Genomic DNA, 60948 nt, shown 5'->3' with positions numbered 1-60948 from the left:
CTCTCCCCACACCCGCCTTGCCTTTCCCGCCGATACCAAAGTACCTGTCTCACCCACGAGCACACACGAACCTTTCACTTTGTTCCCTAGAGCTCAGACACTGGGGCTGCTCAGAAAGATCTGGGAGCCAGCAGAGCATTGTGGGTACTGACATGCAAATGAGGAGCGCAACCAAGCGTGTCCCACATTGCTTCAGAGGACCTGAATTTTTTATGGCTTGTATGTGCTTTTTGATGTTTTCATTGTCTCCAGCATAACTGATATGCATTCCGATTCTGACAACGAGAAGTTTCTTTCTTTCTCTCTTTCTTTTTTCTTCTCCTGGAGCCTGTCTTCTCTACCTCAAAACAAAACAAAACAAAAACAAGGGGGTTAAAAAACAAACAAACCCCAAAACCAAAAAAATCCACTGTAACAAACTGAGGTTACTTTAAGAAGTGAAATATTTTAAGCAATCCAACCACAGATGCAACCAGGAAAGGAAAACATGTTGATTCTCTTAAATTCCTTGGAGGAAAACAGCTCCAACTTTCCTACCTCACTTAAAGGGACAACTTCCAGAAGGGGAGGGGGGGGCAGTGCTTTTTTTTTTTCTCATGGTGGTCAGTGGTGAAGAGGCCATTGCTATTATGAAATCCACCTTCCCCATCTGTTTGCACTTGCTCCTAATGAAGTTGGGGAAGTTCATTTGGAAAAAGTGAGAGCCTTACTGGACCTCCTCCCCTACACACACACACATACACACACACACACACTTTGAGGACAAAATGAGCTTTTAAGGGGATCATTTCATTTGACAGCCATTTGCCCTCAAAAGATCCAGAACACCATCCACCCACTCCAAATACCTCAGATTCAGTGGTTTTTCTGGTTTGGCTGAGGGAAGGAATTTCTGGACAAATCACAAGAAAGTCATTCCTGAGAGAATCCTGCCAACTGCCCGCCCCCCAACACAGGTGACTAAGATTGTCAGGTAATGGGCTGGGTCTGAGAGGACCTGTCTGAACCTGGATGTGGGACCCTCCGAGCATTCCAGCTTCATTCCAGCCTTAGCCATGCAAAGAAAATACAAGGCAAACCTTGTCAACGTGAACACAATGGCAATATCTATAAATATCCTAATGAACCTTGCATTTTGCTCGCCATTCTACTCATCCAAGAACTTGCGACTCATCGTTCCGGCCTCTATATGCCTCTTCCGTCCAAGTTCAGCATCATTCTTTCCATTCAGCACCATGCTGTGCTTCCATGGCCTCGGATGACTTGTCCGCCAAGAAAAGACAGCTTCCCCACTCCCGAGTGCCCCACTCCCCACCCTCCATATCCTGGACAAGTTAGACCCACTTGCTTTTTCACATCCTTCTTTGGAACTTTCTCCCACATTCCTCCACCTTCTCTGGAATTCCTCCACAGATTCCGAGTGCCTCCAGGCTCTGAGGCCAGAGCTGCAGAGTGGCACCCTCGGACTCAGATCTGCTCCTCTAACAACTTCTGTCTCCATCCTCAGCTCCCAGCAGCTTCCCCGGCTCACAGTCAGTGTTTCATATATTTCTGAATGAAAGAAGGCAGCACTCCATGTTTATTAAACACTTGGCATCTAATTTCCACTAAAGGCCTAAAACGTAGGTATTAGCATTTTCATTTCACAGGTGATAAATTTGAGGCCCCGAGAGAGTACATGACTTGCCCCAAATCTCCAACTGTTAAGTGTCTAAGGTTCAGAGATCTCCCGGTGACACACCCTTTGTCTCCAGAAGAGACACCTCTTAGCCCCTTCTCCATTGTCAAGACATTGCCCACAAATAACATTTCTGGGACAGTCCGCAATGACCCCATCAGATAGTTATTAATAACAACCCTGCTTTACAAACGCAGGACCAGGTAGCATAAATCCCTGCATCCTTATTGCAGTCCTGCTATTCTTTTCCAGAACCTTCTTTGAAAGACCACAACAACTGCTGTGATGAAAAAGAGAGTCTGATTCTCCCATAGCCTAAGCCACTGGGGCGGGGGGGGGGGGGGGGGGGGGTGGTGGTGGTGGAAGGTCGGTGAGGAATTCCAAGAAGCCATGTTAACCTTTTCAATTACAAACGCCTTGAGGGACTTCATTCTCAAAACCACTCTGAAGACCACAAGCATTTATGATCCTTCTAAATATACCCACATGAGCCTCCAGAAGTATCTCAGGTAGTCAGAACCCAGCTCCATAAAACACATAAATACATTTAAAATAGCAGTAACTGTTTCCACCCTTCTATTTTTTGTTTAATGACTGAGAGTACCCCAAATAGAAATGTTGGCAGCCACCCCTTTTAATAGCACTATTTATATTTAACTTATCAGGATATAAATGGAAGCACAGTAGGCTCACATAGCAGATCTTGGTTTATTTGCTTTCAACTTCAGAGCCAGGCAGTCCTGAGTTCGTACTGGCAATAAAAATAAAGAGACACAAGTAAGCGTTCTCACCTCATCTCCGGCTTCCAGCTATCCTGCCCTTTGGTACATCCAGTTTCTCCCACTGGAGCATCTCAGGGGTGTCCTGTGGGGAAAGGAGAGAGGTGTCAAATGGGCTCAGCTTTTCAGATAATGAAAAGGAAGAGGACTTCTCGAGAAAGGCTTTGTGGTGGTGGCTACAGTAGGACTCTAGGAAAACTCAACCAGAGCAAATCAGGGCGAATGCAAAAAAAAAAAAAAAAAAAAAAGAAACAATATTCCTATAAGAGCTGTCCAAACTCCCCACGCCCAGCCCCTCTCCAGCACCCTCACGTTGTTTAGATTTCAGGCTCTTGAAGAAAATGTATTTCTTTTGACATTTAATAATGTCTGTTGACACGCAACATCCCTGCTAGGGCTTTTCATTTTTTTTATTAAATGATGTAAATTCTGTAACTGAGACCAGTTGTCATCAAACATCATAAAGCCAATCATGCCTCAAGTCATCAATATTTATTGTCCCCGGTGGGGGAGAGGCTGTTTTCAGTTTGGGGCAGATGGGTTTAATTTTTAAGTGGGATAGTTAAAGCAGACGCACCTAGGATAAAATGTCAGGCCAGCAAGGATCTGCCGACATGGTACGATTGAGATGTTCACACAGCTGGAAGGAAGGGGATGGGGGAGAGAAGGGTGTCCAGGGAGAAGGGAGAGAGGCAAAGTGGAGGGGAGGCATGGGCCAGAGAGGGGGGAAGAAAAAGAAGTGGGAAGAGAGAGAAGGAAAGAATGTATGCTCATCGATGTGTAGCATTTACAGAACCCAAACCTCCACCGAAGGATGTGCAGAAAGACTTGGGGAGGGGAGGAGGATGACAGGCTGAGCACTCCAGTGACAAGTAAATTGGACAAAGTGAAAGTGAAGTTCAGGAGAAGGAGGGAAAGTGAAAGAGAACCTGAAAGAGAAGGTAAAAGGCAATAAATGGGATAAAATGTGAGAGAAAGTGAAAGACAAAAGAATGAGAAAGGAAAGGAGAACATGAGAGTCAATTAGAAGGTGAAAAGAGAGAAGGAAAAGGAATGGGGAGATCTGTAGAGAGAGAAAGCGAGAGAAGGAGGGAGGGGAGAGGCAGGGGCAGGAGGGCCAGCCTGGGTGGTGGGGATCTTGGGGATCTTGGGGAAGGAGGGGCAGGCCTCATGGGAGGGGGCTTGGCCAGTCTTTGGGCAGACCAGTCCAGGGTCAGTCAGGAGGGGGTGGGGTTTGTCTTTGGCACCTTCACCTGTCCCGCCTATGCCCCCTCCCCTATTACAGACAGGCCTCTGGAATGTTCTAGAATTTTCTCATACCTGACCCTCAGGAAAAGCCAAGGATTTCATTCACATTGAGGCATAAATGACTAATTAGTAAAGCTTCAAATGGTATATTTCTGGCTGGACTTGAGTTTTCCTTATTTGGTTTTTTAGTTCTAATGGCAAATCCTGAGACATTTGGCATCCAGGTGGGGAAAATTTCAGGAGATGTGAAGCTGGTGGCCAGTCTCAACCATAATCAAGTCTGTCCTTCCTGAATGTTATGTGGGGGATACACTTTGCAGACCAAAAGTTCTTTTTTGGAGTAACAGACGGGAGCAGTGTGACTAAGCCTTGGACCTGGGTGGCCCCGTGGCAAACCTTGGGGCCTGTGGCTTCTGATTGGGACCCCAGTCCTGCGCTGCTGAATAGAGGGACCAGAAGTGGGACCTATGGGGGACAGAGGATGAGAAGCCTTGTCCTTTGTCCTCGGGGTTCAGTGTCTGGCAGAGACCAGGGCCTGGGAAGGAGGAGAGGCCAACAATGGAGTGTTCCGGAGTGTCCTTAAACACCCAAATTCTGCCCACGCTGGCTTTTGTGCTGACGTCAGTCAGAGGCAAGAAAGGAAGAAGGAAGGAAAAAACCTTAATAAAGAAAATTTCCAAAAAAACTCCTGGAGAAAAATAAATAGGTCAAACCTCAAAGCAAGCCCAGCAAACTCTCCCCAATGGTCCAGCTCATCACTTGTATTTTGATATTACAGGCGGCCTTCCTATTTATGTAACGTGGCCCGTGAGGTAGGCGAGGGCCAGGGCCCCCTCCCACAGCGTGGATGAGGGTTCTGAGGCACAGAGGCCCCCACACAGGGTCTCAGGACCTGTTGGAAGCACCAGAGGAGCCAAGCCTGAGGATCTCCCCCACATCTGCCCCCTCCCTGGAAGAAGAAGAGACGAGAGGCGTGGATTGGCGTGCCAACACCCCATGACCGGCCTCTGTTTCTCCCACCTTGTCTTGTGCATTCCTAAGTGGAAAGAAACTGCATTCTAGGCCTCCCCCAATCCTGAATTTTCCATTCGGATCTGGACAAGTGCCAAGGCCTGAATGCCACCACGGTCTCTCCCGGTGGCCCACAGTCGGGCAGCCCTGGTAGCTCAAGCTCAACCTTGTGTCATCTGAAACGGCTCCAGGCCACTCCTGCCCGGGCACCCAGCTAGCACCCCAGAGCTCACCAAGGACATGGGGTCCCTGTCCTTCTGGAGACTGAGGCCCAGGGCTGACTGCTGACATGAAAACTGCACCGGATGGTTCAGTGCCCCACATCTTCACTAACATTTTGTCTTTTCTTTCTGATCCTTGGAATTGTTACCAATTAGCATCTCATTGCTTTTTAATTGCTTATTTTCTAATTGCTAATGAAGTGAAACAGTTCTCCATAAACGTCTTGGCCATTTAGCTCTCTCTTCTAGGAATGGTGCACATCTTCCCGTTGGGTTTCCTGTTTTCCTCTGGCTCCTTTGCAGTATTTTGAAGTCTAGAGTCTATTCCTTTGTTGGTTTTAGACAATGTTCATTATCTCCTCCCAACCTTCCACCCCTCAGTTAACAGTGGTTCTAGTGGCCATGTTTGAACAGATATTTTTCATTTTGATGTAGTCAAGTTCACTGATCTTTGCCATGTGGTTTATGTTTCTGGTGTCTAATTGAAGAAATCCTTACCGCCCTAATGTCAAAAAGATATTCTTTTACATATTCTTCTATGGAATACGTAGCATTTTTCTTTCACATCGAGGCCTTTTCTGATTTCATCTTTGAATGTGGTTTGAATTAGAGCCACAATTTTATTCATACAGTGAGCCAGTTACCCCAACAGAACATACTAAATAATTCATTTTTTTCCCTCCACTGCATCCTCCTTTTTTTTTGAAATCATATATCATGGGTCTCTTTCTAAGTTGTTTTCTTTATTCTGTTTCTCTGTTTCAGCACTAGTACCCCACTACCTTTATGAACACTGTAGAATGTCTTGTTTTTATGCTTTTTAAAGGGTTGATTTATAGTCATTTTTACTCTGGGCTACTTTAGTCTTCTTCCAGTGACTCTGCTGAAAATCCCAGATGTTCATGAAGGACTCTCCCTTAGCTGGTCAGAACTCAAGTGTCTCCCAAGCCTGGGTAAACTCTGGACATCGTTTACCTCATAGTGGAAACCTCAGGATGATCCTTTCCCTGGCTTCTGGGAGTTTCACTCTGAGCGAGCACATTAGAGTATTCCGCAGAAACTCCTGATGTTCTTTCTGAGTCTAACCTCCTCCCTCTCTGGTTCTCTGCCCACAGGTTCCCATCTCCTCAGCCTCATTAAAGCCTCTGATCTTTCTTTTCAGAAGAAGCTGCTTTCTTCTCAGCTCAATGAGGCAGCCATGGACTGCTTGAGGCCTTCTTGTTGGTGCAGTATTCTAGAACCTTCCTCCAAGAAGGACAGGGATCATAGGGTTTACCTCATTTGTTTGCCTTTTCTCAGAGACCAGAGTCCTGCAGCCTGCTGTTGGATGCCTGAGAGCAGCTGCTTCGTGTATTTGACCCTGTTTTCTACTTGTTTATGGTGGGATGGTAAGTCCTGTTCCAGTAACTTCAACAGGACCATAGGCAGAAGTCAGGGATGACTCCTTTCATGGGCATAGGTAAACTACTCTTGCATCTGGTAATTTTGTGAACACTTCTGAATATTAAGAGCTTTCCCATTGATCATTACCATTTACAAAGAAAGACAGTTTTTCTGTTTATTCTTTTAATTTCTACATCTTATTTTTTCTCATTGTATTGAATGGAATATCTTACACTATATTATATAGATGGTATATATATATATATATATATTTAGTATATATATTATGTACTTTTAAAAAGTAACCTTACCTTTTTTCTCAGCTAAAAAAATTACAATTATATGTTGAACTGTATTGAAACCATACTCTGGATATATTGACATAACTATGTAATTTTTCTTTTTAGTACATTAATATGGTGAATTATAATACTAGGGATGCTTGGGTGGCTCAGTGGTTGAACATCTGCTTTTGGCTCAGGGCATGATCCTAGGGTCCTGAGATTGAGTCCGGCACTTGCCTATGTTTCTGCTTCTCTCTCTGTCCCTCATGAATAAATAAATAAAATCTTTAAAAAAAAAATAATTACAATACTAGATTTGCTGAAATGATCTTTGTGCTCTGAAATACAGTTTACCATGATCTATTTTAGCTATAATGTTGAATTTGGTGGGCTAATACTTTCCTAGCTCTTCCCTTTTTTACTATTCTGAGTGTTCAGTTGAGGTATATTCCTTCAACAAAATATGTTAGACAACCTTCTCTGATTTCTCAAACAATTGGTGTAAAGCAAGGATTAACTTTTAATCTGACAATTTAAAAGAACTTATTTCTAAAATTGTTTGATACCAGGGCTTAAAATAAAAAGTTATTTGATCAGCATATCTATTACTTTATTGTTATGTCTAGTCAATACATCTATTTTTCTTACCCCAGTTTTGGCTTTTTATATTTTTCTGACAATTTATCCATTTTGCCTACGTTTCCTGAGTTTTTTGTACACAGTTGTTCACAATATACTTTTATTACTCTCTACTGCATCTGTAAGTATTTATCTGCTTTCATTGTGTACCTATTTTTTTTATATCTTCACTCCCTTTTTAAAAAATGATTTTTCATGAGAGATTCTTATGGTGAAGGAACTGTTCAGTGTGTTCACTAGGGTGGCAGACACATGAATCAAAACATAACAAAACTGCATAGAACTAAGTACACACATGTGCACACACACCAACGTGTATGAGTACAACAGAGAAATTCTAAATAAAATCAGTATATTGTATTTGTGTCAATACCCTGGTTGGGCTTTGTACTCTGGTTTTGCAAAATGTTACCTTTGGGGTAACTGAGGAAAGAGTACACAAGACTCTTTCTACATTAATTCTTCTGATAGCATGTAAATCCACAATTCTCTCGACCAAAATTTCAATGAAAAAAATCAATTTTGCCAGATGTTTGATTCTCCTTACTAACCTTTTCAAAAATGCTAGCATGCTAGCTTTTGCTAGTATTTTTTTTTTTTAGTTTTATAATAGTCTGTTTTAATATAAACAATTGTTGGAATTAATCAATCAATGTCCATTTCAGGAAGTTCCTTGTCTGAATCTGAAGGCACAGCTGTGTCTGTACCCTGCTTGGCAGCCTGAGGGCCTAGGCTGTCTCCTTGTTCCACCCACTGGTCCATTCTGCTCTGCCTGTTTCTTTTGCTCCTCTTTTGGAGGTTCCATTTTGGGTTTGGGCTTTGAAAATATAGGGGCACAGATACTCATCAGCTCCTTAATTTTACCTTCAATTTTTTTTTTTTCCTTGACAATTGGATCCACAGTCAGACTCTGCTTGTTCTGCAGATTCAGTTTGTCATTCATCCACTCCATGGCCTTATCTATTTTTTTCTGTTCCCTGTTTCATTAATTTCTATACTGTATTTATTATTTCTTCCCATCACGCCATTCTGAGATTTTGGTTTTTGCCACTTAAGAAGTATAAAAGCTTAAATATCAAAGGCTAGTTGATTTGTTTTCAGGGATTTTTTTTTTTTTTTGACAAATGTATTTAAAGCCATATGTTCCTTCTTCGATCTGTCACGCAGATTTGACATACCATGTTTTTTTTTTTAAGTTTATTTTTTTAAGGTTTTGTTTGTTTATTCATGAGAGACACAGAGTGAGGAGCAGAGACATAGGCAGAGGAGAAGCAGGCTTCCTGTGGGGAGCCTGATATGGGACTCGATCTCAGGACCCCGGGATCACGACCTGAGCCAAAGGCACATACTCAACCATTGAGCCACCCAGGCATCCTGATACACTATGCCTTCATTGTGCTATTAACGTTAAGCATTTTAGAATATCCTTTATGTTTTTCTCTCTGACCCAAGAGTAATTAAAGAGCCAACTTTTTAGTTACCCAACAGATATAACTTTTTAAGCTAATAATTAGCTATTGATTTCTTATCTCCCCAACATGATCAGAAAACATTATCTGGTTTATTTCCTTAGAATTTATTGAGGCTTCTTTTATGGCTAAATTGATGCCAGTTTTTGTATAGGTTCTATGTGAGCTCAAAACGTGATGTGTATATAGTCTGTGTGAAATGCATTGTGCTATAAACACCTAATTTGAGTTCATTAATCATGTATATCTCCATACCTTGGTTTTTATTCATTTTCTTCGTTTTTACTTTCGAGCCAAACCGGAATCTCTGTGTATTTTTTTTATTATTGGATTTAACCTAGTTACAATTACTAATATATTCAGACTCATTCCTGTTGCTTTGTTCAGGGATTGGCCTTCAGCACATGGGCTTAGGTCAAATTCTCTAGAAGCAGAGCCCGAGACAGGAATTCTTGTCTAAGTGACGCTTGAGAGTAGGGCCTCCGGAGGGGAAGATTTGGGAGTGCAGTACAGGGCAGGGAAAGCAGAGGAGGACAGCTTCCAGTTGGAGAGAAGCTTCTCCCGTGGAGGCTGGAGCTCACCCTGATGTTTACCTGCCGCCTGCAATGAGCAACCGTCCAGGTACTGCTGTACCTCCCACAGGAGACAGAGAGATCAGTGATCTGCCCTGGGCAGTGTGCAAAGGAGAAATGGGCATACCCTAAAAGCACTCCCACACCCTGGGAAACAGCCTTCTTTCTCTTGGGGTGCTCCCACTCCTCAACCTGGAGACCCCATCATCTTGAGCCTCACTCTGGCCTCAGTGGTGACTGCAGAGCTGGGAGCAGAGAAGGGAGCAGCAACCTTTGCCAGCTCACCCTCTTGTCCTACCCTTTCAATTTCCACTCATCCTTTTCTGTTGTGGACTCTTCTCTGAGGACTCAGGCCACTCAGTTTTTTGGTGGATGGATCGGAGGTTGACCTGAGTGACTACCTGGACTTGGAGGATCAACCCCCATCTTTTCCACTCTCCATGGTCCCTTCCCCTAGGATGGTCTTGTCCCGGGTGGCTCTCCCATCTCTCAGGTAAGTAGCTTCCTGCTGGGTGCACCCTAGGTCCTACAGCCTGGACCCTATATACCTGTGTCTTTGGGATACAGCATTTCAGACTTGAGCTAAGATCCTCCTTGCCTCAACCCACCCCCACCTCATTATATGTAACCTAAAGTGGCCAAAACTCTTTGGGGTGGTTCATAATAAAAAAGGAACATGTAAAGTCGGAAACAAAAACACTTACAAATAAAGTTCGAGAGACTCCAAGTCGCATACATGGAAAGGTAAAAGAATTCTTTCAGGGAAAAAAAATCGTTGGATTTCAGCCCCAACTTTTACTGGCAGCTGAGGTAAACTAGAAGGCACTGGACCACATTCAACTGGTTATCACGGGATGCGTTTTTCTTTTTTTCTTTTTTTTTTTGGAAAATATACAGCAAACATTTCTAATTTTTAAAATCCCTCTTTCCAAGGGACGCCTGGGTGGCTCAGTGGTTGAGCATCTGCCTTTGGCTCAGGTCATGATCCCAGAGTCCTGGGATTGAGTCTTGCATCAGGCTTCCAGCAGGGAGCCTACTTCTCCTGCCTACCTCTCTGTCTACGTCTCCGAGTCTCTCATGAATAAATAAAATCTAAATAAATAAATAAATAAATAAATAAATAAATAAATAAATTCCCTCTTTTCCAAAGACCTATCTGTTAAACAATTTGGTTCAACTCCTCCTCTATTCTTTTATCTGGACAATTTTTCCTTCAAACTCACTTGACAAGTAGAAGGCTAATCACTGAATGCTCTTTGCATCTGCTTTCAGCTCACAATGACCACTGGATGACAGTCTTCGAGGATCTGTGATGCTGGAAGGGAGCTGAGAGCTACAGAGAAGGGGATAGACATCCCCAGAGAAGCATGTTGTGGGTGCGAGTAGAGACTGAGCTCTGCGTCCTCAGCTTCTTGTCCCAGCTCTGCCTCAGAGAAGCCTGTTGTTTTCAGCTCTGGGCTTCACTCTCCTCGTTGGGAAAATATGAGTAAGACTAGAGCCCCCCTCCTAGATGTGTTGTGAGAGTTAAATAAAGTGATGAATACACAGCGCACCACCCAGGATAAGGAGGATAAGGCGAGTTACAACATCACAACAAGAGCCAGTATTTTCTGATGTGCGCTACTCCCAGTCCCTGTGCTGAGAGCTTTGACTCCATTCTGCAGCTGAGCTCTCCAGGAGTCTGGGGAGCAGATGGACATTTTAATAATGAGGAGTCTACACTGGAGGCTTTACTGTGGGAGGAGCCCACAGGTAGGCTCTCCCCTTCCCCTTCAATAGATGTAGAAGCTAATGTCCAGCGGGAGGGGATGACTCGCTCGAGGTCTTTCTATTTGCAGAACCAGTACTCTTCCAGTCTGAGTCCACAGCCAGCTTTGGTTTGCCTTTCTGCTTCCATGTCAGCGTTGGGTTAAACAAAACTTTTTAAAAGATGTATCTTCACTATCCCCTTCCCCGTAAGGAGGCCTCTGTGGCTTCTGGGAAGGAGATGTAGTCTTGTACTCGAATGGTGTGTGTGTGTATGTGTGTGTGTGTGTGTGTGTGTGTGTTTCCTGTTCCCACTCCCAGAGCAATTCATTTCCTACCTTGAATCCTTGTGCTGGGATTTTTTATAGCAAACTATCCCCATTTCACAAGTAGCCTCAAGCAACAATTAGTCCTGCATGTAATTTCTGAATCAAATGGGGGGGTTTGGGTGGGAACCGTGCAAGCCGTTTGCAAGCAGATGTAGCCCGAGGTGGAGTCACTCCCTGTGTTGTGGGGAGGCCGGGAGGGGCTGGCAGGAGAAAGAGCAGAGGCCCAGCCTGGTGTACGGCCTCAAGCTCTGAATTAGGAGGCAGAAGAGTGGGGACTATGTGGTGGGCAGGATAGAGACCCCACAGATGCCCACGCTCTAATCCCCCGGAAGCCGTGAACATTACCTAATATGTCAGGACTTCTGTGGATGTGACTCAGACTAAGGAGTTTGACACGGGGGACAGGATCCAGGTGGGTGTGAAGTAGTCCCATGAATCTTCAGAAGCAGAGAACCTTTCCTAGCTATGGATGGGAAGACGTGCCGGCAGAAGGGGCAGGGCATACAGGGCTGCTGGTTTGGAAGATGGGAGGAAGGGGCCACGAGCCAAGGAAAGCGGTGGCTTCTGGAGGCTGGAAAAGGCAAGGAAATGGATTCCCCCCTTAAAGCCTCCAGAAGGAACAAAGTCCTGGTGGCAGCTTGATTTTAGCCAGTGAGACCCATGTCTGACTCTTTAAGATACTAAATTTGTGTTGTTTTAAGCACTAAGTTAGTGGTAATTTGTTATAGCAAATGAATGCAGCCTGGTTCCTTTTTCCTAACGCTTCATCCCTTCCGTGACCTCTGTGAGCCTCGGTGTCCTGATCAGTAAAGCCAAGGTCACTTCTTATAATCCCCTGCTCTCCAGGCCTGGCCAGCCCTGGGGACCTAAGAAGTCAGTTCAACAGTAACATACGACTGTGTGGTTCTGCCCTATACCTGATGAGTCTGCAGGCACCTGGCAAGCCTCCTCCCTGAAGCCTCGCTAGAGGACAAAAGCCATGCTTCCTGCCCTCTATCTAGCAAGCTGCCTGGAGCTTCCCTGTCAGGCCCCGCTGTGGCTTCGGCCAAAGGACCAGTCATCAGTTTCCCTGCCTGGCCTGCTTCCACAGCACCCACCCCTGCTGCCTCCGGGACCACCTGGGAGCCCTCTAAAACCACATCCCCCACCCCAGATCGATTGAACAGAATCCCCAGGAGGCCCTGCAAACTGTCATCTTGCAAAAGAACACGAGGGAATTTGGGAGACTGAGGATTTAGTCTGTCTTCTTCCAAGAATTATATCATTCCTCCAACATGTGGGGCAAGTCATTTGATCTTCCTGGGTCTCATTATTCTCCTGTATAACCTGAAAAATCCGTCCCTAAGCTTCCTTCCAGAACTGAAGCTCTCACGCACAATAGTATTTTCCTTTCATTTTCTGAAGACACCTTAGGATTTTATCCCATCACGGGGCTGTTGTGGCAAGCATCCCTTTTCTCTGTACAAAGCTGTGTAGATTTGGGACCCTGGGATGGGTCTAAACTAAGGCTGTAGCATAGCCCAGAATTTGTCTCAAAATATATAAATACATTTTTAATTCTTAGTAAAGTAAAATAAAGGCAACTCCAGCAGACCTTCTGATGAATACTCAAGAGATGGAAAGCGGTGCCTGAAAATTTGATAGAGGTCACCACCTGGGTGTGGGGTCGGGGGAGGGGAAGGTGGGAGAGAGGGTGCAGGGAGCAGGGAGGGAGAGAGGAGGGGTAGAGGAGGTAGGGGGAGGTGTGAGGGGAAACCAGAAATGCCGAAGACCCTACCTCCTCCATCATCAACAGGTATAAAATCCATCTGCTCTGCCTACTTCCTTAGGTTAGCGTGAGAAGCCACAGCATGGTCTGTTTGGACCATTCTCTAAACTGTTGAGTGTTACAGGGCGGTAAAAGGTTCTGCTGCTTCTCCCTCCTTCTTGAGCATGGACTCTTAGCAGCCAGCCTTCTGAGACAATGTTGTTCTGTTAAGAGAACAACGAAGCCCAGAGAAGCAAACGACCCGTTCAAAGACGCACCTTCCCAAGTATCAAGAGTCATTGATCTAAATCAATCTCATTATATCAGTGAGGGGAGGCAAGCTGTGTTCCAGTAGCAAACAACCCCCAAATAACAAGCTTTCTTTGTCAACAAGTCCGTCACAGGTTGGAAGGGCTTCTGTTTGTTGTGGTCATGGAGGCACCAAGGCCGATGGAGCAGCCATCATTTCAAATCATATAGGTCACCGTGCCAGAAAGAACGAGAGACCTTTGGAGGGTCTGGTGAGTGTGACACACGTCACTTCTGGTCACACTCATTGGTAGGAACTAATCACAAGACTCCAACCCACTACATGGGGCCACTAGTAAAAGGAAGTACAAACACACCAGGCACCTGCCCGGCAGGAAGGCGTGCAAAAGGCACTATTGCCCATCACACCCATGTCTCTGTCCCCCTCCTCTCCATGGTCCCTCCTCTACAAAACCTTTCCCCATCCCACAAACTGTATTCCTGAAAGTTCTGTTTGACCGGAACATCAAGTCTGATCCCTCAGCCTTTGGTACATGCCAGGACTGGTGCTTTGCCTTTGCGCCTTTGATACCCAGCACAGGGCCTGCGTGTGGGAAGATGAATGCTGCTTCCAAATACACATGACATTTTCTTTAATTTTTGTTTAACAGCTAAAATGCACCAGTGTTATTTAAACGACTTGAAAATTATTTAATCTTTAAAAAAAAACCCGTTGTGGTCATAACTTATTTCCCCCATTTTATAGCTGAGGGCCTTGAGGCACAGAGAGGTTAAGTAACTAACTCCGGGTCACAAACCTACCAAAGGGTGGAGTGGGGAGCTGCACTCAGGCGTAGTCCTGATAATCCAGGTGCGTGGTGTCTACACCCTGCTGCTGCTTGATGCCCCAGCGGGGAGGGTCCAGCTGAGCACCACTTCCCACTCTTTGATTCTAACGCTCAGCTCAGTGCTCAAGCAGGCTCCATGAGGGCCCCCTCCCCTTTTGGGGGAGCATCATAGACATTGTAACCCAGTTCCCTTCTCTGTCAAAACTTGCCTGTCTTGAGTCTTACCCCCTCCTCTCAGGAGCTTGCCCTCTACAGACCTGATAAATTCCAGGAGAGCTGGGAGGTGCAAAAGATCATTATTTTCCCCTTGACAGTTTTGCCGAGGGCTGGCCCTGGAGCAGATAAACCACCCTGGGCAGAACCAGGCTGGTGGCACCAGCAGCTCAGCTCCTTGTGATGCAAACATGCAGGATCTGTAGACCGATTTGGAGCAATGTCTTCCAGCGATGAGCCTCTGAGCACCCAGTCGAGGCCTTGCTTCTTCATTTCAAACGAGATCCTCAGATGAGGAGCCCAGGACGCCACAGGATGATGGGAGGGATGAGAGACTGCAAACATTCTGCTGTCTCACTGTCCTCATCTTGGAACTGGCAAGTGGCTTTTCTATCTGGAGCCCTTGGGGGACTTTTGCTGGTGTCCCTGACCAACAAATTCTTTCAGTTAAGGCCTGAATCTTTCAGGGTGAAGGCCACAGGGTTTACAAGTGAGCTTTTGGAAGCTGAGGGTAAAAGCCCATGTCCACCATGGGGTTCCTGGACACAGAGTGGCCGCAGGAAGGGCTCTGGCACATGGAGGTGGAGCCAACAGGTCTACCCTTCATGGGCTGTGCTCTGAGCTGGGTTCTGAGGGACGCTGCACACACTGCGGACTCTCCTCACAGACTCTCAATGAAGTGCACCCTCCAAAGAAAGAATTCAAAAAAAAAAATCCCTCAGGATTCAAAAGTTGTACTCTTTTCAGGAAAAAAAAAAAAAAAATCCAAATTCCCAAAAGATATTCAAACATGAATTTGTTGCCACTCGGAAGCAGAGTCCGTGTTGGGGGAGGAAGGGGGACAGTGGGGTGTAGGGGGCGGTAATGTCAAGATGGAAAAAGATGAGAAAAAGGGAAATGCGAATTTGGGAGGGGCTGGTCTGTTGCAGTGGACCAGAGTCCCTTGCTCTGGCCTGAAGGTACCACAAGATGGCAGCATTTCTGAACGTTCCAGATCATTCCCCCCCCCTCCCCCCCCCCCATGGGACTGCTTCTCAGGGCTCTGGGGTGCCTTGGCGTCCAGTCAGGAGCACATCCTCCCCCGTATTTAGGAGGATTAAGAGTGCCGACCTGAGATGCTCTCGTCCTCAGCCAGAGACAAGAGAGAAGAGGGCCGGAGCCGAAGAGCTGGATCTCTCCGGTGCACGTTCAGCTGTTTAAACAAAATCAGCGCTGAACCCAAGCGCCTGTTGGCCAGTGGCCACTTTGGCTGTTGGGCTGGATTGTCTTAGTGTGTCTGAGAAACAGAATGCTTGTTTGGCCAGATGTCATGTGGAGGCCAAGGGACTTTGCGGTGCTCTAGAGAGTACATCCCCGCTAACTAACCTCAGTCTGGAAGCTCTGGGGACATTATTCTGTAGAATCTGGCACTAGTGGCCAGACCGAGGGTCCCACCCCACCCTACCACCACCCTGGGTGCTCACACCAGTCATCTGGTGTGAAAGAGTGGACCGTTTGTGCTATTAAAAACTCTTCCCGGTATTTGTTTTCCATACTCTATTTGTTCATTCATTTACTTTTCAGTATTTATTCAGCACCTACTCTGAGCCAGGTGTTCTGCTGTGTCCTGGGGATTCGAGAATGACTGTTCCACCATCAGGGAACTTGCATCTATTTGGGGATGGAGGGAGAATGAATGAATTACCATTATAAAAGGGCTATGCAGGAAAAGTGCTACAGCAGGGATTCTGGAAGGCTCCGCCATTTATTAGCTGTTGGTCTTGGGCAAATTATTTGGCCAGGGCCCCAGTGTATGGTTCTTGAGACTTTGCACGGGATGGCCGGGAGGACGGACGGATGCACGGAAGCAACAGCATCTGCCACCTGTTATGCACCTCACAGCTCCTGGGGGTGCTATTCACACAGGCTGCACAGGATTGTGGTGGCTTTGACTCTACCGCCCCCAGACTCGGTTTCCTTACCTGTAAACTGGAATCATAATAGTGACATCACAGGACTGGTGTGAGCATGGAGTGAGGTACGGGAAAGAGTGTGAAGATCCAGCTCTGTGCCTGGTGTGTCCATGATTATTAGATCTAAGAAGCCATGATATCAAAGCTCAATATAAAGGCTTAAATCTTCATTTTGGAGACGAATGCAAAGCCCCATGTGCCCATTAAGTTGTGCGTTGGGCCAATTAATGGCCAGTTTTCAGCAGCCACGCTGCTTCCTCCTACCACCTGAAGGAGGGTGGAGAAAACTGATGCCCACCTCGTGGCGGTGTAGCCGTGCCACGATCTCCACTTTCAAGATCAGGTCTGTGCCTGTCCTTGCGGAGCACGAGACAGATCTACCGGCTGGCCAGTCGCGTCAGGACCAAGTGGCAAAGGGAGACATTCCCGTGGCGGCAGCGCCTGGATGATACCTGCTACCTGCTGTCATCCTCAGAGCAGCGCTGTGATGCAGGCCGCGGCGCGAGCATCCTTGCAGGCCAGGAAATGGAGGCCAAAGGTCACTCAGCAAATATGTGCTGAAGCTAGGCTTAAACCCACAGCAGATGGGCTCCGAGTCCTGAAGGCTGTCTTGAGAGGTTTGGTGGAATTGACTAGAAGGGTACAGGTAGCTTGTCCCCAGGCCGAAAGTGGGACTTAAATGCTTGCTGCGGCGGTCCCATGGACCACTTCTAACAGGCTCTCCACTGGCCTGGAAAACAAATATGTGAACATGTGAACAACAGACAACAAACAAACATGTGAACAAACATGGGATGCCGGGAAATTATTACACAGCCATCCCACCAGCTCACATGCTACTGTGCGCTTCGGTCCAGCCCGCGCACAGCTGCCCCTGGGTGAGCTGACCTGGGCCTGCTGATGGCCTGCGTGTGAGACAGGAAGGCCCCCAGAACCCCATTCTGGCACTATGGCTGTCTCACCTGACTTCTGGAAAGGCGATCTCCTTGTCCCAAGACATTCTGGGGTAAAGTTAACCCTGTTCAAGCCCTCGAGGGAAGAGCCACTTCCAGGTGCCCAGGAGAGAAGGGAAGCATCGATGTCTCCGAAGATCTCCTCCCACCAGATTAGGAAAACAGTGACATCCAGTCCCCCGCAGGGCCAGGGAAGGTGAGAGCAGCACAGAGGAGGGATCATGGCTGAGCCACATAGGTGGTGACGCCCTTGTGCTAATGGTGCCACCTCGGATTTTAGAATGCCCTGGCAGATTAAAGTGTTTCTCAGATAAAGGAAAAACGGTGTCACCAAATGTTTGAGGACTGAGGATTTAGGTCCAATGGGGGTGTTAAGAATGATGCAAGCAGCTTTCTTTTTTCCCTCTAAAATTGTTTGGCAAGTTGTAGTGGACATCTGATGTTTCTACCAGCTGGCATCAATTCCCCTTCCTATAATAGCATCCTGGGTTTTCCTTGGGGTGGGGGACTCCCCTTCCCCACTGCTCTTCTTCTGGTTTGAATGAGTCTTACTCCCTTCACTGGCTCTGGGGATGGGCACGGACCCAGGGCTGACCAATCCCTATGCTTCATACTCTGGAGGCGTGAGCATTTCAGAGGTGGGTATGACACCTCAGCCAAACCAAATTGAGAGTCAATCCTGAGGTTTTGCCAGAAGTGGGGGACAACACACGCTCTTTCTGAAGGGGTTGCTAAGCTGGGAACCCATGGGCCTGGAATTGCTAGAGGTTGTGTTGCCGTTACATGAGGAGAACCACCTGAGACTTAAGGCAGCCAAGAGAAAAGCAGAGAAAGGAGATGAGATGGTGTGACCAAGATTTCTGGTGACATCTTTTGAGTGGCTTGGTTGAACTGTGAATTTTTTTTAATAATATGAGTTAATATATTGCATTCGATGTTTTTGCAAATTAGAGTTATTGTCTCTTAGTCCTGAAAGCATCCTGATATAGAAACATTCTCAAAATATTATATCAGTAAGCCAGAGCTGAAGATACAATGGAAATTTCATTTGAAATGTATTTGGTACTAAGTATCCATCAGAATTGTTTTGTGTTTTACATATTAAAGATGTAAGAGAAATTGTGCTGTGCCTACACCATATCATGAAAAAAATAATCAAATACTCTTCATAATACTATCTAGTAAATCTCAGAGACCTAGTTCCCTGGAGTCAGAAAGATCCAGGTTTGAGTTCTAGCTCTGTCAATTACCTTGGACAACTGTCATAACTGTCACGGGCCTTGGTTTACTCATCTGTAATATGGTGGTAATAAGAGTAGTTATGTCATTGGGTCATTAGGGAGGATTAATAAGAATAAGAATAAGAATGAAATAAGAATAAGAATAAGAAATAAGAATATCCAGCTTTACCACAGTACTATGAGATGGGAACCAAAGGGCAGGAAGATTAGCTTTCTCAAGATTAGCTAACTACTCAGTGGCAGAGCTAGAATTTGAATCTGGGCAATGTGGCTCAGGGCTTTCACTCCTGACCACCGTGATTATCATCTCTTGAACCTAGAAGAGGTTGAGTAATTTGCCCAAGGTCACACCTCATAATATTGTACACAAAGTGCTTATCATAGGGTCTGATACCAACACATGTTAAGAGAACATGGAAAAAGAAGAGTATTAACCAGTTGGATACATTTCAGGGCAGGGCCACATCTGCAATCATGGGCAGATGCAGGAGTGGGATACAGGAGACCTGGCTTATTACCTCTGCTGATAACCTGACATGTGACCTTAGGCAAGTCACTTGCTTTTCTGGTCTATGACTTCTCATATGTAAATCAAGAGGATTGTTGAGGCACCAGGGTAGCTCAGTCAGGTAAGTGTCCGACTCTTGATTTTGGCTTAGGTCATGATGTCAGGGTCACAAGATCCAGCCCTACGTGGGGCTCTGCATTGGCATGGAGCCTGCTTAGGATTCTCTCTCTCCCTCTGTCCCTCTCCTTGTTCACTCTCTCTTTCTTTCTCCAAAAAGAAAAAAAAAAAGAGGATCAAAATTATTCTCTACCCACAGCAACCATCTACTGGTCCATTCAACAACTAAGGAGACCAAGGCCACATGAATTGGACTTGGCATGGGGTTTTAGGTGAGGTGTCTGGATCAGAGACCCCCTCTCCCTGCCAGTCAGTCTGAAGGTGTGGATGCAGGGCTTCATTCTCCATGCTCTACACTGCTTGCATCTTGGAGCTTCTCTTCCAAGTTTTCCCTATTTCTCTACCCTAGTCCACTTCTAAGGTCAAGGAAGAAAAATGTGACTGAAATTGGTCATCTCTGACCCAGAGCAAAGAAAGCCTAAGCCTGGCCCTCAGCTTTCTCACATGTTGAATCCATGGCCAACTCCCAGCTTCTTCCCTGATCATTTAAAGGTTTTTTTTTTTTTTATCACATCTGAAAAGGCTTCCCAAGTGGCAACAAACTCTCCCAGGAAAAAGTAAGTGTTTTGATGAGTTAAGTGTAAATGAATCAAAACCATATGGATTAAATTTCCCCTAAAATACATTCAGGATTGACCTGAAGGATAAATGCTCTGGGACAATATGGGTGGGAGGGGTGGAGAGTCTAGAGTCTGACTTAGAACTTCCTCTCTAGTCCATAGCACCAGGGCCAGTTCCTCCATAACCTGCACAACCCCAAAGTCTCAGACCCCCTAACTCGTGCTATCTTTTACAAATGAACAATTAATACTAGGATGGACTTAATAAGACCTTGGGGTAAAAATTCAACTAACTAAGAATATCTTGTTTAAGGTGCTTTGCTGTGAGAGTCTCCCTGAAAGTTGTAAACTTGTTCAAGGTGGTAGATTCACCTTCAAAAGTGAATTTGTTCATTCACTCAAAGGATACTCACTGAGTACTTGTGTCAAAACCTGCAGTGTAATGGGCAGCAAAGAGGAATAAAACAGGGTCCGAATTTCTCTGTCCCCTCTACCTCCGTCATGATGCCATTTGCCCTGCTGCTACTTCTCAGTGGGTCTTCGTTGCTTTCAATGACATTAAGCTCTCTGCTGAGAGGCTTTCAAACCAGTTTGGGAGTATTTTCTCAAGGTTTTGGTTGAAATGGGAAATATACTAAGTTATACTCAGTTAAGGGCAAGCTCCAAGCATGGTAGGCAAGGCCCTCTACAGGACTTGGCCCTTACTTAACTCTCAAGCCTCTTTGGAAAAATATCCTGTGTTCTTGAATTGGAAGAATTAATATTCTTTAAATGTCTGTAAAATTCCAAGTGGCCTCAGATTTAATTCAATCCACATCAAAATTCCAATGGCATTTTTCACAGAAATAGAAAAACTATTCTAAAATTCATAAGGAATCAAACTAACTGATTTCAAAGTATATTATAAAGCTATAGTAATCAAAATGGTATGATACTGGCATAAAAACAGACACAAAGACCAATGGAACAGAACAGAGAAAGCCCAGAAATAAACCCAGGCATGTACAATCCAGTAATCTTTGACAAGGGAGCCAAGAATATGCAGCAGGGGAAAAAATCATCTCTTCAATAAATGGTACTGGAAAGGGGTCCCTGGGTGGCTTAGTCAGTTAAATGTCTGCCTTTGGCTCAAGTCATGATACCAGGGTCCTGGGATTGAATTCCACATCAGGCTCCCTGCTCAGCAGGGAGTCTGTTTCTCTCTCTCACTTGCCTGTGTTCTGCCTCTCAAATAAATAAATAAAATCTTAAAAAAAAAACAACAATAAATGGTGCTGGAAACACTGGATATCCACATGCAAGAAAAAAAAAAGAAATTGGACTCCTATCTTATAGCACTCACAAAGTTAATTCAGAATAATCAAAGACTTAAATGTAAGACTTGAAATTATAAAACTCCTTGAGGAAAACATTGGGGAAAATCTCCTTGATATTGGTCTTGGCAATGATTTTTTTGATAAGACATTAAAAAGATGGGCAACAAAAGCTAAAGTAAACAAGTGGGACTACATCAAACTAAAATGCTACACAGCAAAAGAAATAATCAATGATTTGAAAACACAAGCCACAGAGTCAGAAAAATTTTGCAAACCTAATACCTAATAATATATCTAAAATATTTGATATCCAAAATATATAAGGAATGTACACAACTCAATAGTAAAAAACAAAAATTAGAAATGAGCAAAGGACCTGAATGGGCATTTTTCCAAAGAAGACAAAGGGGCCAATAGATACATGAAAAGATGTTCAATGTCACTGACCAAGTGTAACCGAAGGCAAATTGAAACCACAATGAGACATCATCTCACCCCTGTTTAGGATGGCTATTGTCAAAAAGGCAAGAGATAACAAAGGTTGGCAAAAGCATGGAGAAAAGGGAACACTTACATACAGTTGGTGAGAATGTAAATTGGCACAGCCATTATGGAAAACAGTATAGCAGTTCCTCAAAAAATTAAAGATAAGGCCCTGCGTGGCTCAGTGGTTGAACATCTGCCTTTGGCTCAGGTCATGATCCTGCTCCTGGGATTGAGTCCCACATAGGGCTCCCCAGAAATAGGGAGCCTATTTCTCCCTCTGCCTATGTTTCTGCCTAACCTCTCTCTGTGTCTCTCATGAATAAATAAATGAAATCTTTAAAAAAATTAAAAATAGAACTGCCATATGATCCAGCAATCCCACTCCTGGGCATATATCCAAAGGAAACAAAATCAGTATCTCAAAGAGATAATCTGCACTCCCATGTTCACTGCAGCATTATTCACAATAGCCAAGATATAGGAAGAACCTAAATGTTCTTTGACAGATGAACGGATAAAGAAAATGTGAGATATCTATAAATACACGTACAATGGAATATCAGTCAGCTGTACAAAAGAAGGAAATTTTGACATTTGCAACAACACGAATGAACCTGGAGGGCATTATGCTAAATGAAATAATCCAGACAAAGAAGAACAAACACTGTATTTATTGCTGATATGTGCAATCTGAAAAAAAAATCAATTTTATAGAAACAGAGACTAGAACAGTGACTTCCAGGGGCTGGGCAGAGAGGGGAATGGGAGATGTAAGTCAAAGTGCACAAACTTTCAGTTATAAGACGAATAAGTTCTAAGGATCTCATGTATAGTGTAGCAACTATATAGTTAATAATATGATATCAAATACTTGAAATCTGCTGAGAGTAGATCTTAAGTGTTCTCACCACAAAAAAAGAAAAAAGTTAACTATGTGAAGTGATGTGTTAATTATCTTGATCTCGGTAATCATTCCACAATGTATATGCATATCAAATCATCATGTTGTACACTTCAGATGTATACAATTAACATTTGTCAGTTGTTCCTCAATAAGGCTGGGCAGGTGTAAAGGATACAGCAAATGTCTCAGTATTAACTGTTTAATTAAAAAAAAAATTACGGTCACAAGCCAAACAACTTCTACAACCTTTCATATCATCTTCTAAGGACATTGCTTTTTTTTGCTCTTGTGAGAGTCTCTAGTGCACTTTTTTGGGGGGTGGGTGGATGGAGAGGAGCAGAGGGAGAGGAAGAGAGAGAATCTTTTTTTTAAAGATTTTATTTATTTATTTATTTATTTATTTATTTATTTATTTATTTATGAGAGAGCACGAGCAGGGTTGGAGATGTGTGGAGCAGCAGAAAAAGAGGGAGAAGCAGACTCGGGAGAGCCCGACGTGGGGCTGGGTCCCAGGACCCTGAGCTCATGACCTGAGCTGAAATCAGAAGCTGGCCGATTAACCTACTGAGGCACCCAGGCACCCCACCGGTTCACTTTTTAATCACATGCTCTTTGTTTTTACTCTTAGGAACCACAGGATGTTTCATATGTTAATATAAGTCATATAACTTTACAATGGTGAGATCTGTATGTGTACACACACGTATTACCACACGGCGTGCACTATTAGCATGTAGCATTGGAGCCACATCAGACCATGTAGCATTGGACCCAAGACCATGAGAAGTACAACACCAAGCCAAAAACAGAATATTTTCCCCGGACTTGACTGTGAATCCTCCTGACTGTATGGCAGCTGGGACGGAAGAAGGAAGGTGGGTGAGGGACTCACAGAAGTCCCTCTTATTTGGGGCCATGGCTCGTAAAGCAACAAGGTATCTTCTCCCTGAAGCAGCCGGTTTTGACTTTCAGGTTTAGAGGCATCTGTGATTTGGGAACAATCAAACTGAGATCCCTGAGCAGTGGACTGTGGTTATAGAGAAGGCACATCTAGGCAAATCTGTGTAATTATGTTTATTTTTCCAAGGACAAGAGGGGTGGGATGGGAAGGAAATGATTGGACCAAGCCTGAGGGCTTACGGCATCATCCTCAGCTTAGGGTTTTACCCACTTGAGAGACTGAAAATACAGAGGCACGATGGCCTGACCACAGGTAGAAAGAGGACTGTGACCCACAATGTGCAGCGCCCCCTCATCCACCCGGGAGGCCAGGCCGCTGCCTGCAGTGACAGTCCACGGAGCTCGTCTGTACGTCAGCCCCAAATAGCCGGGACTCAGCTAGTAACCGGCAGCCTCTCTAGCTGTCGTCCCTGATCCCAACTAAGGGCCGCCGGGGAAAGCCGAATACATACCCTCACCAACCACATGGGACACTCTCCTTCTAGGACATTCATCTTTTCCAACCTTCAGCTCCCCCAGGCCAGCCTCCAGCTTTTCTTCCCCGCTGTCAAGCATCCTCACTCTTGCCTGCCTTTGAGTCTCTGCCAAATGCAAGTGATGGGAGCTGATCCCCTGGCAATGGCAAGTTCTGACTCAACAGCCTTTTGTTTTTTCATTTGGTTGGTCTTTCTGTCCACACGTCTTCCTAGATATTTGTGGGACAAATGATTCCAAGCAACCAGTGGTATCACCCACTTCGCTGACTGTCTCCCACAGCACCAGCTGGCACACAGGTGGCTGTCAGCTGCTCCCTCCTCTTTGCCCTGTAGCTCGAAGCTCATTCACCGACTCTGCCCCTAGTGTGCACATGGTCAGCTCTAAGTTGCACTCAGAGGGCATCAGAGTTTGTTCATAGCTGGTGTCCATTCTGATGGCTCTGTGCTCTTACCCCAATTTAGCATACGAAACTACCATGGAGGGTAAGATGTTGGGGGTTGGCTTCTAACCCCAGAACTCACAAGCAGGGAAGGCCACATTGCCTTCCTGGTCCTGTCTCTGTTGCTGTAATATGAAGATTGGACTAGAATAATATTTTAAGTCCCTTCTGTATCTTACCCAGTTGAATCTTCTCTCCACTGGGGCCCAGCCCTCCCATGTGTTGGACATTACAGAAATCTCAAAAGGACCAACCCTCGGTTGGGGTTACCCTCTGCCGAAGGAGGGTTCACAGAGCCAGTGGCATTTGCACCGCCTGGCCAAAGAGAGGCAAATCCGGGGCGGGATCACTATTTTCCTACCCTAGATTCGTTGTTCCGGATGGTACCATTTTGGCACCACCAACTCTTCAGCTGCCACACCCTTCGCTCTAATTCACACTCACAGACTTGATTCCCCTGGGAACATGGTTTTAAAATTGAATGAATCCAGAGTTCACATATGTTGCCTGAATGCGACATTGTGTGATACCTTCTCCCCCCCCTCAACTATCCGTACCATCGCCCCCTTTAAAAACCCACTCTCATTGAGTGGCATTAAAAACAAAACAAAACAAAACCCTCACTCCCACTTAGAGGCCTAAGTCCTGGGGAGCCGGAGCAGAGGAGAGGTTGTCACCTCTCACGTTCAGCAATAAAAATGACTTCCTCCTTTCAGCGGCCGTTCCCTGATGTGACTCTGTGATCAGTATCAAATGCTTGGTAGCAAGGCTTTCTGTAGAGCCTTCTCAGCTAAAATAGATTTAACCTGCCCGCTGCTCTTTGTGTAGGAACAATGGGCGTAACAATAAGGAGCTGCTATATTGTTCATGCATGAATAGTCCCGATTCCAGATATTTGCTGTTGGGCCCTGTAGATTACCTGCAAAGAATGTCCAGCTCCCTCTGTTGAGAAAGGTTATGCTACAGGCAAGCAGTCCAGGCTGTTTCATGGTAATGAATCAATAGGGGCCTGCAATTAATGAAGTCTTATTTCAAAATGGTAGGGAGTCACCTTTTGAAATAGGGTCTGTTTTCTCCTCCAGCCTAATTGCACAGCCTGGGGTGTCTCCAGTTTGAATGGGTCAACTTTGTGTGTGAGCCGGGCTTGGGGGCTGGCAGGAAGGGGCAGAGGGTGACAAGTGAGGTGGCTTTGGGGGCTTACTTGGGCAAGCTCTGGGGGAAATGAAACCCATATGTGTGGTTATTAGCATGCGGCTCGGAAACAGGCACAACAGAGGCAAGCTGGAAGGCCGAGAACACCTCCTGAGTGTCCCGTTCCCAACTTTTCAACTGGGCAAAATTTTAATCGACAGGGGTTTCTTCTGTGTGGCTATAGACTGAAGCTTTGAGAACCCGTGGCTAGTACATGGGGGTAACGGCGGGAAACACCCACAGGCTTCCGCTCCAGCGCATCTGAATCTCAGTCGTTGCACTGCTGTCACCGGCGGTGTCATCTTAGGCAAACTACTTGACCTCTCTGAGCATCCTTTGATCCATCAAACAGGGATATCATCAATCTGCAGGGCTGTTGCAGAAAAAATATGTCCCCCTAGTAGGGATCCAATCCATGGTTGTGGCAAATGTTGCTCGTTTACCAATATCCATCCATCCCTCCTTTCTTCCTGACCAACAGAATCTCAATTTTGCTCAGGGCAGCAGTGTATCCAACCAAGAAAATCCTGATTTCTTGGTGTCCCTTGTAGGTGAGGTATCCATATGACACAGTTCTGGTCAGTCAAAAGGGGTCGTCTGCTGGGTAGGGCTTCCTGGAAAACTATGGTTTTCTTGACTTAAAAAGAAACAGACTGTGCAAGGCTTTTTGCCTTTTCCCCTGCACACTCTTCCTTCCTTCGAACACAGTTGCAAGGCCTGGAAGTGTGGGAGTCACCATCTTGCAACCATGAGGACAAGCCCCACACATGCTAAGGAGAGTGGGACAGAAGGGTAGAGAACGGGGTGGGGTAAGGTTTGTGGAGCTGTGGCGCAGCCGTTCCTGGGCTTGAGTGCCTCCCTCAGGCCTCTTGTCGGGTGAGAACAATAAATCCCTATGCATTTATAGGTCGTGGTTACTTGAGCTTGAGCTTTCTCTCACATGCGGCCAAGCACAGTCTCTATGTGATACCTGCTGATTATTACTTTTACAGGCTGGCACAACAAGCCTTGGAAACTTCCTTGAAGCCCAACTGAGGTAAGAAAGAGGAATATACTGGGAGAAAACCACCTAGTCCCTGATATTTTCAGGGTTCTCCTTTATCTGTCCACCCGTGCACCTGAGCTTTTTTATTTACATAGGCTTCCTTGCTTATTATTAAGTCAGGGCTTCCAGGGAAGTAGAGTTAAATTAAAGATCAGAGGCAAAGATAGCCATGGTTACTATATAAATACCTGTCTGCATCATATAAGATACCGGAGTTAATCAACTCCAAGAACAAAGGCAGTGCCCAAATGAAAAAACTGCCTGCCGGAGCTGGCTACAGCAACCCTGCTGAGTGCAGGAAATAAATATGGGAACCAATAGGCCAAAAATAATAATGGTAATGAGATTTTTAAAACTTCATCCCTAATAAAGAAGCCTTTGCTGAATTCTTATGTCCTAGAGAAATAGCCAAGAGTATTTAGGCTTATCCAAAAGGACTTAGTGGGAACTTGGGAGAAGTATAGGCATGTCTTAGCTAAGGTTGGGATGAGACCCCTTGACCTAGTGGAAGATCTAGGAGGGAGGCTTCTATTGACCTTTGAAGGTCAAGCTACTGGTCCATTGCTCTGGACAGTGTGGCTTAGAGGCCGCCTCTCCAAGAGGACAGTGTAGTAAAAAGTGAGTCGCAAATGAGCTAATCACCATTAACGTTTCGGCTGAAACTGCCAGTCTGACATCTTTCCTAATGGCTGACAAATGTCAGGGTGACTTGTGTGCTTTTTTTGTTAATTGAATTGGTTAATTAGGTCCCAGAGGCCTGGCTGCTAATTATGAGCTACAGCCGAATATGAGCTTAAAAAAAAAAAAAAAAGATGCAAGGAAGTTAAAACAAAAGAGAAAATACACACATGCGCGCACACACGCACACACACACTCCAACTCCTTTGTGTTCTTTACAATCTGTACTGTTACCTTCTCTTAATTTTTGACCTGCCACATGTTACTACCTTCTTGATGTATTTAAAAAAACAAAAAACAAAAAGAGGGCAAGAAGAACTCCAATTCTGCCTTTTTCCATGAGGAGCATCTGTTCAATCAGTGCCTCGTTCATTAATTTTCTGCCAATTAGCAAGAAAAAAAGGTAGACAGGGAAGGGGGAGAAAAAAGTCCAGATTTACTGCCTAATGCCTTACCTTGTGAAGATAATGTTTTCAAAAACTCCACATTGTCTGTCGTTTGCATAAAGAAGCATTGACAGTCCTGGAGACCCAGTAGTGACTTGTTGATGTTTAGGAAAACTTTTCCAGAATTTCAGGAAACAAACCCAGACACTGAACAGGCCACACTCTCCATAAAGGATCCTTTCTCAAAGGTTAATAAAGTGACATCTAGCTCATGGAGGCCTCTAGGCATTTAGTGCTAAACGTAGCTCCAAGAAGTGTCTCCCAATTGCCAACTACAGGTGCCCAGTGTTGTCTTTGGTTTTGGCTTCCTGTTAAGAGAGAACGCTGAGGGCAGTTGGAACTTCCAGCTTCGTGCTTCCAGTTCACCACACCATGCTTCTGGGAGCTAGCAGACCCAAAGTATCTGATAAACTGGTTGGCATTCTTTGGAGGAAGGAGGGATGAGAAGGAACCCAAGGTAGAGAGAACTGAAAGGAGAAGCGCTCAAAGGACCTTTGTGGCAAAATCAGATTATTTCAGCCCCTAGGGTTCTGGTGGAGATAAATGGATAGGGCAAGCTGGCCAGAACAGCACTTCCTTGCTCTCGGAGTCTTGGGTTAGCAGAGGCTGGGATTTTGAAAACATGTGGAGGTTTGGAGACTTGAAGAACGTGTGTGGCCCAGATACCTCTTGGAACCATCTTCCCCTGACAGATCAGGAGAACTTGCCTCACATTCCCAATTCCAGTTTGCCTCCCAGCTCAGCCACTAAACCCAGAGCACTCCTCCCAGTTTCTTCCAGTTCCCAGCCTCCCCCACCTTCCATGGAGTCTTGAGCATGTGGCCCTGAGAGTGATGCCTCAGGATGGCCACTAGCTAGATTTTGGTCCCTTCCCGTTCTCAAGGCTTCCAATCATAAAGCTTTTCACTTTTCTGAAGACTTGAGAGGGAGGAGCCATGACCTACACAGAGCTTTCTACTTTCTATGGCTTGCCCTCCACTGCTCCAGCATCTTCCTCTCTCTCTCTCCACCCCCTCCAAATCCTTCAGAATTTAGGAGACCATGCCTGATGTCTGGCTGATAGTCACTGAGAAGCATGTGTGGAAAACTCAAAGTGAAAAGAAAAGCTGCATGTTTTACAAAGATTCAACTTGTGTCTCTGCATTTTTACCAGTAAGTGTGTGTGTGTGTGTGTGTGTGTGTGTGTGTGTGTGTGTGTGTGTACATGCCAGCCAGCATTAAAATAGCAGGGACTGCTTGGGTTCATCTTGAGCAAGGCACCTATAAAGAGTTTTCAAGAAATCATGTTAAAAATCTATGGGGACACTATATGTTGGCAAATCGAATTTAAACAAAATATTAAAAATCAATCAATCAGTCAATCTATGGGGACAGTGGTAAGGTTGAGTATAAGCAGAAGACAAGACAGTGGCAGGCAGTGTAACCCACTAGTCAAGACCATAGATGAAGACCAAAGTCCAAATGCCGGCCTTGACCCTTGCTAGTTGTGCAGCCTTAAGCCAGTTCCTTCCACATCTTTGAAACTCAAGTTTTCAACTCCAAGATGCAAATAATGATAGTATCTATCTTCTAATAGTATCTTGCTGCTGGGAATAAATGAGATAAGGCATCTAAGCAGCACTGTGTACCCGGGAAACATCAGCTACTATATTTGCTTTCCTCCCTTACTCCATTTCTTTAAAATCTAAAGTTTACAGAAACATCAGTTATGCCAAAAATTTAACAGTATCTTTAACCTGGTTTGTTTTGCTTATGCTTAAGTTATTCTCAAGTTTCTTTTACATATCTGGTAGAGTGGCCTCTGTTGCTCTTTTTCTGAGAGACTAGAGTTTTTATGACTCTTTAAACCCAGAGAGATACCAAAATTGTCTTCAGATTTATTTTGGACCGTGCTTTACCCCAAGGGGGCTTATATAAGCCTCAAAGGAGAGGTAAGGAGGAGGAAAAAGGGGTGGTCATGTTTTAAAGAAGGTGAGTGGTGTGTCCCATACACCATCCAAAACATTTAGCCCTTTCTACAGAATCTCTTCTAGGAAAGACCTGCCTCATACGTTCTCTATAGGAAGAGGAGCTCAATTCTGAGAGACCACTTTTTTGGGGGTGTCCTCAGTCCTTTCTGCTGGAGAAAACCCACTTTTGGTCCCAAGTTTTTTTGGTTTCATCATTAGCTTAAAGGGAAGATATTTTGACCACCTGGGAAGGTAGGGTGACAGATGTGATAGGGTGCCCAGGACTGAGACGGTTCTTGGGGCATGAGTTTTTCAGTGCTCAAAGAAGGAAAGTCCAGGCAAATTGAGATGAGTTGATCACTCTCTTGGAAGGCAGATTTTTAAATTGGTTGTTTGGAGAGTCATTGCAGTTGGGGGAGGTGCTAATCCCAAAGCACCCAGCCAGTTAATAAACTCAGTCAAAACCAGAGGCTCTCAGTGCAATATCAGATGCTAAATGTGTATATGTGGCTTGGGTAGCAGTCATGGTGGAAGTCCTAGAAACACATAATTTCTCAGTCACATAGCACACAGGTTCTGGGGACTCACCCTCTTGGAAGTTAGAGTCTCATGCAGGAACTTGTAAAAATTATGTCCTGAATTAACCAAGCTGCTTCCCACAGATTGCATTTTGAAATACAGAGAGAGAGGAGGAAATGGTTAAGTGACAAAGGACAGAAAAACCACAAAAAAATCCATAAAGGCTTTGTGGACATTGCCCACAAGAGGCGCCAACTGAGAGAAGTCTGCCATTTTTTCACATCCTGGTGCTGGCACAAAAAAAGAAAGGAGGTTTACGTCTCTCCTTAGAAGGAAAGAGAGAAAACAACCCTTAGGGGCTGATGCATTGAGAGAACCTCAAATACGCCGGTCTGAAGATTATGCAATATTTTCATTTAATTCTCAGAGAGACTTGAGAGGTTGGTACTATGATTCATATTTGACAACTCAAGAAATCAGGACTCCCAAAGAAGAGTAAGTTCTCCAAGTTCACTCAGCTAAGAAGTGGCTGACCTGGGAATTGTAATGATAGTAATAATAATGATAATTTAATACAATAGCCATCATCATGGAGCAACAGTGTTTCTTAGGTCTTTAGGTACTAGGCTACATACACTCTTTAATGTTTAACCTCATTTAGTTCTGAAACAGTCTTCCGGAATGGAACCACTCTTAAGCCCATTTAACACATGGGTAAATTGGGAATTAGAGAGATTGTGTAAATCACTGGAGGGCACCCAGCCAGTAAGGAGCAGAACTGGAGTTTGAACCTGTATCTGTCTGGCTCCATAAACCATTGCACAACCCGCTTGACCCATTGTACTGTTATAAAAACACTTTTGTACATGTTACCACATTCAACCATTGAGACATATTTTCTAGACTTAAAAAAGGAAGCCAAGAGAGCTTCTGAGTTGTCCCAAAGTGTAGGAGCCTGGCAGAAAACTGACTCCGATTCCAGCACCCCGGGAGAACCATGGCCCTATGGGTCCATTGGGCAAAAAGAGACATTCTTCCAAAATGGTAGATTTCCTCTCTTGCAGCAACAGCGAGTTTCTTCAATAACCACATCAACCCTGTAGCTGATCGGTGACTCAGAAGGGGAAAGGAGATGGTGATCCTAGAGGGCAAAGACCAGCAGGACAGAGCCTCTGCCAACTGCAGTCTCCTCCCCCAGACCATGCATAAAGGCCCAGATTTTGCCTGCGCATGCAATATTGACCTGGAGGTATTGATGCGCCACCTGCAGGGCTGCCTTTCCTTATCGATAACCAATGGCAGGGCCTAAAGTTCAAACACCGCTGGGCGGCTTTCATGTTTGTAAACAGTATTGATGTGCATAAATAACGGCCCATCAGACTGCAGGATTAAATGAGGACAGAGGCAGAACATTTGGGAGATTAAATCCGGAAGCAGCTAATTAAAATAAGCTGAGAATGAAGGCATAAATGGTGGCCAATTAATGTAAATGCCTTGCAAGCCTGGACACCCCAGTACCCCAACCCAGGCTTTCCCAAGCTCCTGGCCAAGAATACTGCCTCTCCTTAGGATAAAACTGGTCCAACTCTGCCTTTGATTTACTCCCCCACCACAGAGTCTCGTAGGCCAGCGACCCACAGCAAGTGCCAGGAAAGAAGTGCTGTCTGAGAAGACCGGGTGGTCTGGGGGAGAAGACAGACATCTGACGTCACCACTTTGACCCAGGATGCTCTGATGCAGCCTAGAAAAGAAATGCTTAAACTGTCCATTAATAAGAAGAAATTAAAGAGAATTGTGGAAATAGCGATACTTCCTCCTCCACTCCAATAGGGTCAGTTTTGAGGACAAAGTTGGGCTCAGCGATGGAGGGAGGCTCAAGGCTCAAGGCCACTGTCCTCATTACTTCTTAATAAAAGAAAGTGTTTTTGCATGACGATGGCTCAACATCAAAAGGGCCATGTTGAAATGTGCCCTGGTTCACAACAGCCTTGTGCAAATGTCCCACTTTGCTGCGGGGGTAACTTAGAAGAGTCAGGGCAGCAGTTGGTGGTAGTGGGGATAAAGAACCTCTCAGCCAATGGATTGCTTGGGGTAATGACTTGAGAGCTATGATAATAGGGAGGTAATTCCTGCTTTTGCTGGTGACACACTTTCTCCTTTTCACCATCTGTAATGAGGCTTCATTCAAAGCCAATAAAAATAATGGCCAATGTTTACTCCATATAGACTGTGCCAGGCACGATCTAAGCATGTTACATGCATGAGCTCATTTAGCTTTCATAAAAACCCTAAGAGAGGAAGCAAAAGCACACATGGGTGATGTTATTGCCATAGTGACTTTGTTTCCCCAAGCAATCTCTGAGGTAGAGCAAACAGTGTTAGTCTAATTTTGATATGAAGAACATAAGCCTGAGGGATAAAGTGATTTGCTCACAGTCAGAAGTGGGTACCTTACAGAGAGGCCTTTTGGGGCCCCTAGATGCCCTACTTTTGAAGAGGTAGGATGGCTGTGTTTTGCCCCAGGCTCCATTCACTATGACCATTTGCTCCTATGGTCAGCCGTGGCCCAACATGCTTCCAGAAGCATCTTTATAGGATGGAGGAGAGGGTGAAATGCTCCCCAACATTGGGTTTTCATGAAGTGCAACAAAAGCAAGTATTTGAAAGAGCAAGATACTTCAAAAATGCATCAGGACTATTATTTCTATTAAAGGATCTGTCCCCTGAGACAGACCCAAGGCTGCTTTTTGGTTTCTGGTCCCAGCAAAGGTCCCCTCCACTGGCTTGAGCAGCAAGGGAACTGCATTGTGTAAATGCAACTAAGATTTCTGGGAGTGGGGGAGCCGAGGAGCCGGGGAGCTAGCAGGCGTGCAAGGGAACAGTATCATGTTCCTGGTTTTAGGTTAGCTCCAGGACTGGGATGCTTAACTCATGTGGTTTTTCAAGATTAATCATAAGTTACAACAAGCTGCTCCCCCTTGGGGCATTTCATCTGCATCATTTTCTCTCCCAGAGGGTTGAAGGAAGAAAAATATCCGCTGCACAGCTTTGGAAATTAGTTGCTTGTCACTCACTTGCTTGGAATGGGATTTGAATCTTATGGCCTTTGCTCCAGAGCGCTGGACTGGCTCCCCATTAAGTAAGAGATGTACAGCTAGAAAAGACGCTGCTGCCAAGGTACTTAGAGTGAGGAAAGCCAGTTGTGGGCAGCTCAATGGTAACATGAGCCCCTGGCTTCTGAGTGCCATCATTTATCTGCTGGTCCCCAGGCACCTTCAAAACTAGGCATTAAGCCCTCCATGTGCATTTGAGGATCAGGAGTAACAAGCACGCCCCATTCCCCATGGAAATGAAAGGTTGTGGTTCTATCCAGGGTTGGGAGGGAGTTTTATATGAGGGATTCAGAGTCTTCAGTAATCCAGGTGGGGCAGCCTTCTGAATACTGGCCTGGCTGGATGGTTGTTGACTACTTTTCAGAAGGGTGACCCATTGTCCAGTTTATATTACACAAGCTGTCACAGTAACCGCAGACTGGATGGAGTCCGTGCCTGTGGGAGACGGATCTGAGGAGTGGAACATATTGCTGTGGTTCTCCAGGCACGAGGTCCATATCACCCAAAGGAGGACCTCAGCCAGAACTTCAGTGTGATGAATTCAGAGGAGTGGGAAAACTGGAATGGAAAACCAGGAAGGCAGACAGAAACTGTGTCACGTGGACACAGGTGGGGCAAACTTTGGTGAGATCAGGTCAGGGCTGGGCTCCTCTGTGGCAGCACTACTCACTGCACATCCAACTCTGGACAGTTAGAGGTTGCAATGTCCCGCCCAACCTGGGTAGACTGCTCCAGGAATGGGGCTGATGCCAGGAGCTGGAGAGAATGAGCCTGCCGAGACTCAACATGTCAACTCCTGAGGTGCCAATTGAGGTGTCACTGCTAAGTGGGGGACATATCAGAAGTTTGACCAATGAAGTAACTTCTTCAGGAAGCAATATCTGCAACTAGCTAGCCAGAGGGATGTCTATTTATGTCACAAAAGCCAACCACTCTAGAAAACTATTCATTACTTCTTTACTTACTGTCCCAACTCGATGATTGCCTCTGCTCAAATAGACTTGGTCCTGATTAAATTTTGACCATTTACAAATTCCCAATCCACTAGAGAATGTCTCAGAAAGCTATAACAGTTTCTGATTTTCAAATATGAAAGCATTCTGCAGGGTCTGGGTAGTGCAGTGGGTTAAGTGATTGACTCTTGGTTTTGGCTCAGGTCATGATCTCAGGGTCGAGAAATTGAGCCTCACTCCACCCAGTGTGGAGTTTGTTTGAGATTCTTTCTCTCTCTGCCCTTCCCCTTATGTGCTCTCTCTATATATATATAAAATAAATGAATAAATCTTTAAGAAAATGAAAGCATTCAGAGTTATCCTATTAATCAAGACCAAGGTTTGCTCCCATGACCTAGCCTCAACCTACGTTCTCCAGCATCTCCCACCCTACACATGAGCAGAATCAGTGTACTTGCCAGGCCTCAAATACATGAGGTGAATTCCCTACTCTACACCTTGCTGATGCCACACCTTTGCCTGGAGTTTCTCTTCCTCCCCACTCCTATATTTTATTTTCCAAATCTCATCTCATTCTGACCTAATCTGCTACCATTGATTTGTTACACCTCCATAATCTTAAGAATTTGAAAGGTATATTAGGTGTATTTGTTAGGGCTGCCATAGCAAAGTATCACAAAATGGTTGGCTTAGACAACAAAAAATATATTGTCTCATAAATATGGAGGCTAGAAATTCTGAAATCAAGGTGTTGGCAGGGTTGGTTCATTTTGGGGGCTATGAGAAAAAGTCTGTTCTAAGCCTCTCTCCTTGGCTGGAGGATGGCCACCTCCATCTTCACACAGTGTTCTTACTGAATGCATGTCTCTGTGTCCAAATTTCCCTTTTTCATAAGCACAGCAGTCATATTGGGTTAGGGACTACCCCAACGACCTCATTTTTACTTGATTACCTCTGTAAAGACCCTATATCCAAGTAAGGTCACATATTGAGGTACTGGGAATTGGGATTTCAGCATATGAATTTGGCAGGAAGTGGGAGGGCACACAATTGAACCCACACCTAGAGGCATCAATGGCTAAAACTGTGCTGCTCTAGCCCATGATAGAAATATTTGATTCTGTGCCCAGAGAGCTAATCAGTACTGTATGAAGAAGAGGAGAGGTGTGTGCTAAGATAGGAAGCAGAGGCCACCATTATCAGGCTACCTTCTTCTAAGAGAGCAAATGTTTCATAAAGGTAGAAGGTGGTGAAAGGTATAGATCTTGTGCACGGAGGGTATGTTTTATGAAGCACACTGTGGAATAGGCTGGGTTTTGCTGTGGTAACATACAACCCCACAATCTCAATGGCTTACAACCAAAAGTTTGCTTCTTGCTACATGTCCACTGTAGGCCAACTGCAACTCTATTTCACATTGTCCTCACCAGGAAAACCCGTGATCAAGCAGCCTCTAACTGGAACTTTGCCAACTTTATGGCAGAAGGAAAAGACATATGGCAAATCGAGCAGAGCTCTTAGGGGTTCTTCTTGGACAGAGCTTGCATTTCACTGGCCAAATGAAGTCACCTAGCCAAGTCTGACATCAGCAGACAGGAATGTAGAATCCTTCTGCAGGTAGGGTCATTGCAGGGAGGGGCACCCAATATAGGCAAGCAGAAGTCCAATAGACCATGCTAGAATAAGCACCATGACCTATTTCTAAGAAAAGCATCTTCAGCGACACCTGGGTGGCTCAGTGGTTGAGCGTCTGCCTTTGGCTCAGGGCGTGATCCCAGAGTCCTGGGATGGAGTCCCGTGTCAGGCTCCCTGTGTGGAGCCTGCTTCTCCCTCTGCCTGTGTCTCTGCCTCTCTCCGTGTGTCTCTCATGAATAAATAAATAAAATCTTAAAAAAAAAAAAAAAGAAAGAAAAGCAGCTTCATGTGACTTTGGGCTTGCCTCTTTTTCTCTGGCCCTCAGTTTCTTCATTTAGTAAATAGGGATCATAATACCACCTTCCCTTCCCTCCAGGGCCATTAAGAAAATTAGCCATGAGACTATGAAACTTCTTGGTAAATGATTATTAAAGCACCCTGGGGACAAAGGTATGCATCTGCTATATTTGGGATATAAAGTCAATTGCAGTTCATATCGACTACAAAGATAGGTGGCCAGCCAATGACAAACCAGGTCTTTCCCCTAAACTCCTGGAAAGGAGGGCAGCCCAGTGTGGTCAAGGCAATCCCACAGATGCAGCCTAGACAATTGGGAGGACCAGGAAGGGATGGGTCATTGCACTGGCATATGAATCCACTCACCATAGTAGATTCTTTCCTTCCACCAGCTCCCCTTCTCTACCCCTCTTCCCAGCTACTGTAGGTCCAAGCACTGGTTCACATTAAAGGGAAATAAATAGGACATATTGCCACCTACATTTTGTAACTGAGGAAACAGGTTCAGAGAAATTAAGCAACATGGTTAAGGTCACACAGTAAGTAAATGCTCCCACAGCATCTCCTTGAAGCACTTTACTTTTATTATTTAATCCTTGCAATAATGTTATGAGATGAGTGCTTTCACTATTCCCATTTTACAGGTGAGGAAACTGAGGCACAAAGATGTTAAAGAATCTGTCCACCATTGTACATGTCATAAGTAGCCAGCCTTGGGAGAGCCCTGGGGTTGAACACCCTGAGATGTACATTTTTGTCGTTATATTTAACATCTCTGAAATTGGGATGAGTCTTTTAATTGATGGCATTATCATAACTGAAGAGTCAGCATTTTTTCTTTCTCACTTAGTGGCATATAAAATAATGATGCATCTTCAAACTGATGACATCTTACTTAGAATCAATGAAATATGAGACATGATTTCTTCTTGACCTGCCCCTCCCCATTTCCTTTCATCAATTTTGAGATTTAAAAATGATTCTTCCTTCTGAATGGAGGGGAAACTAGACATAGATTCTATCAGCATTCCTTCTCCATCTCTCCAGCCCTCTGGGCAAAAAAATGCAAGAGATGCCAACAAAAAGTGACCTAGTTAGGGTGCAAGACAGCAAGTGTGGCTGTGGATTGTGTGCAAGACAGGGTGTTTGGGAGGGTGGAGCTGCACTGGCCAGCATTTCATGAGATCTGAGTCCTGGCTGGAAAGCCCAGCATACAGCGCCCATCCGTGGCCCTGGTGCTAAGGGAAAACCCATTCTCCAGCATACAGACATGAAGCCAGGAAACACAAAAAGGAACTCAGGGGCAATTGTAGAAGGTGTGTCTAAGGCGCTGTACTTACTGAACAAGACACGAATCTATGTCCATTTCTTGGGGGGTAAATACTACCACATGTGCCTAAAACTCTCACATCATTTAGTCTGTGCTGACATGAATCCCCTTGGAAGAGTTAGCATTTGGTTAGGTAAACGTTTCCCCTCTCCCTCCCCTCTTCACCTCCCTCATTCTCCATCAATATCTTGCAGATGTTGGAACAAGCCGATGACTGACTCGGTTCCCACACTGGAATGCCGGCCTGGGGAAGAATGCAGCAGAGCTTTCTGGCTGCCTGCGACCCTCAGCTACGATGGGCCTCCGACATTCTCTTGCTCGTGCATCAAGCCTTCGGCTGCTCACTGCCAAGTATTAAGTGCTTGTTCCACAAAGCTGGTGTAGATTATCACTTTGCTGTATAGATGTATCTAATAGAATTAAATAGTTGGCTCCTGACCAGTAACAGATGTGCTACATATAATGCAACAATAATGAGATTGAAACCACCATGTAATACTGAGGGAAGAGGGGAGGGCAACTTGCATTTCTCCAGTTTGGAAGCCAGCTTGAAGGAAAGAGAAACTAGAATGAATGGCCTTTTATTTGCCCTGAGTGAATCTGTGTGTTTCAGATTCCCCAAGGGCTACCTTTCATGGCTCTGTCCATGCCCAGGACGTGGGCGAGAGACAAACATGATGGAAGTGGGATGTTTTGTGCTGGAGGTGGACTGATCCACCTTGATGACCTCCTACCTATTGCCCCCAACCTGGTGCTGTCCAGTTTGGGGACCCAATAATGAGACCATAATGAAATGCAGGCTGCTCCAGATGAGAAATAACCAATGAAACCTGAGCTCAGGAGGTCACCCATGTGGGTAGGGGGAAGCAAAAGTGTAGACAAGGACAAAGAGCCCCCAGTGTTCCCACATGGAGCCTCCAGTGCTCACTCCTTATGGTTGTGCAGTTCTAGAACCTCAGAATCCTAAGATGGGTCAGTCCCTGGGGATAATCTCCAAGCATTGATAACTCTGGTTCCTGGAACTGCTAATCAAGAGACCAAGCAAGAAGAGAGTATGCCTGCAAGTGAAAGGGTAGCAAGCACCATCCTAGAGGTCAAAGGATAGCCACAGGGGCTGGATTCCTGCTAAATAGTAGTGCTTCATGTGAATCCAGAGCTGGGGTTTTTCTGAGTGCTTCAATCTGTCGCTGTACTTTCTGCCTATTTTTCCCTCACCATTTTCCTTCTCTGCTCTTCAATATTAATGTCTCTATCAGTTAGTTATTGCTGAGTAACAAAAAAACCCAAAGATTAATATATGGTTTATTATTTTTTCTCAGAGTCTGAGGGTTAGTTTTGCTGATCTGAGGAAACTCAATGGATCTTGGCTGGGCTTGCACCTGTATCTTCAGTCAGTGGCAGATTGGCAGTAGACTGGCTGGCCTAGGATAGGCTTAGGTCCTCATAGCTCTTACAGCCCTTCAATATGCTAGCCTTGCTATGTCCTTAAGACAGGGTCAGAGTTGGAATAGAGAGGCACTCTAGTTGTGCAAGAGGGCTAGTGGAAATAGATCCACATTTTCAAACCTCTATTTGCACCACATCACTAGCATCCTATTGGCCAAGCAAGTCTCATGGCAAAGCCCGAATCTGAATGAGAAAGAACTATAAAGTTACACAGGGTAAAGGCATGCCATAAGGCAGGCCATGAACTGGGGCCATTGATGCCATCAACCTACTCCAGTATCCTTGGAATTTTTTAGAGGTTGCCTACAGATAAGGAACTGTCAATGAGACTGGTCAATGACATACCCTAGAAACCCAAGTCCAAATCCTCCTTCAGTCCATCCAAAGAAATGGTCGAGAGAGAGGTAAGCCAGTTTCTAGTTGTCTCCATCTGGATTTTCATCTCCTATGTTCTTGCACACTAACTTTTGGATTGCCTGCCTCTCCCCTTCTCTTCCATCCCCCCAAATACACATATACTCTCAGGAGAGACTCTGGTCCAATTTCTGGGGACCCTTCCTGGCACAGTCCCCAGGCCCTAAAACAATAGGTAAGACACAGAAAGCCTGGGTATGCAACACAGCATACCGCTCAGAGAGTTTGCATAGCAAGAGATAAAAGACCAAGATGAAAACAGACTTGATACATAGAGGTATCTAAATAAGACAAGGGTTCCTTCATGCCCAGGGCCCAAGGGTAAAACTAAGGCCAAGACACGTCGGGGGTCAACAGGTCTACTTTGTCAGGTGAACAAAACCAAGGGTAGTATAGTCAAGAATTCCTACCAGCACCAGACTAACAGACTAGCAAAGCAAAAGAAAATCTCCTGGGCACATAATAATTGCTCAATAGATATTTGGGGACTGACTGGCTAGGAAAGTATTCTAAGAAACCAACAGAATCTCAAACAAAAGATTTAGGAACAAGGAGAGTCATTGAAACATATTTGTAAGAGTGGAAACAAACCAAATGTTCAACAATTGGGAGATGATTAAATAATTTATGACACATCTATATAATGGCATAGGATGCAGCTATTTAAAATGATGTTTTAAATTAAATATTTATGACTGGAGGAGAGGCTTACCATGTAATTTGAAATGAAAAAGCAGGTTACAAAATTCTATGCAACATGAGCCCAAGTAGGCATAAAATAAGTGTGGTTTAACAGTGGTTTATGGGAGATTTTTGTATCTTTACGCTTTCTATATTTTCCAGGTTTTCCATAATGAGTCTATATTTCCTTTATGACTCTAAGTACAACTGAAGTTCTGAAGTGAATGTGGATCTTAATTTTAAAACAGGGACCAAAATATTAACTTCTTGTTCATTTTCATGCATCCTTTATATACTCTCATCTATCCTCCTGTATTTTCATTGGGAGTGCTTATCACATGTCATATGTAGTTGGTGGCCTCTCATTTCTCTTCCCTCAACAAAATTTAGATGACAGGAGGCAGGAATTTTGCCCATCTTGTTCACTGATGCGTCCTGAGCAGTCACCACAGCCTTATAGATACCAGGCCCTCAGGAAATATTTGTTGAATGGACAAATGAATGAATGAATGAAACTGCTCAAAGGGAATTCACTTTCCCTTTTACTAGTCAACTAAAATGTCCTGCAGCATCAGTATCAGGAGCAACTTGACTGAGCCACAGAAGTATTAGGAGCAACTTTGATTTGCAAGTACTCACTGCCTTTAAAAGCTATAGATTGCCCACTGGGGACTTAGCATAGTACTGAGCACTATGGTGACCAGAAGGCAATATTTATCTAGACAGAGTATACATACTATAGGACAAGGTATATTCCTCAAAGCAGGGAACTTGGGCATAGAACACAAAGAAAGGCTCAGTTGAACATGGTTGATATTTTCCCCCTGAGATGCACCTTCCCGGAGCTCTTCAAGAACCTATACAATTGTTCTTGGTCTTCTTCTTGACCCTCATATTTGGGAGTCAGCAGTAGAAACCCCATATATGTCCTCCCTACCCATCCCCTTGACGTGAATAATGCCCCTTCCAGACCCATCTCTGTCTTCTACTGCGTGGAACCCACTGTGTGCATCTCAGCTACGTTCTTGTCTCACATACAGGTCCAAGCAGTAATGATGCTACTAGTTACTGTTGGTTGACTATTATAATAGTTATTCCTTTGTATTCATCATCTCTGTGGCACTCTCTTCAGGCACATCAAGAGAATCTGAATTTTTCTGTCTCTTTCTTCTAGTCTCTTCTCTCTCTTCTCCTAGGTCCCATTTTGAACCCCCCGCCTCCTCCCTTAAAAAGTCTCAGACACCACTAAAAAGCAAATGAGTAATGCCAGGGACAGGAAAGGAAAAAGAAAGTGGCCAGCAAAATTAGCCAGAAAGAGGACATTTGCTGCATTTCCTTGAAAGTATTCCCAAGATTCACATCAGAATCTTCACACCATTCTTTACTTAAACTTACCTTTCTGCACCCATCAGTGCTTGAGAATAAAGAAAATAATGGTTTTCATCAGGGGTCTTTTTGGTCTCTTGTTTCATTATAAGTGAAGTTTGCCATGACTTTCTAAAGCACATACACGCAATACTTCATATTCTTTGTTTTTTTTTTTTTGAGATTTTATTTATTTATTCATGAGAGACACAGAGAGAGAGAGAGAGAGAGAGAGAGTTGGAGAGAGAGAGAGAGGCAGAGGGAGAAGCAGGCTCCACACAGGGAGCCTGATGTGGGGCTTGATCCCTGGTTCCAGGATCAGGCCCTGGGCTGAAGGCGGCGCTAACCCGCTGAGCCACCTGGGCTGCCTGGTGCGGTGCTTCATTTTCTAATAACAAGAACTACTGTTTATTGAGTTTGCTGTTGCCCAGTGTGTGAAGGACTGAACCTACCAGAATTATTTAATGATCTCAACAATCCATGAGCTAGTACTATTAACACTCTTCATTTTCCAGACAAGGAACCTGAGGGTCAGAGTGATAAGTAACTTGCCCGTGGTTGTCCAGTTAGCTTCTTCTTAGACCAGTCTAGAAGAATAATCATCACTCATGACATTCTTTCTTTAAAAAAAAAAAAAGATTTTATTTATTTATTCATGAGAGACACACACAGAGAGAGAGAGAGAGAGAGAGAGGCAGAGACATATGCAGAGGGAGAAGAAGACTCCACGCAGGGAGCCCGACATGGGACTCGATCCTGGGTCTCCAGGATCACACCCTGGGTTGAAGGCAGGCGCTAAGCCACTGAACCACCCGTGCTGCCCCATGACATTATTCCTATAAGGAAATATCTATTCCTGTTCCAGAGGACCAACACACACACACACACACACACCAGGAATACAACCTGCTTCTGCTTTTTAGAAGAGGGACAAATCATTGTGTGTAACGCTTTAGTCACTGGAAGCTTCCAATTCAAGTGGCTTCTGGTGACAGATCAATAGGTCTGCCCCTGGGTTAATATTAGCAAGTTCTTGTCCCTTCCCAGCCATAATGATTGGTCCACAAGGTGAATCTGTCATTTGAGCTGGACCAATCAGGTCCTCCCCTAGGATTTTAAAAATTGTCACTGGTAGGAGGCTTTGCTCTGCCTCCTATATCATCACTGAGAGGCTATGAATATGGGGTTGCTGAAGGCTGCCTGTTTATAGGACAGCCTATTTATAGGACAATAGAAGGAGGCCAAGAAGAGAGAAGCAGAAACTAGCAGTATCGGAGAGGTGAGGAGAAAGTGAGACTGAATCCTGTTGTCCCCAAGCTCTTTCAGTTTGTGAGCTGCCCCCTTAATCACTTCCTTCTCTTTACAACTGAGGAAGTGGAGCTGGGACAGGGCAGATACTTGCTGGAGGTTATGCACTGAGCTAGTGGCGGAGCCCGGAGCACAGGGCCCTGCCGCCCAGAGCAGTGGGCCTAAGGATACCCACATGCCTGGGGGAGCGAGGACAGGAACAAGCTGAGGGTTGAGAAGGGAGAGGGGAGATTGCTCCATGCTTTGGGTCATGCCCACAGCTTAGTCAGCCGTACTAAGTGCATGCCCCAGCTCCATGCCTGCTGCCTGGCTGGTTCAGTGGCAACCCAGTCAATGCCTCATTAACCGGATCCACCTGTGGGCACTTTATTTAATTATCCCAATTGGAACAGAGTCAAGATACTGGAGCTAATGTCCTTCCGCTTTCTGAGAGCTAATTATCACCTGTAGCTTGGCCCCAGGCACAGACGGAAGGGGTCACCAACAGCGCTCTGTAACTGTGTTGACTGAGTCGAGAGCATTCCCTCTCATTTTGGTGGGAAAGGTGAGTTAAACATGACAGGAGGCCAGAAAGCATCTGGTCCACTTCCTGCCTCCAGAGATTAGAGCCTTGTGCCCTGGGTCATCTGTTTCCATCACCGGGCTGGGCATAAGACAGTGCCCAGAATCCTGGCACCAGAAAACAATGATTACTGCCCCTTATGGAGCACTGGAATGTGCCAAGCCCTCCTCAGCTATTACTGCAGGCATGCACAACAGCTTTGGGGGTATTGTTACCTGCACCTCTGCTTGGGGAGCATCTGTTGGCTCGGAGGGTATGTGACTTGCCTGGAGGGTCACAAGTAGGCTGCTCGGCTGAGTTTCAAAATTCAGTCTAGGTAGCATTGTAGGCCGAACTTTCCCTTGCCCCCTCTGCCTTGTAGGGGAATAACTGATTACCTACTGTGTGCCAAGCCCTGTGATCAGTTGGGAAATACAAGGATATCTACTTTGTATATATCCATTTCCTTTAAGGAGCTCATATAAGGTATTTTTGGCATTAAAAAATTAGACTGGGGGTCCCTGGGTGGCTCAGTGGTTTAGCGCCTGCCTTCGGCCCAGGGTGTGATTGTGGAGTCCCAGGATAGAGTCCCACGTCGGGCTCTCTGCATGGAGTCTGCTTCTCCCTCTGCCTGTGTCTCCGCCCCCCCCCCCCCCCGTGTCTCTCATGAATAGATAGATAAAATATTTTTTTAAATAAAATAAAATAAAATAAAATAAAATAAAACAATTAGACTATCCTGATACCATAAGAGAAAGGTGCCACTAAAAGCATGTTGAATGTGGAATTGAAAGGCACAGATTTGACTTTCAGCTCCACCCCTCCTTAAATGTATGATCTTCGTCAATGTCTTATCTTTTCTTACCCTGGCTTCCCCATCATGGAACATGAAACAAGGAATTTGTCCCATCTACCCTGTTTCAACAGGGCTGCCAGGAGCTCAGATCCAATGACATATGTAAAAACTCTGTTTACAAATACACGGCATTGTTTGTTGTAGAAACTATTATTACTGGATGGACTCCAAGGTTGATTTTACTTCTCAAGGAGACAGAGGCTTGACTGTAGCATAATTCACAAGTGAGAGGTCTTGGCTTATAAAGTAGGGCCCCCCCAAAAAAATAAATAAAAAAAAATAAAGTAGGGCCCAGGAATGGGAACGGGGTCCCTGCATGGGATCCTTTCTTCTGCTTTACACAGATCTGATGGTAAGCAGATAGAGTACCTCTGTGCCTTTAAATTGACCTGCTGGTTAAAAATAACAAACAAAAATCGTAATTTGCTTACAGACTTTCTGGAACTGGAATTTAAGATGATTTCCTTCTGCCTTGGCCTAGGAGATCATTTGAGGGGAAATTTTGGTCTTGTTAAACACATTCGCATATATCATATAGTTGTTTCCTTCTTCATTTGTCATGTATCAGGGAGGTATTTTTTTTTTGGGGGGGTTACCCTGTGGGCAAGAAATGAGATTGCCTTTACTAGGCCAACTTGCCAGGTCACTTTAGACAGACAGGGCTGTGGGCGTGAGTGACCATTTTTCTGAAAATCCTCTTGATGTGAACAGCTAAGGAGGTTCTTGAGTGTCAGACCATCCATTCTAGGGTGACCAAACTCATCCTAATTTGACTGAGACATTCCTGGTTTGAGCACTGGAAGTCCTGGCTCCCAGGACCCCATTCAATCCCAGGCACATGGGGACGATTGGTCACGTTACCCACAACCTGACATTCCCCATCTGGGGAAGATAGCACAATGCGACTGAGCAGGCTCTGACACCTAACAAGTGTCTTATCCCTCATCCATCCTGTGCTGCCAGGTGTTGGACTTCTCAGGGCGTTTGCTTCTCCATTTATAGCTGTGGACAACAGCAGAACCTGCCTCCTAGGTCAGTGTACAGAAAAAACAAACTTACATAGAAAGTGCTCCATAGGATACAGACACATGGAGCAATTATCCTGAGTTATTACTGTCCGGGGCAGGCCGCAGAAGCTTCAGTCAAATCAAGGAGACAGGACAGATACCTTAAGAGGTAGTTCCATTCCGTTTTCCTCTTCCCTTTTCACCTCCCTTTCTGGTTTGACCTCCCTGGTCCCTCACCACCCCCCAATTCTGCTCCTCTGTTTCTTGTTGCCTCATCCAAGGATCATGGTGCTGTTGCCTTCGCAGTGCATTATTCACTTCTTGGCAGGGAACGCTGTGCTCATACGAATTAACATTTGGGTTTTATTTACTGGCTAACAAAGTGCCAGAATTGCATAGGGGATTCAGTTGCACAAACTCTCATGATGGGAAATCAATGACAAATTGAGAAGAAGGGGGTCTCGGGGATCAAACAGCAAACCCTTCACAATCCTTGTTTGAAAACTCAGTCCTGGTTGATTTATCACCATTCCCAAAGAGGTAGGGTAGGGGGAGTGGGGCGGGAGGGACAAAGCCTCTCTCTGGAGCCTTCTCGCTGACCACCAAATTGAACAGTTAGGCCCGTTCCCAGTCCTACATGAGATTAGTCACAGGATATTTCATTTTAAATCCAATGGAATGTTTTCCTAAATCAGACAAGACTCTTTCCATGTTTATGGCTATTTTGCTGGAATTCTCTTTGGCTCCAGGAGGGATTTGAAAATTAGATACATTTCCTTTTGGTGACCTGGGGCTGAGCTGGAGGGAGATCAGGCTGGAGGCTTGGGCCAGCAGTAACTTGTCGGGCTTGTTCCAAGAAGTCTCTCCCATTGGCCGGTTCTCCCAAGCACCTGCAGCCCACCGTATGGCCAAGCCAGGCATCTCATCCCTGCAGGCCCTCCTTCCCTTCCCCGGCCCACTGGTGTACCACAGAAGACTGGAGACACAACACAAATGTTTTGCAAAATTAAAAAGGTGGGGTGAGCTCGATTCATTTGGCAGAGAGAAGGCTCACATGGGGCTTCTTTTCATATTAGAACTTTTCTTTTTGCCTGCATGGTAGGTAAAAATATAGAATTCTTATCAAAGTAACTGTGGCCACACATTGCAGAATTTGTCTGATATCGTAGGTTGCTGTTTCACTTGTTCTTAACACACATGAAGAGATGAAAAGAGAGACAGTCACAGAGAAATGATGGAGATGAGATTATGAAGAAATAGCGAGAAATGTGAGTAATTGCCTAAAACGAATACTCTGTTCTCCAAAGCCTGCAGTGGCTTCCCTGTAGATTGATCAAAGTCCAAAGGTGTGTTTTTCCCATTTTATAATTTCCAGTGTGTTCTATTTTAATTGATCACTTCTGCCTCTTCCCTTATACACTTTTTATCTCTAGATCATAGAACCACCTCAAATGAGAAACAATTCAGCTAGTGGCACAGACTCTGAAGCCAGACTTGAATCTGAATCTAGCTTTGGCCACTTACTAGCTGTGTGTCTCTGGGCACGTTACTTAGTGCCTGTATGTTTCTACTTCCTTGACCATAAAGTGTATAAAACGGTAGGACACATCCCCACCCCTACTCCCCACCCCCCACCCCAACCCCCCGCCTCATAGGGTTGTAGAGAAGAGTAAATAAATGTATAAACTGCTCAGACATGACCCTGATGCACACCAAGCTCTGGAAAAGTGCTTGCTGTTATCAAACCTGACTTAACCCAAAAGACTGACATCCCCACAGCTTGTGTTTCCAGTAGGGCTCCAACTACACAAGAATTAGAATCCCTCTGAGCATTGTACAGGCTGCTGGATAGGCAGGGATTGGGCCTAGCTGAGTTTGTTTCCTTTGAGAAAGATAAAAGCCCTAATGAAGCCAACTGAAGGTATAAGTACAAATAAATTCCTGGTTCTGGTTTAGCAAGTACATCCATTAGGATGTGCTAGAGTGCAAGTAATAGAAAGCTCTACACACCCAGGCCCAAACACTAAGGAATATGTTAACACCCCAAGTGCAGAAAGTCCAGAGGTAGCTGAACTTCCAAGTTGGTTCTGGTCAATCTACTAGGTCAAGTACCCAGTGTTCTTCCTTTCTTTCCATCTGGCATCCATGGAGTTGGCATCATCCTAAAGCAGGCTTCTCTTGTGATTTTTAATTGATCACTCAATTGATTGCCATATGGCTGGCAATGGCAATCAGGGTAAAGGAAGCATTTCTCAGCTGTTTCCATCAGGAGATAACCTAGGGAGACACTCTCTGGACACTCTCCCTTAAGGAAGATAGACTTTCTAAGACGCTTCCAGTCTAGATCTTCTCAGATTGCATTATCTTCCATTGAGTTGCATGCTTGTTCCTGAACCTCTCATTGGCTAGAAGGATGGGATTACTCCTAGAGCTGTGGTCAAATCACAAAAGAGCATTTCTGTTACTCAGCTAGGGGACATTTCTGTTACTCAGCAGAAAGACATTAAAGGGTTAGCCTTATTATCCACCATTCTGTTATTTAGGTGTTCCTCACATTAGATGGTAATGTTTAGGGATGTATGACTTTCCAGGAGTTCCAGAAAGTTCCATGATGTCAGTTAATGTCTTTTTTTTTTTTAAGATTTCATTTATTTATTCATGAGAGACACAGAAAGAGAGAGGCAGAGACACAGGCAGAGGGAGAAGCAGGCTCTATGCAGGGAGCCCAATGTGGGACTCTATCCCAGTACTCCAGGATCACACCCTGAGCTGAAGGCAGACATGCTCAACCACTGAGCCACCCACTGGTCCCTGTCAGTTAATTTCATAAATCACTTTCTGTGGTAGAAATCCTAGGCATGGAGTTCTGAAGATGAGATTTTCAAAAATTTGTGATGATGAGCATTGGATTGATCGTCTGTCCTCTCCACTCCAAAGCCCTCAGCTTTGACTTAAATTTGTTAAAATTTAGACAATATTTCAACACCCTCAGCCAATTCTTCCTTCACAATGGCCAGGGAGAACAGGAATTACTTCTGTCTAGTTCAGCACTGTAGTCCATGCTGCCTGGCCAATAGTAACTTAATATTTATTGAATGCATGAACACTGCTTGCCAAAAAAATTCTGGATTTAGTCCTTTTTATTGACTTCTAGTCATACTCTTTGTTCCTCTTGCTCTAAATGTTCTTTCTCTCTGCTCCCTTAGAGGCCTCAGTGACCTTGAAATGACCACTTCCTCTAAAAATAATAATAGCTTTCATGTGTTTATTGAGACCTTACTGTATGCCTTGCCCCATGCTAAGAATTTCATGGACATTACCTCATTTAATGTTCACAAAAATCCAATAGAGTAGGTTTATAGGTGAAGAAAATGGCTTACCAAAGGCCACATAATCTATAAACAGAAACAGAATAGAGATTTGAGCTCAAAGGGGCACTGGAGCCTGGCATCCTAAGGACTTTGTATGTGTGCCTTCCCAGACTTCTGCAGCCCACAAAACACCCTCCCAGTGCTAGTCTCTTGGCTGTGCTTTCCTGTTGCTCTCCAATGTCCAGTGTAAGTCCCACTTTCCCCATGCCATGTTATGCTCTGAAGCCCAGAGGGCTGTGTTTTATACTGCTGGGCCCCCAAAAGTCACCATAGGAGAGATTCCTATCTTGAGTAGACGTCATTTGAATTAAATTGCTTCCAGGGCCCTGGCTTCAGGATGACCCAACTGCGGTTTATATGTAGAGACTGCTGGCTCCACCTGGCCTAGCTTGTGTGTGTTCTATGTCTTGGTCAGGCCAGCTTACAGCAGGCCACTGCCTCATAAAATCACTCTAGAGCAAAACTCAGTGTCCATCTGCATAAAATGTGTTCAAACATGGGGTCCTGGGCCGATTGGCTTGGCCTGATTTTCCTCAGTACAAGTCAGTTCAATGACCCTGGCCTCCTGGCCTTGCTATAAACCTCTCTGCCTCATATTGTCCATTAAAGTATTTGTCTATGTGTGCATAGTTTGTCCAGACTAGGGAGGGGAACCCAGACTAATGGACATCACCAAGGCACTGGACTCTTCCTCCTCCATTAAAAGACTACAAAAATTTTGACCTCTGACTGAAGACATAGGAATGGAATAATTTACAAATGCTTGTTATGGGTCATGTCTTTTAGGGCATGCTTTAAGAGCTTTCGGCTGGGCCACATATACACATGTAATCTGCTCGACACAGCCCTGACCACTTGTTCCTAGAACCCAGCCAAATTTAGGGCAAGTGTATGACCACTGGTCTACTGGTCCAGCCGTTGGAGATGCTGGCTGTGCTGCAGGCTGGCTGAGTCTTCTGGAAACTAAAAGCAATTGCTGACATCTGGATATCATGGGGTTGGGTTCTTAGTGCTGGGCAATTAGTCGCTGTCATGGGAGTGAACAGCTGATAGTGGGGGCAAGAGCAGAGAGAAAGCCTACATGCTTCCTACTAGTCCTAAAGACTCAGAAGACTGCAATCTCTCTGTCACCAAAGCAGAATCTGCAAGTTGTGAATTAAGTTCTACCATGGAGATTGTGATGCTTTCCCTGCATCTGTCTGGTGGTTTTCCAAACCATGTGCTGTCACCTTCTGTGCTTGTTGCTCTCTCTGATCTCATTCTTTGTCTTCTCCCCCTATTATTATGTGGGCAGAAAGACAAAGGGAGCAACACCCATTCCTCTTGGCTCTGCACCCAATTTTTTCCTTCCTATATTAGATCTCCAGGTCTCAGGGAAATAAAAAGATGAGGAGACTCCAGACACAAAGGATAAAGTTTCCTAAGGAGGTCAGGGAATCACCCATATGTAAGCTTTGTTTGTGATAAAAAGGAAGCTGAATGTTTTCTCTCATCACTCCGTTCAATACAAAGAAAGTTGGGAAGACAGGAAGATTTGAGAAGACAGGAAGATTTGATAAATGAAAAAACACCAAATAAAATGGTTTGAATAAATCCGAGGTGCTGAGTGATCACAATAAATATGAATGAATCAAAGCCATCATATTTAAGAATGAAGACTTCCAGACTCGATAATATAAATACCCCAAACTGGCTTCTTAATACTTAGGAGCAGTACTTAAAATACCACAAGAAGAAGATTGAAAATGAAGGGGTGATAAAATAGTTAAGTTCCCAAACAATGGGGAAGTGTGGGTGGAAAACAGAGAGGCAGTGGCCACCGGGCCTGTCCCTGCTCTCTGAGAACCAATATATTTAGAAAAAACATGCTGCCTGGTTCTAACCTCAAAGTGAGCTTGAAGAAAAGCCTCTAGAGAAAATGTGACCTACTGGCGTCTCCAGGGCAGGCTTCACATTAAAGTTTCTCCTCCATTTATCTTCCATCCCCTCCAATTCTAGAAGTTGGAAGAAGCACTTCTCTTGGAACAGAAGTCTCTTGAATGTACTGTCCCATCTTTCTCCTCTCTGCTTGCAAAGAAAGGCAAAGATGTTCAATTAAAAACAAGTTCAGAGGTTTCCCCATGCTTCCTTCCAGTGCTATCCCAGGAAATGGCTTCCTGCTGGCTAGTTTAGATAACTCCCCAAGCGAAGAGGTCACATTCAGTCATAGAGCCAGTTTTATGATTGAACAAATAGGACCATACATTTAAGCATCCAAGTGGAATCAGCACAAAGGGAAGACAGCAATGACCCAATAGAGGAACCAATAAGCCAGTGTATATACATCCAAGCATTCCATAAGATGGGTCTCAAAGACTTGAGAAAAATCCTTTAATACTATATGAAAATTATGAATCTAGGAGCTCTCCCTACCCCACCACACAGGAACAGAATTCATTAGCTCCCAGCACATTTCCAAATGGATTCATGCCTCAGACTGTTTTAAAACCATTGACTTGTATGGTAATTTCAAAACATGCCAGGGCTTGAGGTCCTACTGCATTTTACAGAGCAAATATGTTCCCAAAGTTGGTAAAACCAAGCACAGAACTCAGGCCTCAGGGAGTAGGGGTTAAGGGGAACTGTGGTAGTGGGTTTGAGGAGGGTAGGGATCTATGGAGGCCTCACAGTTCCAGAAACAAAATATAAAACCCCTCACACAGACACATGCAAGTAACAAGTAGCAATTGTCATGATCCTTACGATGATTATTACTATATCATGTCCTGGACTGGGAGTTAGTATGCCTGAATTCTAGGCCCCAGTCTACAACTAATATTCTGGACCCATTTTTCCATTTGGAAAATGGAAGTTCCGTACCTCCTCAGGAGATTGTCCTAGGGTTCAAATGAAGGAGGAAGTGTCAAGGTAGTCTGAACAATGAGAAACTCTAAGAGAATTGGGAACAAGCAGGCAGTCATCACAGGCAGTTTGGGTCACCAGGTGGTCTTTATTCATCCTCAGCAGCACCCGCTTGACTGTCTGGCAACTCTTCCCTTTTGCTGGGTCTCTAGACTCCTCCCACCCACACTGAAGCATCTGATATTGCTGCCAGGACTTTCTTTGGTGTGGTCCCAGCCTTTTAGGGTCCTCTGGAGACTTAAGGGATGACAAAGAACATTCTTCCAGAATCTCAGAAGACCTCACTGACATCATTGACTTCATGTCTGGCTGGACACCAAGGTCTTTAGAATAACTCCCAAAATGGAACTTCAGAGCAAGGCTTACACAAGAAGGAGAAAAATGTTTCCTGCGACGAGGTTTATGATTGCTGCTGTTACTGCTATTCTTAGCCAGTATTATCGTGGTTATGGTCCTAGAAGCAAGCACTTCCTGTGAGCCTCCACGCACATACTGAGAGCAGAGCAGACAGGCAGACATTTATTGCTCCAAACAGCCTATGAGGGAGGTGCTGGCATTACCCCATTTTTAAAGATGGTGAAACTGTAGGCCAGCCTACTCTTGGCCCCATAATAACTCACAATACAAGGTGGGGGAGAAGTGGCCCTGGTCAGGGAAGGAGAAAGCAGCCTTCTCTGACATGGACATCCTCCTCTGGGAGGTGCTTGCCCTGGGAGCATGTCTCCTGTCTTCTGCTGGTATCCTCTGCGTCTGGATATGAAGCCCATGAGCGTGGAAGGATTTGGGGTGAGCCGGTCATCTTGGTGACATAGCACCACCTGGGGCCTCAGTCCCAGGTCTAATGTTAGAAGATTATCAAAATTACGTTGTTTTTCATTATTTTCTTTACCCTAGGGATGGGGTATTGAGTTAATCATACTTGAGCTATTGGCACATCATAGCCGTTGATAGATTGATTCATTCCTTTGTCTTACTTCTTCCTTTTGATCCCTGTATTTCACTTCCATCCTCTTCTCCTGTAGGCAGATCTTCTAATGTGTTTACTGGGATCCTTTTGTTTTACATGTACCGCTGCTTTATGTGGATCTACTTTAATTTATGTAAATTGCAGTGTCTTGTCTACCTCATCCTATTTCTTTTTTAAAAAAACTCAGGATTGTGTTTTTAAGCTCCATACATGTCAATGGATGCATACATACACTGAGTCTGTTCATTCCAACAATTGGGTAGTTTTCTGAGCAAAGGATGAAGGCAAATAAGACAAAGGGCATGTAGATTGTTTCAACAAGTCAGTGCGGGAGTCTGAGAGAATGAAGGAGAAAGTTCTACCAAGTGAAGCAGCTCTGTGCTGGCTCTGGCCCACACACTGACCTAGAAGTTCAAAATGGTCTCCCACAGACACCACACTCAACAATGTCAACCAGAAATGGAAGAAGGAAAAAAAAAAAAGAAAGAAATGGAAGAAGGAAGAAAGGAAGGGGTAGACGTCAAGGATAGTGGACATTGACCCAGTCACTTCCGCTCTGACAAACCTACATCTTCTAGAACATCTGTGGTACCCCGCCTCACACAACCCCACTCCGGTTGCACTGCCAACAATGTCAGGAGTGTATGTGTCGCTCTGTGCCTACTACAGGCCACTTCTCTATCCAGTCAGAGTTCTCCATGTGTCCTGGGCATAGTAACTTGGCCTGAGGGGCTGCCAAGCCTGGGGGACGGGAGTCATCAAATGTGACCCAGCCTTTTGGCAGCTCTTCCTGCCCTCTCTACATCTACATAGAACCAGAGGAATGGGCTGACTTTTTAATAAATCAAAACCAGTTTCATTCTTTAAAATTGAAATTTCACAGGTCATCAGCCTACCCCGTGGCCCGCTGCCCTTGGAGAGGATGGGAAAATAATTGGAATCATATGAGCCAGTTTGATTAGAAAAGCGAATGTGGTTTGGAGCAAAGACCTGGATTCCCTGTCCTTGGTGACTAATGTGACCTTCCCTTCCCTTAAGCATCAATTCTTTAGAGATAAAGCTGCCTTCTTACTCAGGGACATCAGCCCAACTTAAGAAGGCCACCTACCTCCCCAGAGGTCAAGACCATTCACCACCAGAACAGTTCAAAAGTGAAAAACTCAGCCATACAATGGGGGGGTTTCCAAACCTTAGACAGATGGCTGTCCCCTCCCCCCCGCGCTCACCCTCACCCCCACAGAAGTGACCACAACTGTAAATAACACAACTCCATTGACAACCCTGAGGATGAGAGTTTGCTATGAAAAGCTATTTCATGTTTACAAAGCAGCTCCAGAAAAGATAATATAGGAGAAGAGGGACAGACTTATGTAAAAGATTCCTTGTTATGCTTCTCTGACATTCTCTGGGAGATCTGACGCATGACTCCTAATTCTGCAGCGCCTGTATCAAATCAGGTTGGGGTGGAGGGAGCAATTAGTTTGCTGTGCCCCACTTAACTTATCAAGGAGTTAGGCAAACTCCCAGGAATCCAGATCCTACACTGTCTTTGGACATCTGAATCTAATATGCAAAGAAATATGTTTCAGTACTTAATGAATGAACACGACTCTCCCTTAATGGCATTGCCACCCAGAAGTTTCGAAGGTTGACTGACCCCTTTAACTTAAGTGGCCTCTTCGAAGTTCTAAAACAGCCTCCTCTCAGCTAGTCTCAAATCCCCAGCCCTCCCCCGCTCCCTCCCTCTAAACCCAGGAACAGATCCATCTTGTCCTTAGGGCTTGAGTGGCAATCTTCCTTCACTGACGGGAAAAGGTTCTCCCGTGAGACTCTGCAGCTGGACACCCACAAAACAAACTCCCTTCAGAACAAAGGATCAAGCCAAGCATCTTCCATGAGCACCCTGTAAGCCTGAAATCGCCCAGTTCCCAAACTCAGAGTGGGGAATTGGTGAATGGTCACAGAATTGCCTCAAGCTGCCTGAGCGTCCCCGATAACCTGTTCTGACCCACACACCAGTCCTAGGGCCATATCGACCGCAGACCAGCAATGACCTCTAACGACGTGGACGCTCCCAGCCACGTGTCTCAGAGCCGGGAATGGCTTAAGCCAGATGTGCATGCAAAATAGACCTGGCAAAATGCTGAAGGGTTTTTTTTTTTTTTAATACCTCTTGTTAAACATGTTTTCTCCAAGACCTCAAGCTATCTATTGCCTTTTTTTTCAGGCTTAGTGAGGTGAACTACCTTTCCCCCATAGACCTCCCCTGCAAATTGCTTTTCAATAATCCCAACACAACCTGCTGGCAGCCGCGTGCTACATAACAATGCAGCTCGCGAATGCATCACCTGCAATTATAACTCCACCTTTGATGTAAGACCAATTTAAAGATAGAGAATCTGGGTCTAATTAAGGCAGCTCAAGCTCAGACTGATAAGGACCACCTTCATTATGGCCCAAGTGAGCTGAAAGCAGTCCCAACGACTCAGGAATTGGTTGGGAATATGTTCCTAGCATTTCAAAGCCCATTTCACCGTAAATCAGGATGGCCTCCACATTTACTTCCCTGGACTCCTTAGTAGAGTTTTCCCCTTCTTACTTTGGTCTATGCCTGGAAAATAGTTTCTTACCATCTGAAAGAGACAATGACAAAGGGTGATCCTGCATTCAAATGTGTTTACTTTGGGTCAGTCCAAAGATGTCACCCTTCCTTAAAACCCTTCAATGGCTTCCCATTGCTTTTGAATAAAGCCAGGGTCCCCAAGGCCCTGCAGGGACTGGACCCTTATCTGCACGTCTGGCTTTACCTTATTGGCCCTTTCCCCTGGGGCAGGATTCAGCCCTCAGGCCTTCTTTGTGCTCCCCCCGACCCCATGGAACTATTCTCACACCCACAGCATTCGTATTTGCTATTCACTCTGCCTGGGATCTTGTGTTCTCTGCTCTTCGCATTACTGGGTCCTTCTTATTGTGTCAGACCCAATTCCACCTCCCAGGAGAGATCTTTCCTGTCCACTCGATTTACAATAACCGTGTCTCCGTCTCCATGTCGTCCTGTGTTCCATTCCTTCAAGCATCTTTTCCTTCACCTTCTGATAGCTCCTCTCTCTGCGTCAAGTTCCTCGGGAAGCTCCTCGGAACCTAGTAGACACTCAATAAAAAAAAAAAATTATGAAACGAAAAAATTGACAAAAGTTGTTAATGGATTGACCAACATGTGATGCAAAGCAACTGCTTCCATAGCAACACAGATCATGGGAATTGGAAGTGGGGGGCCCGGATGCCCTTGGCTGGGTAAAAAAAATCCTTCTCCAAGATCATAAATGAGTGTCCCCAGACTCCGCTAGGACACCTCTGGTGACATAGAGTCTCATCGTGGGCCAGGGGAGCCCATTTTCCACAAAGCTGTTCTGATCTCTAGGAGAAAAACTCTAGGACAGACGTTGTTTACGGGACTCACTGCGGGGATAACTTGCCAGCACCAACCCTCCTGGCAGTGAGCAGGATGCAGAAGGGATCATCACCGTGGTTCCTGGCTTCTTCCATGCCAATAGCCTAGAGGCCAAATTTAGAGTCATAAGGAAGAACATGATGTTGGTGTTGATGCCCGCATTTCCTGAGCACATAGCATATGCCACGCACCGTGCTGATTGCTGCAAACATTTACCTCAGGTAATCCTCACGGCCACTCTAGGAGGTGGGTACTAGTATTAGTCCCATTTTATAGGCAGGCAAATGATGCTCAGAGAGGTGAGGTAGCTTGCTCAGAGTCACAGAGCTAGCTAGCTCAGTCCTAGTCCGGTTCTGCCTCAACTTACCAATTCACTATCCCTATTTTGCTCCATTTTCAGTGGAGCAAAGACCCCAGGAAGACTTTGGAAGCCAGGCCTGGCTCTCCATATGTGTCAGAAGGAAGATTCCAGAGCCCAAGTGAATGATTCTGCAAAGCTGTGGGCATACAATTAATTTGCAGGCACCAGACAGTTCGGTGCCCTTCCCTCCCACGCTGTGTGCACTAAGGAAGGGAGTCTGATGGGAGGCAATGATCGTGAAGAGCCGGCTGGGCCTGGGCTTGGCCTGGGGAGCCCGTGGCTGCCCCTGCCGACGCGCTGCGTAAATGATTTCACACTTCGGCGGCCCAATCAATTGGGTGTTTCTCTGCTTAAAAACCACTGGGATAAAATGTTTCCTTCTCTACAGTCAGGGCATGTTCTTGGCCCTTCAGGGGGTCTTTGAAAGGGCTGGTTTTGTATTTAAGAGTAAAGAATCACTATCAAGAATTTAATATATTCTCCAACAATTGAGAAATGACACCGGCCTCAGAAGCTCCTGAATGAGTCGCCTCTGAGGGGATGTGGAGGCATGGTAGGGGGAGGAAGGTCCAGCTTCAGGCTCTTGGTGGAGGAGAGACAACTCCAGGGTGGGGAGTGAGGTCCCAGGTGGGGAAGGGGGGCAGAGCCCAGGGCGGTAATGTCCCAAGGCGAGTCCTGGGGTCCCTGTGCAACAGGAAGGTGAGCTGGTGAAGGCTGTGTGGTCAGCTGTCTAGAAGGCCTCTGGGGTCCACAGAGTGGGGGTGGTCGGAGCAAAGCCGGTGCTTCCTCTCTTCTGCTGTAGCACTGAAGTGCACTTAAGGCTTCCTACCTGCCTTAGAAAATAACTTTGCAAGTTCTAACACGAGAACACAGTATGAACTCCCAGGCAACACCAGAATCTCTACACAATAGGGCTTGGGGGTAGTTGGATATGATTGCAGAGGATGAGGGGCATTGTTTTTATCCAGCCCATATGCTGGGGGTGGGCGTAGACAGGCGGGATTTAGTCTTGGCTCTACCAGGGCTCAAGGGGTCCTTCCGCCCCGAACATCTTCATGGCCCTTGATGGGAAGGGGCCAGCATGGCTATTCCTGTAAAGTTGTTATCTTTTAGTGAGGGCAGCAGGGAGGAGAGAGGGAGAGTGAGAGCGAGAGTGAGAGAGAGAGAGGGAGAGGGATCTGGAGAAATCCATGACATTTATGGGAAACTTCTTGATGTTAAATCCTTTAGGGAACTCAGACACTAACCTACCTGTGCAGAGCTAGAATAACCAATTCAGGCAAATAGCTGGTCAATGTCTGGGAGAAGCCCAGACAGAGTCAAAGTACTTGTTTTCCTGGAGAATCTAATCAATTCAATCAAGGACATTGATTCTTTGTCCCTATAGGGCCATGGAAAGCAGCATCTTCTGTGATATCTGTGTTTCTGGAAGTCCCACCCCCCACACACACACCCCACTCTGGGGCAGCCATTGTCTGCAGGAAAAGCACCACTTCCCCCATATTGAAAGCAAGGACAGCTTGCTTTTTTTATTTTTTTTATTTTTATTTTTTATGAGGGGGGTATAACTTAAGAAAGAGAGGGGCAAAGCCCATTAGAGTGCCACGGCCCACCTCTGCTCCTCAAACTCTTTCTAGGCCAGGAAAGAAGCTTCTGGAACCACTCCCATCCTCTGCATGCTCAGAGGAGTTAATTTCCTGCTTACAGGTCTCACGCAGTGATCTGAACCCAAAATAATGGTTGCTGATCTTAAAGTCAATCACTGAAATTGACTGTCATCTTTATTAAGAGGAAAATAGCAGTGATTTCATATTTCAATAGTTTTTGAAGATGAAAATATGACTCATAGTTTGAAAAGATGGTAAAATCTAAAAAAGGCAAGGATTCAACTACTAGTGAATTTTTCAAATGAATGGCTCATGCACTTGTATTAAAAGCAAAAACTTAACAACACACAGGTGAATAATTATAAGTAAATAAATAAATAAAACAGGGAAGAGATGACATCATCCATTTTCCAAAGATGGCGGATGCGATGCGGTCATGGGGATGGGGATGACCTCCAAAATAAAACAAATGAGACAACTATCTGTGTGATCAGATCCCATTCTCCCCAATATTCAGAAAATCGGAGGTGCGTTTCCTAAATGGGGCAGAGGGCTTGGTTTCAGAAGGTTCTTATAGGGTCATAGTATACCAGCAGGGGCCTGACTCTCAGCACCACTTGGCAGGACAATCAGCCAGGAGTGTTCCCCTAAAGTCCCCTAGCAGGGTCAAGTGGAAAGAGGTGACCTCAGAGGGTTATTGGCATCTGTCTTCCATGCATTGGATGGTCACTTCAAGATTTCTAATGCTTGCTTCCCAAAGATTGACGATTTTTAGCTGAGTCTTCAGGTATGTTCAATATTTTCAAATTAGGAAAGAAAGGAGACAAGTCGGTACCATTGTGCCCATATCTTTTCATACAGAAACTTTTCAAAAGCTAACCATGTGGGAAACTATCCCACCTTAGCCAGGGCCTTCCCTCTGCATGAAGAATGCAGCCCATAAAGCTTGCTTGACATTCAAAACCTGCTCTGCAGTTGCCTGGGGAGGGTGTGTGTGCTGAGTAGGGGGCAGGACACAGCTTTCCTTAAGGTCCAGTGATGTCTGCCCAAAAAGGGAACTCCTACCCAGAAGGCTGAAGTACTCTTTGCCATATGTATGGTATCATGGAGCCCCCAAGCCCCACATTGGGCAGAAGATTCACTCTGTTTAGTGACATTGGGCACTGTCTGGGTTCATGGACAGTGAACCTATCCTGTCACCTATCCTAACCCTGAAGTGGCCCTTCATGGTGTGATTACTGATTTACCCTAAACTCGCTGACCTGCAGCAAGTAAATCAATCAGTAAATCAACCAGTCTGGGCCTCTGTTTCCCCATCTATCAGGTACATTTAGATGAAATAGTTTCCAAGGTGACTCCAGAGTTCCCCTTCTAGCAGACTGTATGTGTTTCATAGGCTCCTCTAACAAATTTGCACAAATTGGGCAGCTTAATACGAGAGAAATATATTTGCTCACAATTCGGGAGACCAGAAGTCTAAAATCAAGGTGTTGGCAAGGCCATGCTCTCTCTGAAGGTTTCAGGGGAGACTCTTTCCTTGCTACTTCCTACCTTCTGGGGATTATGGGAAGCCTTGGCATTCCTTGTCTTCTAGCTGCGTCTCTTCAGCCTCTGCCTCTGTCCTCACATGTTCTCATTCTCTTGTCTGTCAGTGTCTATCCAGTTTTTCCTCTTCTTACAAGGATCCCAGTGATTGGATTAAGGTCCCCCTAATCTTGTATCACCTCATCCTATCTTGATGAAACCTGGGAAGACCCTATTTCCAAATAAGGTGACCTTCAGAGTCATGACATATCTTTTTTGGGGATACCCAAACCAGTACAAAGACCATACATTTTCCTCCCATTATATTGAATTGTGGATTATGAAGCAGAATTTGGCATTGATGTTGTATTCCAGGTGACCACAAAGAATGTTAAGCTCATGCATTTTGTCTTTTAGGTCAAGGGAAAAGTTAAGCCACCTCTTCAGAGATTCAAGTCTTCTCCCCAAATCAGAGAGTAACTTTGAATAAAAAGCCCACTTGCCACCTTCCTAAAATCTTCTTCAGCCCTCTACTTACAAGATGAGAAGTGATGAAAGTTTGCTTAGCTACAATTGAAGAGGTAGCATCACCTCATGGCTCAGGGCACTCTGCTGTCCAGTCCTGGCTTTGCCCTATCCTAGTTGTGTAACTTTGAGCACGTGAAGTTATCCCCTAACACTGAGGATGATGAAAATAAAATCGTACTTTACTTGACATAAGGTTAGAGTGAAGACCAGATAAACTTATAAACAATAAATGCTTTCGTCGTGTTCCTAGAAGTCAGTAAACATTGGATCAAGTTTAGTGGTTGTCATTGGCAGATGTCTGCTTGTCTGGGAGGGCACACTGTTGGATCTGGAAGTGTGGATCCGTAGATTTCCGCAAAGTTGCTAAGTTGGTTTAATATTATGACCCAAAGACCCATCTAGGCGGGATGTGCTACCAGTAAGATCTCTGAACATTTAATGACCATTAATGAGCTCCTACCATGTGTCACAGGTGGTGCCTAGGGTTTCATGTTCCTCATCTTTACATAAAACAAACCTTAAAGACAGTGCCTGTTTTTAATCTCATTCTACAGATGAGAAAACTGAGGCAATTGGCTCCGGTCCCACAGCCAACCCAGCAGCACTAGACTGCAAGCCCAGACAAAACGAAATCTTAACCCCTCAGTTCTGCTGCTGTGAGATTTCCACCCCAGGGCTGTTTCTGGGAGAAAAACTGGATCTGGAGTGGGACACTCTTGCCTTAGGCTTCAGGAGACAAGCTGACCATGCCTAGAGCACAGAATCCCAGGCAGGGCCCAGCTCAACACACATACCAGAAGGAGAAAAACCCACACCGGGGCCTGGTGAGCTCTGCTCATTCCTGGCTGATGGCTTGCTCTCCGGTCTCTGACTTCCTGGGTCCCATGCCCCTGTTTCCTCTTTCTCTAGCTTCTCTGCCAGGAAGGAGCCGTGATCATTGGCAGAGCATTGAGGTGGATGCTGGTGGAAGGGGGTCACCAAGCTGCAGCCTTACCCCCAGCCCCGAGACACCACCCCTTCCAGCTGCCCACCCTCTCCAGCCCCACTGTTCTCACACATCCTTTTCCTTCCTGCC

At 45.2% G+C, this 60948-nt stretch overlaps 2 long non-coding RNA genes across 2 annotated transcripts; one reads left to right on the top strand and one right to left on the bottom strand.

The window, feature by feature from the left end:
- Window positions 1-1350: 1350 nt before the first annotated feature.
- LOC112672353 (uncharacterized) lies at window positions 1351-3178 on the bottom strand. The gene is made up of 3 exons (XR_007406933.1): window positions 3035-3178; window positions 2470-2542; window positions 1351-1551 (listed from the first exon to the last, which is right to left on the bottom strand). It is a non-coding gene; the product is annotated as an uncharacterized LOC112672353 (long non-coding RNA).
- Window positions 3179-10886: 7708 nt separating this feature from the next.
- On the top strand, window positions 10887-37990 carry LOC118352724 (uncharacterized). Its single transcript, XR_004810339.2, has 2 exons — window positions 10887-11036; window positions 37740-37990. It is a non-coding gene; the product is annotated as an uncharacterized LOC118352724 (long non-coding RNA).
- Window positions 37991-60948: the final 22958 nt, after the last annotated feature.

The sequence above is a fragment of the Canis lupus genome, chromosome 28 (genome assembly GCF_003254725.2).
Source record: "Canis lupus dingo isolate Sandy chromosome 28, ASM325472v2, whole genome shotgun sequence".
NCBI lineage: Eukaryota > Metazoa > Chordata > Mammalia > Carnivora > Canidae > Canis > Canis lupus.
Note: the sequence above shows the minus strand (reverse complement) of the source record. Positions and strands in the feature narration are given on the sequence as shown.